The sequence below is a fragment of the Lycorma delicatula genome, chromosome 2, assembly GCF_047948215.1.
Source record: "Lycorma delicatula isolate Av1 chromosome 2, ASM4794821v1, whole genome shotgun sequence".
NCBI lineage: Eukaryota > Metazoa > Arthropoda > Insecta > Hemiptera > Fulgoridae > Lycorma > Lycorma delicatula.
Window position 1 is genome coordinate 11100510 of NC_134456.1, and position 64005 is coordinate 11164514.

Consider the following 64005-nt stretch of genomic DNA (forward strand, 5'->3'; position numbering starts at 1 on the left):
TGAGTTTTCATAAAACAAAAACATTAACTAACTCGAGAGAAAAAAAATTGAAACAGAAATAACAGTTAAATAGCAGAAATATAAACATAAATTTTAATAGAAGAGAATTATAAAAACTATGAAATAAATCAATAAATTTGTTTTAATTGCACCATATTTAAACATAAAAGATAAACAAATAGTTGTTGGTTCAAAAACAAATACCTGGTCCAAAAATAATTTAAACCCCAGTAAAAAAAAATATTTTTAAAATATGTTTTTTGAAAATAAATATTATTCTGTAAAAATAATTACGGAAAACTTTGAATCAATGAAGAAATGTTGTTATCTTTCATTCTGTTGCAAAATGATATTGAATTTTTATTTTTTATGCTGAAATATCTTTCATGTAAAGTACTTATTATTATTTATTTTAAATTACTTTACTATTTTGTTGCGCTGTAAAGACACCCTTAGTCTTTAAGATTATTAGAATTTTAAATGTAATTAAAAATATTAAGAAAATTAAACTTATTAAAAAATATATGCAATATGAAATAAATAATAGTTCTTCAAATTTCAATTTGATAAAGTTTCATCACATTATTTTCATAGAGTTTATAAGCGATGAAAAATTTTGTCTGTAATTCATCTTTTATAAAATTTTTAATTACCAATTTTTTTCAGTGATGCTGCTACAATGTAGATGCAATTTTTGCTTCAAAGAAATTCTCTATAATATTTGTGCTGGCAGTAAACATACGGTTATTGCTATTCTTATTCCAGTGCAGCATATATGTATTTTCAAAAGCATTAGATTTATTCAGTATAATTTTTTTTTAAAAACAAGAAATAACTTTATCAAACTGTGAGTAAGTTTATAGTTGATAAACTATAAAAAGTACCATTGTAAACCATCCAAATTATCTATTTTATTATTATTATTATTATTCTAGATAATAAAACTAATTTTGTATTAGTCAAATGGAATAGGCTGAACAAAAAATGCTATTATTTGTTTTTGTATTTGCACTTATAGCAACTATAAGAAATTAATGAATTAAATTTGCAGACTATTATGTTAAAAAGTACATCTCGCATAAAAGAAATGATCACTTCTCTTGTAGTAAATGACTTCAAAATTTTGGATCTGAACCAAAACAAACAATTTAGTTAAAAAAAAAGCAGTACTCACAATAAGGAAACTCTGAACTCAGTGTTCATAATCAAACACTAATCCAGCATTTGAATCTAATGATAGGAAATTACTCGAAAAGTACCAATTATTAAGTATACGATATAAATTTTAGTAATTCAGTTATTTTAATAAATGCAGGCCTTTAGTATATGAGTTGAAGTTCATGATGACCTGCTATAAAATGGTCACTAAACCTGTTTAATGGTAACATTCTTGTAGTAAGTACAGTGTTTGTTCAAAGAGATTCTAACTGAAATGATGAATTTTTAATCTTGAACTATATTATGAAAGTACAGCTATTTATTTTTATTTCGCTTCTTCTAGGGAGTACAATCTGTTGCCTAATTTTACAACTACTCTCTCCTCTTTTATAATAACAGATAAATTTTTTAGCGTGTGGAAAAATTTCTAGCATGATTATTCAAACCAAAACCTTTGAGATGTGAAAGACTGAGGCAGTATTAGTGTACCACAGAAGCCTATGTCTGATAATTTGGCAAGAATGTTGATGACTGTTTTAAATGTTGAAAGTAATAAATAAAAGAGGTATTGAAAGATATACAGTCTTCTCATGTTATGGAAGTACAAATATCATGTTTTGTAGTTATTTGCAATCTACACTCTTAACAATTTAAAATATCGATTAAAAAAAACTTCCAGTATTTTTATTCATTATTATCTTTAAAAATCTGTATTGAATATCATGTTTACTCATACATGGTCCTGAAACAAAGCGTCAAAGTGAAGAGTGTAACACTTCATCATCTCCTTGACCGAAAAAATGTCGAATGAGCAAATCAAAGATCAAAACCGTGCTGATTTGCTTTTTTGACAGTAGGGGTATCGTGCATAAAGAATTTGTTCCTCCAGGACAAAATGTTAACAAAGTGTTTTACAAAGATCTCCTTGAAAGGCTCAGGAAAAGAGTGATTCTCATGAGACTAGACATTGCAGACAACTGGATGCTTCATCATGATAATGCCCCGTGTCACTCGGCCATTTGCATCACGGAATTTTTGTCCTAAAAACGCATTCCTACAGTTCCTCAACTCCCTTATTCACCTGATTTAAGTCCTTGTGACTTTTTCGTTTTCTCAAAATTGAAACGTGTCTTAAAAGAACGTCATTTTGGAACTATGGAGAACATTCAAAAGAATGTGACCGACCAGTTAAAATCCCTACCAGTTGAAGGCTTCCAGCACTGCTACCAGGAGTGGGAACAACTCCGCCGGTGTGTAGCTGCCCAAGGGAACTACTTTGAAGGGGATAATATTGTTGTTTAAAAATAATAAAAACTTTGGGAAGTAAAAAGTCAGTCTCATTACTTTTCTCACACACCTCGTACATATGTATCTCGCATAACTCAAAAACGATTAGCCGTAGGATGTTGAAGTTTTGGATTTAGGACTGCTGTAACATCTAGTTGTACACATCCCTTTTAGATTGCAATTGACTGTACCAGAAGTGTCCAAAATCCAAATCTTTTGGATTTTGGACTCTTAACTGCAGTAATAAATCCTCATTGAAAACGTTTAAACGATATATCATAACTGGTAGTTATTTTCATTGGTTCCACAGTTATAGCAAAATAAAATTTTAATTAATAATATATTTGGATCTTACAAGGGGAAGGCACAGCGGATCAAATAACTTCATATACATATATTTTTTTAACTTTTTTTGTAATTTAAATATATATTAACATCTGATTGTAGCAAATTTCTTACAGTAAATAATAACAATAAAAAAAGATATGAAAAAATATCTGAAATTATTGGTAAAATAAAATTTTATGTACCTTCCATTTTAATTCAAAACTTTTTACAGAGGTTATTAATTATTAATAAATCAATATATTTAAATGTAAAAAATTTTTTAATTCATATGTATGAAGTTGGATTCGAAGCGATGTGTGCATGGTTATGGATCCGACATGTTATCACTTGCACCACGTAACTACTTGAGCGACGTGAAACAAAATTTATATATAAACTAATATAAAAATGCTGATATGGACACCGCAAAAAAATGTGATGCAATGTGGTGTTCACCACAATGCAATTGTGTAAATGAACAATTTATTAAAGAATTGGTATCTCACTTTCAAATGAAATAAGTTTAAATGAACTGCAGCAAAAAATGTGTATGTAATTTAATATGCATACACGAAACTCATGTGTACACATTAGATTTTTAATCCTTACAAATATGGATTCCATAAATTTTTTTGGTCTTGAATCCTATGAATTTTATCCTATGAATTAAAAGTATTTAAATTATTTTTCTATATAAGGCATAATCAGAAAAAAAATAATTTTTCCCTACATCTGTGACTATGTTACTTGTAGCTGTAAAAGTAATATCATAGTCGAGGTGTTAGTTGCAAGACTTGATTTAAAAGATTCTTTTTTAAACTGCTGGAGCCTAAAGCTGATGACAACTCTAGCTCAAAATCCTAAGCAAATCATAATATTATTTATAAAGAATTTTATAAAATTATCTTGTGTACCTTTAATTTAATTGTAGTACCATATTGTAGAACAAATTTTCCTGTTTAATTAAAAAAAATAACAGTGTTGTTATTTTTCTTATTTAATTTCTTTTCAAATTGAACAAAAAATGAAATTTGCATTTATACACGTAATCTGTAAATATCAACTTAGTTATTACAAACTTACAATTCAATACTTGAAATAATGTTAAGGGACAACAATGCAACAATGCATTCAAATCGTATCGCAAACATTTTACTTCAAATGCTAACAAGATTCATAACCAACATGTCAGCTGTTATTCTAGATTTAACTTTAGACATTGTTTATTCTGTAATTCTAATCATCAATTACAAGCTTGTAAAGAGTCTTTTTAGAACATAATAATTGTTCTCATATGCTTTCATAAAGATCATTATACCAATGAATGTTACTCATGTAACTTATGTAATTTCGGTCATAAAAGACACAATACACTCGTTCATACTTATAAACTTAATGATTCTAAATTAAGCGATGATAAATCTGGAAATAATGATTATTGTTCGCAGTCAAACAAAAATGTAATTCTGTCTACTGTTGTACATGATGTATATGACATTTATATGATATACAACATATCATACTCATTTACATAGAATCTTGTTAGTCTCAGGCAATCAAATTTTTGCACATATAAGTTTGCTAGCAAATTAGGACTTAAACTTACTGAAGAGGATTTGCTTATTTCAGGCACAAATAATGCATTAACTAATTCTGACTATAGTGTAATACTTACATTACATTCATAATACAAAAACTTTTCATTTAAGGTGCACTGTACTGTTTTGTCAGACAAAACTATAACCTTCCATTACATACGTTTGAAATTTCCCATCTTAATTTACCTCAAAATTTATTCTGAGGTAAAAAGAAATCCAAGATATCCTATTATTCAAGCTAGGATGTATTCTTAGCAGTTGTCTTTCAATTAAAGTTAAACATGAGAATAATGTTACATCCCCTTCTTACAGGTGACAATAACACAAATCTTTCAACTATACTTGAAAACTTTTAGAAAATCGATGTAATTGATTCTGATGTTTTAGTTAATGAATCTTCTACATGTGAAATGAAATACTACTAGAAACAATCATGGCAGATTTATTGTATCGCTACCATGTAAATCCGATAAATTGCGGCTGGGTGATTCTTTTATCAATACTAAAAATAGGTTCTTATATCTGGAACAAAGATTGCAACAATTCTAATTTTAAAAGGGAATATTCCACCTTTATGTAAGAATATTTAAATTTAGTCACAGCTCATCAATCAATTCTGATGATTTATTAACTAACAAATCAGGCATTTATTACTTACCTACTACCAAATATTTAAACCCACAAGTCTAAGGATTAAAATGCCAGTCGTCTTCAAATGGTCAGCTATGATTTCTAATGGTTTATCTCTTAATGATACCCTAATATTTACTAGTTGTCCAAAAGGATCTATTCTCAATAATACTTGGATTTAGAATCCATAACTGTGTCATTACTTCAGACATAGCAAAGATGTATCGTCAAGTACTAGTTAAACCTAATGATTAATTTACAATGCATACTGTGGTGTGAATCTCCAGGTCAGGAATCAAAAGGTTTTGCACTAAGAACTGTAACATACGGAACTGCTTGTGTTCCATACTTAACCACTAGATGCCTAGTTCAAATATCAAATCAAAATCAATGGGATTTACCATTGGCATATAATACTATTAGAAATGATTTTTATGTTGATATCATTTCAGGTTCTGATGATCTAGGTGAAGCTGTTCAACCACAACTTTTGTTTTTAATTTATTGCAGCATTATGGTTTTCCATTCCAGCAATGGTTTTCTAATAATAATAACATTTCTACTCCTGAACATATTCCTATTCTTAATCTTATTCTGGGTTCTATTCCTTTAACCCAGGAACATGATTTATGTACCTTAGGCAAATTAATGAAACAACTCTACAGGTACATATCATTCCAGATTACTCAATCTGTTGATACTAAAATTTATACTAAAAGAACTATTCTTTCTATTATTGCAGAAGTATGTAACCCATTAAGTATTATCGGTTCTATTGTTTTCTATTATAAATGGTTTATGATGCAGTCTTTATGGCAACTAGAAATTAGTTGGAATGAAAGATTACCCACAAGTGTTATCGCAACGGTATAAGTTATACAATCAGTCACATTTAATCGAATTAAGATAAAACCAATTAAATTCAACAATGGCGCTAAGGTTAACTAAACCCAAATACACGGAATTTCTGATGCCTCCATAAAGGGTTGCGGCTTTTGTATCTACATTCGAAATCATTTTCTAATCAAACAATTTCATGTAACTTATTTTGTTCCAAATCAAGACTTGCTCCCCTTAAACCATATAAAGCTACCAAGACTTAAATTATCTGGTTGTTTATTACTCACATGGTTATTAGTGAAGTTAATCAATGCTTTGAATATACATACTGATGAAATACATTTGTATACAGATTCGACAATAGCATTGTCCTGGATTCATGGACATCCATCTAATTGGAAGGTATTTATGAGAAATAGATTACTGAAACTCAGAGAGATACCTCAAATGCTAGACAACACTATATTACCTTTGAAAATGCAGCTGACGTATTGTCCAGGGGTTGGAATCCAACTAAATTAATTGATATGTCACTTTGGTGACATGGTCCTCCTTGGCTCTCACAATTTTTATCTCGCTGGTCAAATAATCATATTACGTTTAATAGTCATAGTAAAAATCCGGAATGTATTATAGAAAGATGTGAAAATATATCAAAATTTTTTATACACAGTTTTATTTGATTATACACAACAATTTTCATTTTTACATAAGTTAATTCGTGCATTCAGCTTCTGTTTCCAATTTATTCACAGTCTTAAATTAAATAGAGCTGAATGAACCATTCATCATTTAACAAGGGAATTAAATCCGACCCTACCTTTTTCATGAAAGAATCTCAACACGTACATTTTAGTAATGAAATAAATAATCTTAAAAATAATTAAGCTATTATCTCTAACCAAAGTAAAATCATTTCACTTGACCCACTTCTGGATGACTTAGGACTATTACGAGTAGAAGGTAATTTACAACACTCTTTATTATATATTTATATTTACAAAGGCAAATATAACAAAGCTACATATTACTACTGAGCATTTGCAATTTTTACATTCTGGTATACAATTGACTCATCATTCATTACACCGGAATTACTGGATCACAAATGCTAAAACAAGCATTTCATCAATCATTAATAAATGTTTGACTGGTTTTCATTTTAACGCAAAAACTGAAGTCCAACAACTTGGTCAGTTACCACCCCTTTCAGAGTAGTACCATCTTGTCGATTCTCTGTCTGTGCAATAGACTATGAAGGTTCACTTATGATTAATCATGGCGGACAGCAGTAAAAATCTTAAATAAATCATATATCGCACTTTTTATATGCCTTGGTCCTACAGTGATACTTTTAGAATTAGTATCGGATTTGATTACAGTCATTGATTGCAACACTCAAGAGATTTATTTCATGAAGAGGTAATTTTATCCAAATCTTTTCAGATAATGCTTCTAATTTCCATTCTGCCATGACGTATTTAAATTCTTAAATTCAGAAAATCTAAAATCAAATATTCAAAACTATTCATGCAATTAAAACTTATCATGGTCATTTATTCCACTTTTTCCCCCAATTTTTGTGGCTTATGGAAGAGCACAATTATAAGCATAAAATATTATTTATGTTGTGTTGTAGGACAAACAGCCCTGAACTTTGAGAAACTGTAAATGGTTTTGAAGTCTGTCTTAATTCTCATCCCATTTTCACTGTTTCTACAGATCACAGGAACCCAGAACCCCTATCACTTGGACATTTTCTTGTTGGCTGTCCACTTATGTCTTTACCTGAGCTCAATTACCAAAAGATTGAAATTAACCACCTAGGGCATTGGCATCTATTCCAGAAATTCATCCAATCCAAATGGAAACTATGGTCTAAGTACTATCTTCAACGGAGAAATAAATGGCATTTTCCTTTGCATTATCTGTCTATTGGAAATTTAGTATTAATCTCCAAGGGAAACTCTTCACCAATGCAGTAAAAATTTGAAATTATCATTCAACTTTATCCAGATCTTGATAAATTAGTAAGAATAGTTGTTGATTTGAATACTGCTAATGGTCAACTACGAAGACCTTTACATAAAATATGTTTGCTTCCAGTATCAATTAACTGAATATTATTTATTAAAATTTAAAAAAAAACTTTTATAACATATTACCAAATGATAATAATTTTAAAGTAATAGTTTGATTGATTTGATATTGTAGTTTATTCAATTACTATATTACTGGCATTGTACTTTAATGAAATCCTAATCTATATGATTCTAGGTACACCAGTTTATACAAGAATATCTATATATATATTATTAACATAATTGATAACAAAGTTGATGTGACTGAACTTTATGATTATTATTATACATTATCATTATTAATTTATAATCGTTATTGTATAATTCTCCCTCTATGAATCATGAAACCTTGCCGTTGGTGAGGGGGCTTGAGTGCTCAGTAATACAGAGTAGCTGGACTAAAGGTGCAAACATATCGGAAAGGTATCTGTTGAGAGCCAGAATGATTCCTGAAAGAGGCAGCAGCTCTTTCAGTAGTTGTTAAGGGTGTAAATTAGGTCAGGACAACTTAAACGGCCATATCAACATCACTCAATCAGAGAACTGCGCAGCTGAAAGCAATGGAAAGCTATAGCTGTTTTTTTTTTTCAAGAAAATGTAGCTTCTGCATTTTCATATAACAATGATGGACGCACCTTCCTTGGTAAAATATTCTGAAGGTAAACTAGTCCTCTGTTCAGATCTGTGGGTGCGGACTACTAAGGAAGGGATCACCAGAAAATTACAAAAATAACATTCTATGAGTAGGAGAGTGGAATGTTAGAAGTCTAAAAAATATTGGTAGGTTAGAAAATTTAAAGAGGGAAATTGATAGGATAAATGTAGATGTAGTAGGAATTAGTGAAGTTCAGTGGAAAGAGGAAAATGACTTTTGGTCAGGTGATTTTAGAATAATTAACTCAGCTTCAAATAATGGACAGGCAGGAGTAGGCTTTGTAATGAACAAGAAGACAGGGAAGAGAGTAAAGTATTTCAAATTACATAGTGATAGAATCATTGTAATAAGGATAAAATCGAAACCTAAACCAACAACAATTGTTAATGTCTATATGGGTGCTCATCAGGCATGCATGATGTTGAGGTAGTGTGTATACAAAGAAATTGATAAACCAATTAAACACATAAAAGGAGATGAAAATTTAATAATAACTGGAGACTGGAATGGAAGCATTGGAAAAGGCAGGGAAGGAAATATAGTGGGTGAATACGGGCTGGGCAAAAGCAATGAAAGAGGAAACCGACTTATAGAGTTTTGCACAAAGTATAATTTAGTAATTGCCAACACCCAGTTTAAAAATCATAATAGAAGAATATACACATGGAAAAAGCCAGGTGATACTGCAAGGTATCAGATAGATTATATCATGGTTAAGCAAAGATTTAGAAATCAACTCGTCGACTGCAAAACTTACCCTAGAGCAGACATTGATAGCGATCATAATTTAGTGATATTGAAATGTGATTGTGATTTAAAAACCTGAAGAAAAGGTGTCAGATAAATCGGTGGAATTTCAAAAAGCTTGAGGAAGGGGAGATAAAGAAGATTTTTGAGGAGGACATAGCAAGAGGTCTGAGTAAAAAAGATAAGGTAGAAAATGTAGAAGAAGAATGGGAGAATATTAAAAAGGAAATTCATAAATCAGCAGAATAAAGAGAATTGGTAGAAAACCTTGGATTTCAGATGATATATTGCAGCTAGGGATGAACATAGAAAATGTAAGAATGCTAGTTATGAAGAAAGTAAAAGGAACTATCTACAATTAAGAAATACTATAAACAGGAAGTGAAAACTAGTAAAAACAGTGGATTAAAGAAGTGTTCAGAATTGGAAAGAGAAATGAACATTGGTAAAATAGATGGAGCATACAGGAAAGTTAAGAAAAATTTTGGGGTACATAAATTAAAATCTAGTAATGTGTTAAACAAAGATGGTACACCGATTTATAATACGAAACGCAAAGTCGATAAGTGGGCGGAATATATTGAAGAGTTATACTGAGGAAATGAATTAGAATGTGGTATACAGAGGAAGTCAAAGAGGATGAAAGCGGAGAAACAATACTGAGATCTGAATTTAAGAAAGCATTAAAAGATTTGAATGGCAGAAAGGCTCCTGGAATAGATGGAATATCTGTAGAATTGCTGCGCAGTGCAACAGAGGAAGTGAATGATAGATTATACAACATGGTGTGTAATATTTATAAAAATGGTAAGTTTCGTCAGAATTCAAAAAGAGTGTTATAGTCATGATACCAAAGAAAGCAGAAGCAGATAAATGTGAAGAATACACAACAACTAGCTTAACTAGCCATGCATCAAAAATTTTAACTAGAATTTTGTACACAAGAATTGAGAGGAGAGTGGAAGAAGTGTTAGGAGAAGACCAACTTGGTTTCAGGAAAAGGATATGGACAAGGGAAGCAATTTTAGGGATCATATTAATAGTAGAAGGAAGATTAAAGAAAAACAAACCAACATACTTGGCATTTATAGACCTAGAAAAGGCATTCGATAATGTAGACTGGAATAAAATGTTCAGCATTTTAAAAAAATTAGGGTTCAAATACAGAGATAGAAGAACAATTGCTTTCATTTACAGGAACTAAACAGTAACAGTAATAATGGAAGAACCTAAGAAAGAAGCTGTAATAAGAAAGGGAGTTCGGCAAGGATATTCCCTATCCCTGTTACTTTTTAATCTTTACATAGAACAAGCAGTTAATGATGTTAAAGAACAATTTAGATCCGGGGTAACAGTACAAGGTGAAAAGATAAAGATGCTACAATTTGCTGATGATATAGTAATTCTAGATGAAAGTAAAAAAGATTCAGAAGGAACAATGAGCGGTGTAGATGAAGTCCTATGCAAGAACTTCCACATGAAAATAAACAAGAACAAAATAAAAGTAATGAAATGTGGTAGAAATAACGAAGACAGACCGCTGAATATAAAAACACAAACAATGACTGAACTATATAACAACTTAATACCTGTACTTACTTACTTTATTGCACCAAGGCTGTGATTATGGTACATTACTATAGTCTTAAGAATAAATTATGTTTTCAATTATATGGAACGAAAGGCTGAAAAACTCCTATGTGGGTGAATAAGCGGAATTACGATCAAATATTGCAGATAAACAAAAGCTAATAACTACAAAATGTTGAATTATTTTCTTTAGAAAATTAAATTTTAGTTTTATAACAATATTTTCTAAAATAAGATTCTCAAATGGCATAGAACATCCAAATCTTTAAAAAAGTGAGTTTGACAAGACAGCTATTCTTTCCCTTCTGACAATAATTCTGATTTAAAAAAAAAAAAAACTTGAAATGAAACCTAAAGATAATAGCGCATGACTGGACTGAGAGGAAAAGTGTGATTGACTGGAAAACAAAAATCAGTAAATAATTTAAAAGCATTTAATTTTAAAATCATTTAAAATTTATACGTACGTACAGACTTCACCGCAAAACTAGTCAAAGTTGAAACTAGTCAAAATGGATATTTCTGTTAAAATCCTATTTTCAGTAAGTCTGGGAGTTCCACTAAACGAGCTGGACTGCCTTTTTTTTATTCTGCTCAGAATAACTCAAAAATACGTCATCAACCATAACGAACCCAAACTTCAGTCTCCTCTGAGAATTCCTCAAAAACTCTTCATTTATTATTTAATTCACGAATTTTCCGAGGTTATTACTCATAGGAAAATCAGTTTGAAAGTCTGTAGATGCTTGATGACATACCTACGGGTCATTCCGAGCAAGATCCGTCGAGAACGTCTGGTTGGAATGAAAATAGGTTTTGAGCCGGCTTTTTACCTGTGGTAGGAAAGGAAAGAGAACCACCGGGTTGGTCTAGTGGGAACGCGTCTTCCCAAATCAGCTTATTTTGAAGTCGAAAGTTCCAGCGATCAAGTCCTAGTAAAGTCAGTTATTTTTACATGGATTTTAATACTAGATCGTGGATACTGATATTCCTTGGTGGTTGGGTTTCAATTAACCACACATCTCAGGAATGGCTGAACTGACACTTTCTTTTTTTCTGTTTAGCCTCCGGTAATTACCATTCAGGTAATACTTCAGAGGATAATATGTATGAGTGTAAATGAAGTGTAGTCGTGTACAGTCTTGTTCGACCGTACCTGAGATGTGTGATTAATTGAAACCCAACCACCAAAGAACACCGGTATCCACAATCTAGTATTCAGATCCGTGTAAAAATAACTGACTTTACTAGGACTTGAACGCTGGAACTCTCGACCAAATCAGCTGATTTGGGAAGACGCGTTCACCACTAGAACAAGCCGGTGGGTGGTCGAACTGAGACTGTACAAGACTACACTTCATTTACACTCATTTCCTTTTCTATATTTTTTGTTTTACAACAATTAACCATGTCTACTGTTCTGTGTTAAGAAACTTTAATACTTACCATACACAAATTTTTATATTTCTTGTAATTCTCAGAATCAGTTTAAATCTTTCGCATTATTAGCTTATTAATATTTCAGTTATTTTACTTATAATAAATTGTAAATATAATACATTATTACTTTATTTTCTCTCTACTGTCTGGAGGTCTACTACTCCCAATTATAGCCATCCTTCTCAATATATCTTTCTTTTTTTGATAATAATAAATAGATTTTGTAGCATGTGAAAGAATGCCAAGCCTGATCAGGATTTGACACTAACCTTCTGATGAAAGGTAGAGTTCCATCCATAAAAAATTATTTTTTTATATTAAAGTGAGATTTTTTATTTTTATTAATATCAGTAAAATATGCTGTAATTTGGGAATCAAAATTATATATTAGTAATGAAAATTGATTAATTTTTTTTTTAAATATCCTTGATTAGTACTTAAGTCATTAAGAAATAAAACAAATAAAAAAAGAATATGGTAAACAGTTATTGAGGTAAAATGGAAAACAAGATGACAATTTTGATTACTAAGCTGTCATTCACAGTAGACAGTGAGAAAAATGTATATAATTAAATAAATGAATTAAAAATAAATAATAATAAAAATGAGTGTTATCAGTTGACAAACAAAAGTTAGACTGTATGATAGGTAGATAAAAGTACTGAATAAAAAAAGAACTTATATAAAAATGATCTTTTATAGTTTTTATTATCTGTATTGTTGAACTATATCTAGTACACTTACATATGACCCTGAAAATAATGTAAACACTGATAATAACATAATTAATATATTTTTCCATATTATGTAATCAAATAAATCAATACCCTCTTCAGATATAATTATTACATCTAATAATGCTGGTATCAGAAGTCCTAAAGTTGAGAATCCCACTGCTCCTATGAGTGATATAGCTGGAGCCAATTGTGGTACTGCAATTGCACATAATACTGAAAAAAAAATCAAGTAAAATAAAATTAGTGAGTATTAAACAACTTAATTTGAAATTGATTGAACTTTTCCTATCAAAACCTCAGCAAACTTACTGTAATGCCCATATTAATGAGGTTAGGAAACTGTAAAAATATAACTGAGTAATTTATTCAGTCTACACTGTGATTTTTTTATTTTTATTTTTATGTCAGATTTAATACATTTGTAAATTTTGTATTGCTGAGATCTAGGTTATTTTTAGGTATAGGCACTAAACATCAAATTTTTATGTGGTAATTTCTATTGATTTTATTATTGCGTATTGTGGATCCAATATAATATGTTCTCAAATGAAATATTTAATTAAATGACCTCAATTTAATTTGTTTGTGTCTGGTTTGTTATGTATATATCATTATGTATTTTGTTACTTTTTCTATGACATTATGTATTTTGTTTGTTGTTTTGAAAATAAACACATTAACCTTCAGTATTGAAAATGTTGGCAGTTTTATACAACTAAACTAAATAACTGAATGCAATAAAATATCCGGCACAGGTTATCGGTTATCCAGTTCCATTTATTCACAAAATGCTGTGTAAAATGCAGAACAAAATCAAAAACATACCTAGTAACTAAAAATTCAAAATACAAAAGCACAGTAACTAACTGTCATTCTATTGATTACACTAAAAAAGTGCTCAAAAATATTATGAATTCATCATGCATAATTTGAACTCCCCAATTTTAATTAAATATACATGTTTTTAATATCAGTAAATATATCAAACCACTATTAAGCCTCCATGGTCTTCTACCAGTGTCATCCTAAAATAAAATCTAATATATACTTATCATCTAATATATTATTTCCTTTAACTACTACAAAAAACCATAAACTAACTTCTCATTAGAGTCAATAGCAAACAATAGATTTTAAGTAAACCTTTATTTTCCAGATAATTAGATTCACCCGGGACATTATTAGATTAAGAATTTTTATCTTAGTTATTATTGAAGTTAGATGCTTCACTTCAGACCTAAGTGAAAGAAATTTCAAAACAGAAAGCAAATCTACCACATAATACTTTTTTGTCTTTTTTAAGCAGATAAAGAGCATATTTCTTTTAAATTATTTTTCCTGAAATACTAGCATAAGTTATAAATGGATATTTTTTTAAATAATTTTTCAAGAAGGCTTGCTTAAAGTATAGATTCATTAATAGCTGATATATCACATGGTAAGATACTATGGCAACAGTGAGGCATTAGTATATTTTAACAGTTTGATAACTTTATTTACATTGTTAACCGGCTCAAATAAATACACTATTCCAACCATTTACGCCTCCTATTATTAAAACTTTAATTTTTTTTTACTCAAAGTTTCTCATAATTTCTCAGCTAATTAACAACTGCTTCTACAGGATCACCAAGTTTCACAAAATTGTAAAGATCCATTACCAAAATTGTTTGAAAAAAAAATTACCATAATTTTTACACTACCATTTGGAATTGTGTGTAGCATATGAGTAATGTGTTTTAATTTGATAATTAATTTTATGTTCAACAGTATTCACAAAATTATTAGTTTCCTTATCACGGTTATAATAATTTTACTTTATCATTAATTCATCGCATAAGCATAAACCTTATATCTGCGGAAATATGGAACAGAAATTTTTTAGTGTATAAAAATTCTGTACCTGATTGCATTCAAACTCAGGAGTTTCCAGATGAAAGACTGAGATGCTACCATTTTACCATGGAGAAGGTTATCTACCATAACCCTTATCATTATTATTTGATTTACCATTATCATCATAAACATTACAATTAATACTATATTACAGATTATAAAAAATTTATATAAAAAAAATAAATAGTACAAATTAAAAAATATAACTGATAAATAGTAAAAGCAGATAGCAAAATATTTGCTATTTATTGCTGCAGCAGAAAAAACATTACTTTTTGAATACTTTTCGTCTATTATCCTTAAAATCTCTTTAAACATCATTATTTAAGTTCTGGTTAACTAAAAACTATTTATTTATGCGGCGAATAAAATAGAAAGGAGATTTTATATTTTTGTTTTTATAAGACAAAAATTCAGCTTACTTCACCAAAGCACGTAACTCAAAATTTTCCTTAAACATGTTTTCTATTTCTTCAAATAACCCATGTTTATGTATTAAGCTAAAATTCTTATCTCTCATGATTGGATAATTCTTAAAAAGTTAATAATTTTCTGATTTTAAACTAATAATCAACCTTTCAAGGGCTATAGATTTTACATATTTAATATTAAGCAGCCTGAAAAATATATGGAATGACATCAGAAGCTGCTTTACTATTGTAATTTATTTACGTTATCAATTGCTGGTTAAATAATTCTAAACCTAATTACTGATAACTTCATCATGAGCAGAAATTTATTTACAATATTACAATCAATATGACTAAAAACAACTGCTTTTAGTCATTTAAAAATATTAATTGCAAATTAAACTAACTAAACCAAACAAAATTAAATAAATTGAAAATTAATAATTAAATTATTTTGCTTTATTGTATTTGTCCTAATTAACTTTTTCTAATATAAAAAAAAGCAACAAAGATCAATACTTTAATGTTGTAGAATAATTTTAATTGTTTAATGGGCAAACTGCGGTGCTTATCTTGACAGTGGACAACGGTTATTCTATTACATGTTAGAGAGAAATAATGTTTATAGTGCTAATTAGATTATGACATTTTTCTCCCTTCTCCCCTGGGCCAGATCAACAATTAAGTATAACTCGGCCCAGAAGAGTGTCCTTCAAATTCTGTCAAGCCTTCCATCTACCGGGTGTACGTTCGGTATGACGGGTTGCTCGCCACTTGGATCTTACCTTTCTTACTTTATGTTCACTCTAATGGGGTTCTCTGAACAGGATTCCCAAACCGGTATTGGGTCTTTTTGTTATCCAAGCCTAATATTCCCCAGTTGATTATCGGTATCGACACACCTCGGCATGCTGCCCTCACGACTGGAGCTAACCCACAAGCTAGTACTCCCCAGGAATCCACAGTTGATCCTCATAACCGACACACCTCAGGATGTCGACCGTTGCAACTGGGTCCGTCCATCCCTAGCCTAATAACCCTTCCATCGTCCTTATTTCATAGGATTGCCCTCACCATACAGTCCACAGCCCTCCAAATTGCCGGTGAGGCCAGCATGTGCTTCACGAGGTCTTACGAGCTTAGGTTAACAATTTGCCCCCTTACCAGCAATTCATGCTATTTCACACAACGAAAAATGGTGTGCTCAAAAGAATCATCCTCCTGACAAAACATGCATGTGGGTGAATCTCTCCTGCCAATTCTGCACAAGTACTCCTCAAAATTGCCGTGCCTGGACATGACCTGTGTCAAATAATAGTTGAGCTCGCTATGGTCCCTGCCAAGTCTCCCAAGATCGGAAATTAATCTCCTAGTTCAACTCGCTCTTTGGCTGATCTGCTATCTATCACACCATTGACGAATAACCGCAGCTCTGGCTTCTGACCTACTCGAACCCGCAAACCGGTCAGTCTTTTCCTGAATGAGCAGATCCACCAGTGGAACTCTGGAGAGAGCACACGCCGCCTCGTATGACAGTGCCCTATAAGCTGTCGCCACTCCCAGAATCGCTCTCCGATGTGCTGTCGCAGTCTACTGGGGTTTTGCTTGATGTTAATGGCCGTACCCCATACCGGCTTCGCATATAAAAGCACAGAGAAAGTGTCTGTCATCAGCCGGTGTTTGGCCGGTATCTTCCACGGCCAACTGGGATCATGTCCATCTCATGTCTGATGATAGCCGGTATGGATTCCGGAGTTATCTGGTCACCGTCGTTGCCATCTTTTAAATGATATATCTCTGATCTCCAATGATCTCCAACAGCATTGCCAGGTGGTTACTGGCTGTGTCTCATCTAGCTAATGTGACTTCATCTACGACTACTAGTTGGGAGGAAAATTAAGTGAAGCATTAAGGCAAGTGTGCAAGCAAAGAATTACCTAAAGAAATTATTCTACTTTTTGAGTAAAATTTTGAGATACAAATTTTTAGACTAGTTTATCAGCTTGATGGTGATTGTATCTCCCTATCCTCCCTTGACCAATTTCAAACAAAATTAAATGGCGTCAGTGATCCATATTCTGAGATCATAGTAAAATATTTCATAAAAATATGTTAATCCATTCTGAAGATATCAAGCAAAAAGATAACTGCCGAAAAAATATAAGGCATAAATTCCCCACCCCTTGATGAAATTGCTCAAGTATACAACCAAAGTAACATACTAATGTAATGGAATCGTCTAATTAACACAAGAATGTGAATTTGAGTCCTGAAATGATAAAAAGGGTAAAAGTTTGAGGTACAGGACCAATGAGATTTATACCTCCCTCACAACTGACCAATTGTGACCAAAACTGAATGGCATTATGCTCCATGTTCAGAAATTATTTTGCCAAATTTTATCCACATTGGTCAACCCTGCCTGTAAATACCAAGAAAAACCGGCCAACATTCATACGTTTTGTACATTCTTCTGGTGTTTTTCAGTGTTAAAATTGTGATTTTTGGTTACAGGGGGGGTCACAAAACATCAAGATCTGGAAAAATCCCAACATGTGAAATTTGACCCAATTAGTATATTTTCTCTTGTATGAGTACACTATAAAACTATAAGAAAAAATTATTTTGTTATGTGTTCATAAGAAAATATAATTCTTTTGAATTGTGTACTGACCTGTAGCAACTACAAGAAAGCCCCTCAATATATAATAACATAAATCTTGATTTTTTTTTTTAATTTTGTTTTCTACTGAGCTCCAAGCCACTTCCATAACAGCTGTCATTTGAAGTCCGTATGTAAATAAAATGGCAAGACCAACAAGAATCTTAATCAGTTCTGCAGTTCTGAAAAAAATTCATATATTATTTCAAATTAAATTAATTAACTTATTACAATTACTATAAACATAAAAAATTAGAGGTCCCACTAGTAAAAAAATTATTGTTTGTAATTTATCATATCGTGGACAAAAATATCATTTGTGTCTTTATGGCATCATTATTACAGTTATCTCATGGCATATTTGTTAATGACTTGTATCCGAAATTCATAGCTAACTTTCTTCTCTATTCTATGATCATTAAACCATACGTTTAAGTTAGTTTCTTGTCTCACTATTTTTAATTCAATAAAACTTATTCAATAAATTTTTATTTATAAATAAAATTTAATTTTTAATTCAATAAAACTTAAGGGTTAAAACCCTTAACATTTCCATCTAAAGGTATTTGGCTTTGTGCAAGATTATAGAAGCATTATTTTAAGATTAGATAGATACTTACTATCACAGTGTGTTGAAACAAAAATTATTTTTACTCATTTTTTAAATTTCAAATTTTATAAATTTAAATCTATGTATTAAGTTTCTGGTTCTTTCCCCCAGGAAAAATAAATAGATTTCAAATCTGTATGGAATGAAATAAAATAAATAATTCATTGAAAAGCATGATAAAATATGATAACAGTTTACAGTAGATAAATATTATACAATTCATTTTCTGATTAATGAAGCTTTTTCATCAAATAGCTCCTTCCTTGGTACAACTGCTAAAAGGATTAGAAAATGCTCTTTGTGCATTTTACGTGTGTAATATTTACTAATTTAATAAATATAATTTATTATATTTATATTGTATAATACATTAAATATAAATATATTTATATTTTCAGTAGTTTATGTTTGTAAATTTCATAATGTTCTTAATCTTGGTTTTGCAATCTTAGTTTTTGTGTGACTTATGCAAATATTACATGTTGTGTTTGTGTGTGTGTGTGTGTGTGTGTGCGCACGCACGTGTCTTGTTTCTATTAATCAATTTGCTAAAAGAGACTTTATTGTTGTGTATAGGGCCTATGTATTTTCCTTGCATTTGTGGGTAAATGTGTTTCCAGTAAGTCTGATGTAATAAGTGCAATCACTTCAATTTAGTTTTTTACGCCTTGTTTCCGCAGTCATTAACTAAATTAGTGCCAGATATTTTATTGTACCTTTTTTTTTTTTGTCTTCAGTCATTTGACTGGTTTGATGCAGCTCTCCAAGATTCCCTATCTAGTGCTAGTCGTTTCATTTCAATATACCCTCTACATCCTACATCCCCAACAATTTGTTTTACATATTCCAAACGTGGCCTGCCTACACAATTTTTCCCTTCTACCTGTCCTTCCAATATTAAAGCGACTATTCCAGGCTGCCTTAGTATGTGGCCTATAAGTCTGTCTCTTTTTTTAACTATATTTTTCCAAATGCTTCTTTCTTCATCTATTTGCCGCAATACCTCTTCATTTGTCACTTTATCCACCCGTCTGATTTTTAACATTCTCCTATAGCACCGCATTTCAAAAGCTTCTAATCTTTTCTTCTCAGATACTCCAATTGTCCAACCTTCACTTCCATATAAAGCGACACTCCAAACATAAACTTTCAAAAATTTTTTCCTGACATTTAAATTAATTTTTGATGTAAACAAATTATATTTCTTACTGAAGGCTCGTTTAGCTTGTGCTATTCGGCATTTTATATCGCTCCTGCTTCGTCTATCTTTAGTAATTCTACTTCCCAAATAACAAAATTCTTCTACCTCCATAATCTTTTCTCCTCCTATTTTCACATTCAGTGGTCCATCTTTGTTATTTCTACTACATTTCATTACTTTTGTTTTGTATTTGTTTATTTTCATGCGATAGTTCTTGCGTAGGACTTCATCTATGCCGTTCATTGATTCTTCTAAATCTTTTTTACTCTCGGCTAGAATTACTATATCATCAGCAAATCGTAGCATCTTTATCTTTTCACCTTGTACTGTTACTCCGAATCTAAATTGTTCTTTAACATCATTAACTGCTAGTTCCATGTAAAGATTTAAAAGTAACGGAGACAGGGAACATCCTTGTCGGCCTCCCTTTCTTATTACGGTTCCTTTCTTATGTTCTTCAATTGTTACTGTTGCTGTTTGGTTCCTGTACATGTTAGCAATTGTTCTTCTATCTCTGTATTTGAACCCTAATTTTTTTAAAATGCTGAACATTTTCTTCCAGTCTACGTTATCGAATGCCTTTTCTAGGTATATAAACGCCAAGAATGTTGGTTTGTTTTTCTTTAATCTTCCTTCTACTATTAATCTGAGGCCTAAAATTGCTTTATTGTACTTAATCTTTCAATTTAGTTGTTGGGTATTTAAGATGTACATATATGTTTGTAAATGGAAAAAAAATTTCTTACATTAATTTGAAAGTAAATTCTTTAACATTAAATAATTTTAAATTTATAAATAACAGTAAAAAATTAGATTGTTTTACTTTTTTTAAATGCTATATCACTGAAGTTCTTTCAATAAAAAAAAAGGTTTTCTAACCAGTAGATTCAAGAAATTATCAATAAGATAAACTTTATTTAAGGAAAATATGGGTAGCCTTCTTAATGATACAGAAACATGTCAAAACTAAATATCCATGAGCAGAAAGATAAAAAAATTTTGAATTTTTACAAATCTTCTTAATGGAGCGATATGCAATCATTATGGTTAGTACCAGCCCCAATTAGCTGTTCTGGTAACTGTTCTGTAATGCTGCAGTACCCTAATTCAAATCATATTTAAAATATTTTTACTTTTGATTGAATTAAAATATTTGTTTTTCAGTGTAATTTGTTTATTCTTGTTAATAACACTATTCTTTTTTGTATAGTAATGATAGAATTATAACAGCATTAATATATTTTGAAAACTACATCGCTTGTATATTTTATGGGTGATGTTATTTAATAGATTTGAATAATTTCATAGTTTCTGTTAATTTTCTTTTTTGGACGAGCCCTACAGCTTTGATGAAATTAAATTATAATTGAAAAAAAATGAACAGGCTGAAAGCAGAATCTAGCCTAACCAGTAGTTCAATTCAAATACTAGTTTTACTACTAAGTTTGGGCTAGCGCTAGCTTAGTTTGACCTACCAAGTGAGTTATTATGGGTTTCATATATAAATAAATAATCGATAAAACTTACAAAAATTGAGGTAAATTAAGCGTAATACTTCCGCTTACTGAATCTCCATACTTTAAATATCCAAAAAATCCTACTGACGTAAATAAGGTTACAACAATTACCATTGCTGAATTAAGAACTCCATGACATCCCAGAAAATGATGTGGATTTCTCATTGAATTTTCTATCGGTAATATCTGAAAAGAAAAAGAAAAATTTTTGTTTGAGTGATTATCATTTTCACAAAATTCAGCCTTATATAAATAAATAATATAATAATAATAATAATGTATAATAAATAATTATTTAAATATGTGTTATTACATTTTCTATTGAATCTAACAGCAGTTTATCTGGTAATATAAAGAAGACACACATTGGAATTTCTCCTAATTCTCATATAGTTAGGCCATTCAACTTCTTCTTCCTCTACTCTTCTTCTATTCATTTTGAACTGAAACAAACTAATATGAGCAAGAACAGATATTGAAGCCTATTTGAAATACTGTAACATTACATTGTAATAAAAAAATTAATTCAGTTTTGTAAGCAAACAATTATATGAGTAATGTACTTCTGAAGAAGCTTAGGGTTGTGGGTAAGACTCTAAAATATTGCTATCTCTCCCTATCTGTGGATTATCGTAACTTACTCTTCTCTTCTTTTTCCCTAAACTTTATTCTATCTTTCTTGGATGAGTGCCTTGGGAATTGGATCAGTCACCATCCTAGTTCAATCTGTAATATCATAGTATTTCTTTCTGAAAGACTTTGCTTTCTACCAGAAGTTTCATTAAATCCAAACAAGCAGCTTAGATGCCTAATGGATAAAGCTAGGTTTTGCACTCGTTATAAAAATCTACTCTAAAATATATTTTAACGATGGAAATTATTTTTTGTTTAGTTTCTACTTCAGACTGAAGGTTCAAATTATCAAACAAAAACCATCATTTAATTTTTAAACATGTAAAAGCAATATTTTTAAATATCTAACAAAAAAAAAATTATGTATAATATTTGTAAATATTCTCTTCATCGGTTAATATATTTTCAAGTATGAACTGAGCATAAAATTACTAAACCAACTGAACCACTTTACTAAACTACTTTATCAAAACAGCTGATTTAAGAAGTTAAGAGTTTTAAGGTTCAAATCCTAGTAAAGGCAGTTACTTTTATATTGATTTAAATACTTGTTTGTGGATACTGATGTTCTTTGGTGGTTGGGTTTCAATTAACCACAAACATCAGGAATGGTTGACCTGAGACTGCACAAGGCTACATACACTTCATTTACATTCATAAATATCATCCTCATTCATCTTCTGAAGTAATACCTTCTGGTGGTTCCGGAGATAAACAGAAAAAGAAAAAAGAAAGAAACCATTGGTGCATTTGACATAATTGTTCTGCTGTAAAATAATTTATGAAGAGTTTTTCTACTAACTACCTTTTTACTTCCTTGTTTGAAGTAAAGGAAGTATTGTGATCGTGAAAAATTTTGGTTTTCAGATTTCAACAGAAATATCAATTTTGACTAGTTTCGGTGTGACGTCTGTTCGACATATGTATGTACATATGCACATATGTATGTATGTATCTTGCATAAATTAAAAAACAATTAGGCGTAGGATGTTGAAATTTTGGATTTAAGACTAGTAATATGTAGCTGTGTACCTCTCATTTTGATTGCAATCGACTACCCCAAAAGTGTTCAAAATACAAAAAATTTAGATTTTGGACTTTTTGTTAACTCCAGTAATAAGCCCTCATTGAGTGCTTTTCAATGATGTATCATAAGTGGTACTTATTTTCATTGGTTCCAGATTTGTAACCAAATGAAATTTTAATTAATGAAATATTTGGTATTTCAAGGGGAAGGTACATCGATTCAAATCTGACTTCATCTTCTTTAACCTTTTTTTTTTTTTTTAATTTAAATATATTGATTTATTAATACTAATTATTAACCTCTGTATGTAAAAAAATACAATAAATAATATTTCAGTAACAATAAAAAAAAAATAAAAAAATATCTGAAGTTATTAATGAAATAAAATTTCATGTACTTTTCATTTAAAAACAAATGTGTATGTGAAATTTAATAGGCATACAAGGAACTCATGTGGTGTCCACATCAATTTTTTTTTCTCTTCCAGTGAACATATTCATTTCCTTTACTGAATTTATTTTACATATAACTGTGCTGACTTATTTTTTTTTTTTAAATAAAGACATAATTAATAAAAAGAGTATTCTGCTGTAATTAATTATGTGTACTAATATAATTTCTGTAATCTTTTTGCAGATGCATGCAAACATAAAAGTGTATTTGTGCATGGGATATATGAGACTATTAAGGCATATGAGAGCTTTTGGCTGGGATTATTGTTTAAAATCAGAAGAGAAGATTTTACACAATTAAAAAAGTATTAACAATGCAATTAATTGTTTAGTTACATACAATATTTTAAATATTTTACAGTCAATATTTTAGTTATGTGTCATTTCTGAGGTATAACAAGTTCATGAAAAGGCTTCTTATTAAATTTAAGTTAATTGTGTTGTGCCTGTGTGTGTGTGTGTGTATATATATATATATATATATATGTGTGTGTGTGTGTGTGTGTGTGTGTGTGTGTGTGTGTGTGTGTGAGAGTCCATGCACACACTCACATACACAGAGCTAAGGTAAATTTATGTTAAATTGTTTTTGCATATATCTGCAAACAAAGAAAGTTTGTGTGTGTGTGCCACACACAGGCATATGCAAAAAGAATACATAAAGCATATACATAATTAAATATAGCAGAATACAATTTTTAATAATGCTAACCAATTAAGAGAAAATTATGAAATTTTTATAGGTTTCTGAAAAAAGTTATGTTTTTATTTTGTTTTAAGGAGTACTACTTTTTCTAAAACAGCTTTTGCATCTTTTTAAAGGTGATCTTGAAGAGGTTCATGGCTTTATAGAACATCTTTCGTCAACCGCTGAATATACCTATTAAATCTTTTTACATTTTTTTAAAACTTTATACACTGAATTTTTCAACCTCATCATCATTAATAATATTCACCTAATTCTTTTCTTAGAATTTTTTTTCAAACTTTGCTTTTTTTGTTAATGAAGACATAATTTTAAGTATAGGATTTTTATTAAACTAAATAAAATCGCACTAATTTATCTAATATTGTAAAGCAGCGTTTCTCATACTTTCAGTATTTGCAACCCAATTTTCATCGTACAATACGTACAATTTTTTAACAATGTATACAATAATAATGTATTTTAACACTAGCCAGCACTGCTTTAGGTTCGGGCTTCTTCTCTGCGTTAAACTTATTTCCACCCTTCTTCTGACTGATTGAAGGCTCATTGCTTGGTTGTACAGAACTCTTAAGTTTGAAAATATCTGCTTTCTTCTGTGTGGATTTAAAACTGCTTTCTGTTAACGGTCGACTCTTCAATTTTTCATCGATTATATGTTTGACCATACATGCTAGAGCTGGTGCCAGCTCACTGACCGCATCCTCTGGTTTAAAGGAAGCTGCAGGAGCTGCAGCAACCTGTGCATAAGATGCAGTCTTTGGCATTCCGCTAAATAAGATTTTTCTGGCCTCAAATTAGCTAACTTTCTTTACAGTTTTGAACTCTTGTATCGACTACTTGTAGATATAATAAATAATTCCTAGAACTTGCAGAGTGGTGCCCGTGAAAATTGACTCAGACAAGTGGATCCCTGCACGGATCATCAGGATGTAGTTGCTCACCACAAACACAGGCTTCATTCCTCAAACTTGCCACTGTCAGAGATTCGGACACACAACTGCCACTGTGTGTCTGAATCTCTGACATCCAGTCTGGATAAACAGATGTACAGCCAGTCTGTGAAATCCAGCTTTTATTTTCTCAGGACACTTCGACTTAGTGAAAGTTAACACGTGCGAAGCAGAGGGTAGAATGGCTACCCTCTGTTGGTCGTGTATTTAATCAACGACCCTCAACAACTCCTTGTTCGTGAAGTTCCTCTACGATTTCCTCTTCTGTGCAGTTTAATAAATCTCTACACACGACTACACCCTTCGAGGTATTTAATGTACTATGGAGTGCCTAACGTCCAAGACGGTTTGAGGAGCCGTGACAATTGTAGATGATTGATAGTTTCAACAAACAGCCCACTAGAAGTCTTCTTTGTTTCTTTTACATGTTCTTCAGCAATTTCCATGATGCCTAGAGTATTACCAAAGAAGTGACTTTTGAGAAATTCCCTCGGTTTTTTTTTATTACTAAATATTTTGGAATCATTCCATTACGCTTCAGTTGAAACTTGGTCCTATCCGTCTTCTCTCTCTTTATAACTTCAATACTTTTCGTTCCCCTCGCTTCCAAAGAAAAGGCTTTCCAAGACGAGGATGTTTATGTGTATCCTCTGCCGCGGAAGCTGTGGAAGTTGAAATTCTTTATCCTATGTTTTGCTAGTCAATATGTTACAAGGTGCCGGCAGAGAGATGGTTGAGCGTGCCCCGAATCATTGATCCTGCCTGGGCTCCTCCAGTCAACCGTCTCCCACAAATTTAGCCCAGCCTGGGAGTCAGATACTGCCCCACCCACTATATCGATATCCCAGGACTCGCACTAGCAGTAAGGGCGCTGATACCCTTACTCATTAGTAAATCCTGCCAAGGGTCGAAATGACTGGCTCAACTGAATGGCGCAAGATATCGATAGAGCTAAATTCACATCAGGCCATCCTCAACCTGGCTATACAACCGGGTAAAGAAATGAGCACTTGCTGTCTACACTCCGCTCATCACTGATTAAAACAAGTCACGGTATTACCTCTCGCTCCGCTGCAAACACCGAAATCAAGAACCGCAACCAGATCGGACAGCTCAGGAACGCCAATCCCATACTTCACAGAGGAGTTTCTGAGCAAAACCATTACTCCGTTGGCCGACATAAATGAAAATACTGAAGTACCATGTCGTTGCCCGCTTCGGACGTGTGCGTAGATGTTATTGCACGGACGTGGGGTTGGTTTTTATCCAGGGCGTTATTATTATTATTGTTATTTCTGGGGTGGATAATAGTTGATTATTTTATAGATAAATAAAAAATAACTGCATAGTAAATTGAATAAAATGAGGTTCATCACATCTTCATCAAATTGCTGAATAGTCAAGACTAAAGGGATTTAATATAATAAAAGAAAGAATGAATTAGTACTTACTGTTCCAATTCCTTCCAGTCCAGAGATTACAGTTGAAAAGAATAATGGAAATTTTTTATATGTGACAAAGAGTGGTCTGGAACTAAGTGGAGGAATGTCTTGCAGCACATAATAAAATATCATTACTAAACCAACTAAAAGAAATATATTTGCTAATACTGAAAATGGTACAAGATATTTCATTGAACGAATTATTCCTATTATTAGCAGTGGAAAAATACAAATAATCATAAACCACCTGATGTTCCATTCTATATTAAATTGATTTTTTATTACCTGAAAAAAAAAAAATAATTAGTTTTGTAATTTCATAATCCAAGTACAGGGAGTTCGAAGAAGAATTCCGTGGTTTTGAATTTACTTTATTACATTATTAAAACTAAATTTACTTTATTACATTTAGAGTGACAAATGTGTTTTATTATGTGAAAATACAAGTCTAAATTTTTTTTTACCTCCTTATATAACTCAATGTGGTCACCGTTTACCGTCCTGCAGACGTCAAACCGATAATCTGCCTTATTCCATATCCTGGACACCTTGTTTACAGGACTCGCTTCTACGGCTCCTGTTATTCTTTGGCACAAGTGGTCAAGTGACTGGCTTTTTTCTTGGTTTACAATGTCTTTTATGTAGCTTAAAAGACGAACTCCATTGGCGTCAAATCGGTATTTCGCGATGTCCAAGCTATGGAGTTTATTTGCCTATCCAGCCATCTGGGAACTTGTCGTTGAGCGCAGTCCTACCACAAGACGTGCAGGGATTCCATCCTGTTGGAAAATTAGGCCCTTCATATTTTCAATCTGCGAAAACGCAAAATTCTTTAAAATGTCTGAGTGCATTATGGCCGTAGTAGTCTGATCATGGAAAAAATTGCCCAAAAATTTTATGCGTACACTTTCACATCAGACATTCACTTTAGAATACTCCAACAATTCGTGTGGATTTTCTGAGCCCCGTACCCAAAAAATATGGCGATTTCCGACACTAAAAACATGCAGTTTTGCTTCATCAGAAAATAAAGTGCATTGTATAGTTAGTTTCACCAGCAGAAATGGAATGAAACTTGGCTGTTCGAAATTAAACTCTTTGTGATTTATCATATGTAGTAGCACGAAGTTTCAATCGGTTGTGAACAACATTATGGACAGCGTTCCATATTAGTTATATTTAATGAACAATTAACGACTAACACTATGAACTGAAAATGTTGAACTTCGTTGGAAATACTGTCGAATTCTTTCTGTATTTTCTGCACTTGTTTTAAGCCTACCTGGTGAGTGTCCTTTCAGAACGCTTCCATTTTCCAAAAACTGTTCGCATTAATTAATACTTTTGTTACTCGGACTATTTCGGCGATAGACTCGCGTACAGTTTTTTTCTACGACAGTCACTAATTTTCTTTCTGCAAACCAGTATACGCACCATGTGGTGACACCATGGTATTGAAGCCCGGCCTCATAATAACATGGCTTATACAACAGTCTTAACACAGCTGCTACCTGATGGAGTATGAGTAAACTAAAACTTAATTGTTGTCGCTTCAAGATAACGCATAAAACACTACTGAGTACTGCAGAATAAAAACTTTATTCGTTCTTGAAACCCCGGAATTTTTTTTTTTTTTTTGACACATGATATATCTGTTAGAACTTAAGCTAAACAGTATAAAACATAAAGGCAACATATAATCTTATCTATACTATTATATAAAGAGGAATAAAGTTTGTACGAGATAAACAAAAAACCTACTCGATCAATCGCAACCTAACAGTTACCCATGTTTTTGGCATAACTGAGAACGGTTTTAGATATATTTCATCTAGAAAAATCCCTAGGTATTAGTAAAGATTTGCCGGTTGAAGCACAAAGTTTAATGAATTGATTTCATGAACTGTGAGTCTCTATCGTTGTGTAAAATGGGTTTCAATTGACTGATTCGAATAAATTGAACGAATAATATTACAAAAATAATGGAATTAAATTTACGTTAAATAAAATATAATAATTTTAAACAAATTTTTGTTTTACAATAATGGACTTCCCATGGGGACAGCGTGTGAGGACAGAGTGGTGAGGTATGCGAACACCTCGTGGAAGGCTAGATCAATCATGACAATCAACCGGTAACAAATGCGGTGTCCCTGGGGCGCTGATTCAAGAGGTGCAATGGAGTGCTCTTATAATATTTCTGCAGACAGTCGTCCGATTTTAAAAATTTGAACGGGTTATTTGTTAGTATGTTGAAGGCTAACTTTTGCATGCATCAGGTGCACTCTCAATGTAACAGATCATGTTTATTCGAAAATGTATATAAACGTACAGTGCAGAAATTCCGGGGATGGAGCTTTCTGGGTAGATGAGAATGGCAACTGAAGCAAGCTCTGTAGATGTCCAGGGCGCCGGTTCCCCTGGCAACTTAGGATTGTTCTGACTAGATGGGCTGGATAGTAATAAAATATTTTAATTATTAATATAATATTTCATTATATTTTACACCTTGCAGATAGCGCCTTTTGTACCAAATATTCAAGATTGACTTAATTTAAAATATTAATATATTTGCTAACTTCTTTACAAAAAATAAAACAAGAAAACAGCATTTATTTCGTATATACGAGGGTAAGTCAATTATTATCCGCAATTTAGATATATTTTTGTTTATGTTGGTAGTACTGTCGTGTTGCATAGATGACGCATGCATGGTTTAATTGTTGTTATGTCTGTGCAGGTTTGAAGCCGCTAGGTCAGTTCCATTATCGCTGCCCTGCCGTTAACCGTGGCTGCTCCGCTTTCCGTTTGCACCAAAAAAGAGCACCGTTCAGTGATCCGTTTTTTGTGGTCGGAAAGTGTATCAGGGGCCGAAATTCATCGAAGACATTCGGTACAGTTCGTGAACAGTGTGTTGCCATGGAACGAATGGATTGAAAAATTCAAAAATGGTCGCACAAGTGTTACGCACGACAAACGAGCCGGACGACCGTTTACCGCCACAAATAAGGAAAACATTGAGCGTGCACGTGACATGATTTTCTTAGACAGACGAGTAACTATCGATGAAGTGGCGCGTCGTCTCCAAATTAGTCACGGTTCTGCCTACGAAATCATCCACAACAGACTTGGGTTTCATAAAGTCTGTGCAAGATGGGTCCCAAAACAACTCGCACAGTTGCAAAAACAAACGCCCTTGGACATCTGCCAAAAACAATTGGATCGTTACGGTAACGATCTTCTTAGACAGAATCATCATCAGTGACGAAACATGGAACCATCATTACGAGCCGGAGAGTAAACGGAAGAGTATGGAATGGAAACATCCAAATTCGCCCTGCAAAAAAAAGTTTAAACCCCAACCGTCTGCAGAAAACTGATGTTTACAGTTTTTTGGGGCTGACAAGGCCCAGTACTGGAACATTATGAGGAAAGGGGCACGACAATAAACAGTGCGCGTTACAGTAAGATGCTTACTGCCAAGCTGAAGCCTGCAATTCGAAGCAAACGCCGAGGACTGCTATCAATAGATGTGATGTTGCACGACAATGCCTGTTCACATACTGCTGCCCACACTACTGAAACACTCCAGAAACTCAATTTTGAAGTATTGGCTCATCCTCTGTATAGTACTGCTCTTGCCCCTTCTGACTACTACTTGTTTGGTCCACTCAAAGGGGCATTAAGGGGCCATTGATTTACCTCGGACGAAACAGTGAAGGAAGTGGTGCATTCCTGACTCGCAGCTCAAATGAAAACCTTCTTTTAAGAGGGCATCAGGAAGCTTGTGCAACGATGGACCAAGCGCATTGAAATGCAAGGGGAGTATGTTGAAAAATGATATACATGTAAGTTTCCTATTTGTATTGCAATAAAATTTATAACTACATTGCAGATAATAACTGACTTACCTTCATATATATATATATATATATATAAACCCGCCGGGTTAGTCTAGTGGTTAAACTTGCCATCGTAAAATCAGCTGATTTTCAAAGTTAAGAGTTCTAAGGTTTGAGTCCTTGTAAAGACAGTTCCTTTTATATAGATTTGAATGCTAGAATGTGGATACCAGTGTTCTTTGGTGTTTTGGTTTCGATTAACTGCATGCCTCAGAAGTGGTGGACCTGAGTCTTTTCCAGACTACATGTTACCAGTACATTCACACTTACATTGCACTACATCAGGACTGTCAAGCTACACACACTCAAACACACACACATGTACATATCTACGAAAAAGATGACATAACTAAAAATTTATTGATGACCTGATATGAAATACCAGCCAGTCATCCCCCAAAAACAGCATCACCATTCACAACAAAATCAAACATCCTCGGCCAAGCTTATCAAGGAGAGTGAGGAATGTAGTTTTTTGTTTCCTTCTTCATTGCTGAATACAGTGGTATGTTTCAATTTGGTAAACCCAATAAAATGCAAATGATATTCAGCTCTACAAGTGAATTCTTCCATCTGTTCATTACAGGGACTGGATGTACTCGTATAATGAATATTATTATTCTCAGAGGATGTTTTAAAATACCACTTGATCATGATTAAGGATAAGTAAAGAGAATAACAAGATTAACTTGAATTTAATCCTAAACTCTTATGATTTTGAAGGAAAGGAGTTTTTCACTGATGTATATACACATTTCAGTTAAAAATTCCTTGAGCATTTTTACTAAACTGTTTTTATCATCATAGTACTAATATCATGATAATTTATCCATGAACTTTGGCCCTACATAAAGTAAATTACATTAAAATAGTTGTGTTATATGGGCTTCCACAAACTTACATCATCATTTTTTATGTTATTACATAATAATTTTCTGTGTTAAATAATCTTTCATATGACTATGATGTTTTTGGTATTTATTACATAAATATTCATCTTAAATTTATTATTATATTCTGTATTTGTTTGTTTTATAACATGTAATGTATTTTCATTACTGTTATTTCATATAATTATCATTTTAATATTAATATAATATTTAAATTAAACCCGCTTTTCTTTTATGTCAATTACTTCTTTTCTGATGCTGCTCAGAATAAGGTTTTCACATAGTTCCCGCTGATTTTTCAAGGCAAATACCAGAATAGTTACTTTGTTAACAATAAAGTAGAACGCTTACTCATTTCTGACAAGATCTATTTAATATATAAAACAAATTTTATGTACTGAAATAAGTAAATATGTTATTAATAAAATATAAAACATTTAAATTAAATGTAATGTTTATATTCAGATAACATAACATAAATGTAAATTGTTTAGCTATCAAATTTGCTAGTTAATTAAATTATCTTTCTTTATACAAATATGTAAAATATAATAGCAATTACAGTGCAATCTTAGGTTTGAATAAACTTTTACAAAATTCATGTTCACTTAATCGATCAAATAATGTTAAAAAATGTAATAATTTACTTGGTAGAATAAGTAAGTAAATCACATATACTTCATTAAATATATTAATTTTTTTTAATGTATTGATAAACTTACCTCTTGTAGAGTAGATGCAACTATTACAACATAAACTGCATTCGATCCGAAATAGGTTAAAAAAAGAAATGTGTCAACAACCTTTCTGAAAAAATGAATAATTTATGACAAAAACAATTTTTAAATTATTTATTTGATATATTATGTAAGATTATTAAATATGAAATTTTTAATAATTCATTTAATGAATTAATGAATTTTTAATTCATTTATTAATGAATGGAATTTTCATACCAAATACTTTTTGGTGTTAATTTTTGAACATCTTTTTAATGTTAACTGTTTTGAATAAAACCCATCTTAAAAATATTAAGAAACCCCATAGTTGGAATAATAAATTCAATCTACTCTACACGTGTTTGTTCATTAAATATATTGTTTTTATCAAATTAATTATATTAGTCAGTTTCATAATCAAAAATGCTTTAATATCTTGATTTTTATGCGGTATCCAACTTATTATAGTCCATTCTTGTACGGTGTTTTATTATCAGGTCTGATTAAATTTGGTATAGATCTGGCCAAGAATTGGACTTAATAGGGTATCTCAAATAAAAATTAAATCAAGTTTCTACTTCTCATAGTGTTTTGATTTATAGTAGCATCTTGAATTGTTTGTACTCTCCAAATTATTAGAAAATACTACAAAAAAAAACCAACATATTCCTACAGTTCATTCTGGTTAGATATTTGTATGCTTGTTTTGTTTACTAAACTTTATGATTTATAAAAACATTAATTTTTCAGAAAGCATAACAGTCATAAGAAATTCAAATTGGGTACAAACTAAAGACTTTTATGTAAGACTTTCAAAGCGTTTTACTAACTTCTTCATTCCCTCTTTAAGAAATTCTAGTGTCAGTGACTTAAATCTCTCAGTAACACCACTTTTTAATTCGTCATCGTCAAACCTTTGTGATGCAAGCCTCTGTTTAAGATGAAGAAATAGAAAACAATGCTGGTAGCTAAGTCTGGGATATAGGGTGAATCATTGACAATTTTCCAACCACATTTTTCCAATCGCCTCAGTAATTTGCCGTATCGGCTAGGCATCGTCATGCAAAAACAAAATCCAGCAGTCGTTCATCCTTTACAGTTCTAAGATATTTTTAGTTGTATCGGCGAGTTCACAATGGTTCCATAATCACTAAATGAATACGCTAGACCACCCTTTTTGTCATAAAAACAGTACAACCTTCTTTACTGAACGTTCTTCTTTGGTCTAGGAGATGGTGAATGTTACCGTCGCATCAAATGCTCTTTTTCTGGACATTCGAATAACAAATTTAGCTTTCTTCTCCGGTAACAAAGGGATCAAATAATCCATCACCTTCATTTTTTAATATCACAAAATTCGTGCCCTGTGCTACGATCGTTTTTCCTTGTACGTGTCGATTAACATCTTCGGCACTCATCCGGCACACAATTTTTTCAATCAAAACTTCAAAGATCCAAAAAAAATTCAAGATAAAAAGATCTAAATCAAAAATCTTGAAACATCAAAGACAACTTTGATGGGGGAAAAGCGCCGGTTTTCATGGCGCTTGATTTTCGACAAATTCTTCAATCAAATCATTTGTTATCACCGACAGCTCAGTTCTTCATCATGAACGTTCGTTCATCGTTCTCGAAATGAAGGGAACCACTGTTTTACTTTTCCGTCACTTATAATTACTGGTCCTTAAAGATCACAGATTTGTTTGTAAACTTTTGGCGCAGAATTATCTCTTGCCATTAAGACTCAGGAATCTTAGTGGGTCAGGAATTGTAACACTCATTATACGGAATAATATAAACAACTAACATCAAAATGACTGTCTTTTGCTGCTATCACCTGAAAGTTGATTGAAGTACGCAAGCACCATTTATTTACATCGCCTGTACAGGAGGCAAATTCAAAACAGACCTTACTTTGAAAATACGCCTTATATATATAGCTTTTCATTAAAAGGGATTTGCCGTCAATGGTAAATTTCAATGTGTTATTGAGATCTAGTATACGTTTCTACAGGCGGCTTAAAAAAATTTGATGTTCCCTGTAGAAAGTTAGTGTATCGTTTAAATAACGTTAAGTATTTGGATTTTTCTTTGAAAGATCATTTCACAATAAAAGCTTATATTATCAATAAATTACTAAAATCAATTTTTACTTAAATATTTCCCCTCCAATAATCTGATTGCAGCAATCCTTTGGGGTTTATAATAATAATAAACAATAGTAATATTTTTAGTAATTATATAATAATCGCTTTGAAACAAAGGCTATTGTCATTCTCCTCTTACCAAAGTCCACGTGAGCACATATACCTTTGGTTTAGAAATCTTGATGGATACTGTTGTGGCTATGACAAAGGAGACATTATAAGATAAGAACCCTTATATGGTGCTGAAGCCAAGTTTCTCTAATTTTTTATAGAGGTTTATTTTTTTCTGATTGCTGTTTAAATGTGTAATATAATAATGATCTAATATTCACTTATACCGTGTAAAGAACTCAATGAGCAACTTATTTTTCACCTGCACAAAATTCAATTGTAAATTGAATAAATGTGTCAACCGTACCGTTCATAGAATGTTAGCATCATATCTTAAATTATTGTTCGATTGATCGATTAATGGCATTACATGAAAGATTGAATGCACTAGTCAAGTTTTGTAATCATTAAAATAAAACTAAATAAGCATAGTGCGAAATAAAAAACCTATGTAGAAAAAATAATGTAAATTTTACAACATGACTAATGAAGTTCATTGATTTGATGCACAAAAGGATTGGATGTATATTCCCTAATCCTACTTTAGATGACAAATAAAACCATTCACAATTTTAAGCACGACTGAAAGCTGGAAATGGTAAAGAAACAAAAAAAAAACAGATATATTATCAAATTATTTAATCATTGGTTTTCCTGAGATAAAGAAAAATGAAAGTACCTAGAAGATTCATGAAGAAATGGAAACAAATTCTCTGATAATCAGTTGTTGTAAGATTCTCTCATAAACAGTTGTAATTCACAACTGCTTTACCAGACAGTTTTCACCACAATTTTACAATTTCTAGTTCTCCATACAAAAAAAAAATAACTAAAAATTCAAGTATAAATTAGTTTTTAAAATAACCATACATTTAAAAAAAAATTTTTTTTTGTTAAAAATAATTGAGTTTTGTACTTTTTTTTTCATCTTTTATTTTGTATTTATAACTTTCGTCAATACAGTAAAACTATTAAATGTGTGTGTAAAAATAATGTGTCTTTATGGTTCTACTCTACAAAAAATTCTTTATATTTAATATCAATTAGAAGATATTACTGTCTTATGAGATAGATACTGACATAGTCACAGCAGATTTCTTACTTGCACATATCTTGAATCGTATATAAGCCGATTCCAAAATCACCAATTTGAGATTATTTTAAACCAGATTACAATTTTTGTTTTAATTCCTGTGATTAAATATGAAAATATATTTAATAATAATTAACTCCATATAACTTTTTTTATGTTACTCGATAAGGTGGGTAAGTTTTTACTGATAAGCACTACACCTTCATCAGATCTAATCAGTGGAATAATTTATCATTTAGTATTAATAATTTCTAATAGTTAAACAAACAATTAATTATCGTATTAGAACAACAAAGACAATCATTATAAAAGAAAGAATTACATGATTTATTTGAAAGTATCTTCCTCATTTAACAAATAATAAAATTAGTGAGAGTTATAAATTAATTTTTTCATATTTTAGCGTAATATAATTTTAATAAATGTAGGTTTCAACTCACCTACTTAATGATGCATAAGATTTGACACTTTCATGTGGCGATGACATAAATACTGCTTCAACTGTTTCTGCATATCCTAAAGATTTTTTTTTAAGTGTGTAACACATTTTCTGAGATGCTTTTACCTGAAAGTATAATTTATATGTTCTATTTATCTGGGAAATAAAAAACTGGCAATTTTTTTTTATCTCATATATAAATGTATACTATTGAATCAGTAATCTGAGCAAATTTAAATACAGATAATTTAGTTTTTAGATATTCTAGAATATAGTAAGTAACAAGTTATTAAATTTTATTTTTGGTGACAGTTCTGTTTATTTAGTTCTATCTAACTTTGTTTTTAACAATCATGCATATTTATCAAAGGATTGTTGAATATTCAATAATAATAGTACATACATCTATATTCAAACATGAAACAGTGTTAATGTTCAGAATAAATTAAACAAGCATTAAGATTGCATGTTTACCATTATTATATGGTGTTTTACTGAGTGGCTAGGCTCCTTTTACTATGTTGTTTCTAAATTTTCCTGTCCCATCCTGATTTTTAGTCTTCTTTTACCCTCTATTCTTGATTTTGTCTATCAATTTCAATCACTTTCTCTCTTTCCACTTTTCCCTTTCAATTGATCCCTTAAGAGCTCAGTTTAATCATAATTCTCCTTTCAGACATGACTAATCCAATTTCCTTCCCTCCTTGGAACTGGATGTAAGAGTCCTCTATCATAAACAATTCTGCTAAACATGCCTCTTTTTTCTTAATTGTTTTACTCATTTTATCTTTTATTCTTTCTCCAAACCTGTACTTCAAAAGCTTCAATCTTTTCCTTCTCTCTTTCTAATGTTTCCGTTTCAAATCAATAAAATACTTCACACATAGCATTTAACCAGACTTCTAGACAAATGATACTACAATATAATATTTAACTTAATTATTACCATGATCTGCTTGAACAAACTTTAATTATTAATAGCTCCTCATGTACAAGATTTATTGTTGAAAAAATTGACTTGACAGCTGATTGTATTTATGGTTACCTTTTATTGAGTGATCACAAAATATTCTATAGAACTGACTTAAATTTCTGCATTATTAAAAAAATCATTATAATACTTTTATTAGCATAAATTACAAACCAAATTTTAGAAAAAATATAATTCAATTAAGGCTTACCTTTAAAATTATGAGTGAAGAGACTTCATGTTGTCTTCTTCATTGGTCAAATATGTTGTATCATATCATTCTGCTAAATTTACCAAAATGAAGATGATATTCAGCCCTACAGATAACACTATTGTTCTATCCACCATAGGAATTAACACTGTATATAACATCATTACTCTCAGAAAAAATAACCATAATTGGTCATTCTTGCAACTTATGTTACAAGCATTATAACCATGATAAAGACTGGGTTAGATAGTGTATAACAACAAATTAACACGTCTTTCTGTAGAGAAACAATATGTTATACACATTATCTTAACTCTGTAAGGGATATAATGAATCATATATACAATTAAAATTAAGTAGACTGAATTATTATTCAGGTTTTAGATACTCAAGTATTATTCCTACAATAGTAAATTCAGTTGTGGATCAGTTGTAATAGGTGAAAAATTTAGTAAATATATTTACACAGAACACACATTTTATGATTAGAACTAAATTTTATTTTTAATTATCTAAAAAAATTGTACAATATAAATTAGATTTCAATTAATTATATTAAAAAAAATTACTTAGTAAAAACTCCACTTAAAACAACTTATTAACCTCACATCTAATTATGACTTGTGGCCAGCAAAAAAGAGCAGTCTGCTTGTTTCAACAAATCTCCCAGATCCATAGTAATTTCAAATTACTAGAACATTGAGAATTTTTTTTTTTTTTTTTTTTAAATAAAAAGTTTCATTTTTAACAAATTAAAAGCCTAAGTTTAAATATAAAATTATCATTTAGTCATTGTTAATACTTTTCCAAGTAAGAATCTAGAGAATTGAATTTGTCACTCCCAGTATTATTTCAGAGTGGATATGAAATAATGACTAATATTTTCATCCAATTGACGGCAATCAACCAGCACTTAGAGAAGAAGATTCAGAAATATCATTAGAACTTCCAACACAAACTTAGAAAGAAGGCTACTGAGTTGACATAATCATGGCACCATCAACTCAAGAAACAATAAATCCTTATGAAATTTCTTGAATCCTATCCAAATACAGAATTTTCAAGTTATTAGTTTAAGTATCAGTTACATAACTTTTTTTTTAAAGAAAACATCAATAGACAGTTTGTTTAAAAAAAGTGATTGTTAACAGTGATTATTTGAGATAAAACCAGAAATAGTATGAAGAAATTTTAATTATTTACAAAAGCAAGTATAGTATCAAGTTATTAATTAAATTAATCTGTCTGTGGTTTTTCTGAAGTTTCACTTTTTCTCAAAATAATTAAAACTGATAATTCTGAAGTAGTTAAAAATATTTATTAACATTGTTTATTTTTTTTTACTATTTTCCTATCTTAAGGAAAAACATTATTGAACCTTACTGAGCTAAAATACTTTTTTAATCACAAATACGAGTACGTTAAAAATAAATTCATTATTATAATTATGTAAACACATTTATATTAATGACTGCTAATGTATAACTCTCAGTAATTTAACATCAATGAGTTCTACATTGCCCTACACCAGAGATTGAAATGATTCACTTAATCGAATATTTTTTGTCTCTGTGATGGCTATTCTTCTACGGAGTTTCACTGTGTTAATAATTAATAATCAATCGATATAAGTAATAACTGTGTTCCATATAATAAAAACAGTGGTACCAGGAAGTAATTAATTAAATAATTATTTATTAATTCATTCTCTTTAATAGTTACAGTTGTTACCCAATTACTCATAAATTACTGTCTTTTCTACACAGTTCAATATTTTCCTATATCTAGGAATATAAACTATATATTGTGTATATAACTGTATATTGTATTTGTATATAAACTGTAAATATTCAACATACTGCTGAATTATTTTATGATATTAACCCTTCCACATATTTTGAATGGAAGAGATACTTTTATAGAAAATGAAGGATGAAGTTTAAACCAAGTTTTAATGAATTGGGAACAATAAAATGATAATTTATATTTATACATACCAATAAATGTGTACCATGTGTGCAAAGTAAACCGACAAATATAGTTCCCAAAAACCCTTGCAGAAGGCCAGCATTTTTAAATGCAACCGGCATTGCTAGTACTCCTGAACCAAGGCTTGATTTGACTACATGTAATAAAGCTTCGATATCTCTATAAAAATACAAAAATAACTATTAATTAAATATGAAAGTTAATTAAAGAATTAAGATTGAGATATAACTGCAGTTCATACTTCACAACCTGATGGTTCCAGTGCAAGTGGCATATCTTATAAATTAGCATCTCAGACGTAAAAGGTATTAAGTATGAATAATTTAATAATTAAAACCCAAGTCTGATATTATATTTTTATCGATCACCACAGGTGATCGTAATGATGTTAGCTATTTCTATTTAGTTAGATAACTACATACTATTGAATTCGTGAGTTAATGTAGTAATAGTTCACATCAAAAATTGAGTTATATCAAGTCCATGCAAGAGAACTTTATGGAGGCACTCTTGGACAACTGGATTTTGAAGGTTTAGTTTGCGCTTTACATGATAAATTAATACTGGTCCTAGTGGAGTTGTATCTCTTTATAGAGATACAACAAAATATATGATATATACAACAAAATATGATATAGAGATGGTAAAATTGACAAAAGTAGGGACTTTTGTCAATTTTACCAAATAAAAAGTATTTTTCTTGTCTTTAAATTTCAGATAAAAATTGTTATCACATGGCAAACTGAATTTATTATATTTATATAATTAAATGTCACAGAAATAAAATTAAAAAAAAAAATTAACCAATTGTCCTTGAAATATTGATATATGGATAGATCAATCAGTTTTAATCAATTGATACACAAATCCAGATATTTTACTTTATCATTCTCTCTCTTTCTCTTCCTCTATTAACCATTTATATCTCTTACATTTTTCCTTTGACAGTTATGAATAATATATAATTTACAGTCTAAACACAACTTTCTTTTCAAATACATATCATAATGAAATTAACTGTTTCAGAGAACTAAGGAATTTTGAAAAGTAGTGAAAAATTCATTCCTTTAGCTAATATCAGAAATAAAAGTAGGTTATGTTGCATTGTTTTATTTTATTATTATTTTTTTATGTAATAAAACTTAATGGTTTTATTACACTTAAGATTTTATTTATACTTAAGATTATAAAAATTGAGCAGTTTGAACGATCTTTATTATTATTTTTTTTTTGTTGGAATTATTAAATTATAAATAAAATTTAATAAATTTGTAATATCAGGATAAAATAAATACATTAGAAACCAATGTTAAGGTGATCTGACTTGTTCTACATAAAAGCTCTGATAACCAATTCATTTGATTATCATTCTCTTTAAATTACCTGTAGTTATTCTGCACTTAAAAAAAATAATAATAAATAGAAGAAGAAGAAAAAGAATGCCCTGAGGTAGATCGTCTCCATGTCTGGAATATACCATCCAGGGCAATAACAGTTGTTATAAGTACAAAACATATAGCTGGCTAGTGGGACTCCAAATCTTTTCCTCGAAAATGTTATCATTCTTTTTTAATAATCCTGATCTTACTTTCAACTTCAGGTCAATACACAGATCGGATTTTTTGGCTTACCTGTAGATTATGCATAATGAGAACGATTTTGGAAGTGGGTTTACATCATCTTTTATGCTGATGATATAGTGACCAGGGTTGAAACTGTAGTAGGTGTAACAGAGATCTATCCATTGTTCACTGCTCCCTGCGATGGCAAGCTTGTAATAAGGTGTCCATTTGTCAGTTCACAGGGCTCTCTGCTCTCTGCTTTGACATATGCTGGTTCCACTGGCATACTGGGTTGGACATCCAGGATTGGTAGCCCAAGTATGGGGATGTACCTGGTTACCCTTGTAACCCTTGTTACAGAAGGGATCAATTTTATATGTCTACTTCTTAACAATTAAACATGACAAAGGGTTCATGTAAACACACTCATTTAAAATCATCAGTGATCACCCAAACGGAATCAATCTTCAGTAGCTGTGAAGGATATACTACAAGGAATATCTCTAAAGTAAAGTTCGTTGGGAAATTTAACATTTAAGTACCATAAATGTAAGTTTTAAAGGCTATTTTCTTCAAAAGTATAGAATGACAGTAATTGTATTGCAAATCTAGGTCCACTTGAAACTTGAATTGTTGATATAAAAAATGACTGAAAAATCTGTTATGTGCTTCGTTTGTAGACATTGATAATTATAGTGTAAGTGATTGTTCCAATGAAGATAACAAACTTGCAGAAGAACTGAGTAAAATTTAAGTAAGTTTTTTTGATTATTTGCAATTAAAAACATAATAAAGCTACATTTAATGTAAAAAAATACAGTAAATATAATCAAGTACTTTTTTATTTTATAGTTTTTAAATTTACTGAGTCTGATTAACTAAAATCAATTTTTAAACGTTTTTTTAGTGGGGAAGGTTTTATATAATTATATTTTTGGTATATAGTTATATACATAATTTTATGTAAATAGTTTAGGATATTACTCGGTACCATTGTTATTTTTCTATAAATACCTCAGACTTAATAGTTTTAGATCGTGTAGTAAGGTGCATATATTTCTTTCAGTTACTGTTTCTTATTAACAAATTTCCCATTTATAAAATAATCAAGAAATAAATAATAAATTATGACACCCTAACAAATAACAAATATAGGGGAATAAAAGTACATTTAAATTATATCACATACAGCATATAGAGAAAAAATAGAAAAAATAATAATAATTATGAAATTACTACCTGTAAAATAGAAAGAATGTAAGCAACAGTACAGTATAATCAAAATGAATCGCATCTCAATATTCTTTGTATGGTCTACACATAAGGTCTGTTTAATCAGATGTCTTACAAATACATTAGGGTGAAAATTATTTTTATGCTTGACAATAATTTACCTTCCTATCAAATCAAAAATTCAGTGTTCTTAACTAAAAATTTAATCGGTCGATTTAATTCTGATTACAACAAAAAAACAGACTAAGATTTTAATAACGATAGTCAAAAAAATACTGTGGAAAGTTGAGTGAATGACAATATACTTTTTTCTTTTTTAAACAATATTGACTGCTATGGTCATATGCCACAAATAAATGCTAATAATATCAAGTGAAACTGTACCCAATAATGTTTAACTTCTATAATCTATAATCTATAAAAAAATATTAATCTGTATAAAATCTGTAGTTCAGTTTAATAGGTTCATTGAATACATTCCAGCTGTTGATTTAAATTCTTATTTCATGTTTTTTAATGACTAATACTCCTTTAGGTATTGTAGACAAACACTATCATTTTGCACTATTGTTTTTGTAATGCACAACATATAAAGAAAAAAATATTGTTTAGCCGTTTAATCATTATTACCTTTGTTTATTCACACTCTACATTAAATTTGTCCCAGACAACTGTTTGAGACATTGTTTGAATTTTCAACTAACAATTTATGGAAAACTAAATAATAATTTAAAAAAAATGTATTGGTTACTCCAATAACATATTGATTTACCAAAGAGACTAAATAAAATGTGAAATTTTATTTATATTTTTTTGTTTGAAAAATAGAAAAAAATTATATGACTGGCTCAGGATAGCCTGGATTAATAAAAAAATCTTTTTTTTTTATTGTATCCATATTTACAGGATTGTAGTGTACATTAATTATCAATACATAATTTTTTTAATAAGGATTAATTTTTTGACATCTTTTTTTTTAGGTATGGTAAGTAAAGTATATGATTCATATATATACTGTCTACCAGCATTTATTTAACTAGCAGTTTTTCCATTAATTAAATGTAATGAATGGTACATCCTGTGAGAACACCTTTGCACTGAGGACTAAAGGTTCCTCCTAAAACCAAGAATTAACTGTAAATGTCTTCTTTTTTAAATAAGCTTTTGTGAGATTTGTTTTAACTTACCAATATTGTAAAATTTCTGTTACATTTCCAGCTTATTAGAAAAAAGTAATATTATATAAGTTAAGCTTAACCTATTATATAAGTTTATTAGATGTTTTCCCGTATTACATTATCATTACAAAACAATTTTCTTGTGTGTTAATGATATATAAAACTTTAAATTTTTGTCAGTTATTAATCTACAAAATCGAATATATTAGGAACGTGTTTTCTGTTGTTTTTTTTTTCAGTAATCAATAATCTGAATAATTTATTCTCTTATTTTTTGGTAAGCCCTGCCTTAAACCTATTAATGACTATCTCAAAAGCTAACTTCTCTACTACTTCATACTGTGGGCTCACAATTTCTTAGATTGATTACTACTATATTATTAATTAAAGTTTTATTAAAAATTATTCAAGTGTATAAAAAGTAAATAAACTTTAGTCAACATATAAAAGTATTTGTACTTGAAATTGCTTGTTAAAAATGATTTGCTTTACAGGTAGTACCTTCTGTTTTTGTCTTTTTACATTTCTATAATAAAATAATTGAATTAATGTCTTTTAAAATGAAAAAAGAAGGATTACACAGCCTTAATTTGTGATAGTTAAAAAAAAAAAAACATATTTTAGTACTGTTTCTATTACTCACCTGGTTGCCAATTTTGATGATTCATCATTTTCACCTGCTTCTATATTATTAGTTTTTTCTGATATGTGTAACTGAGTCCTGAAAATTTCTTTTATTTTAGGTCACAACAGCATGATTGAGAAGTTTTAAAAATTTTTCTTAATTTTCTACATTATTATTATAGTTTTATTATAGTGGTAAGCAATAACTGATACAAGATTAATATTTTTAGGTGCTATTCCAAATGAAGTCAGAATTTCCCTGTTGGATTCAAACCTTTGGTAATTGCCCTTTGTATTTTTCAGCAGGTACATGTGCATTAAAAATGCAAGTGCAACATATTATTTGTTTACTTTATTTATTGTAGTAATAAACTATAATTTATTTGAGCTGATAAATAGAGAAAAATAAATATTATTATTATTATCATCATTATTTACACAGTTAAAACAAGTACAAATGATACATTCCTGTCATATTTTTTTCTATATGTAATTATGACACTCATTGTGTCACAGAATGTGTCAAATAAATTACACATTGCACAGCGTATATAAAATTTATTTTGATGACTCAGTACTGGTTGCAATACTATGAACAATAAAATATGTCATGCTGACTAAAATAATATCTCAGCTACATCAGTCAATTGCGACTCTCATGTATATAAAGTGTAGTGGTGCTTTTCTACCTACTTTTCCTACCAAATTGTGATTTTATTTTTCCTTATAAAGTCAGTGTGTATACTACATTAATGTGTTTTTAAGGTGTTTAGTTTTGTAATATGTGTTTGTGAGTGTATTGAAGTTTTTAATAAACATGCCATATAGTTGATCCAACTGCATGGCATGTTTTTAACAATCCAGACAATTTCTGCTACATTTGTGGTGAGGTAAATTAAAGGAGTCTTAGAGGAGAAATATACCTCCACTGATAGAAAACATCATGTAAACTATAATTTGGATATAGAGCAGATGATCAGTATGAGTCCTGTCCTCTTCATATTTGCTGCAATTCATGTGTAATACTGTTGATTGGTCGGTTGAATGGATCTTGACATATGACATTTTCAATTCCAATGGTTTGGAGAGAAGCGAAGGATCATTTAATGGACTGCTATTTTTGTGTAACAAAAATATCAGGACAATCCTGTAAGTACAATGAAAATTCCCTTTAGTATAAGACCACTGCCTCACAGTCCACAGTTTCCAATTTAGTACCACCAAACACATGAGAATTAGATGAGAATGAAGCTTTATGTTGAAATTTATGCAGATTTATTGGATGATGAATAAAGGAGAAATTCAGACTTTTACACATAGAAGATACAAATACTGAACCATACTTAATTAATCAATCAGAATTAAATGATCTTGTTCATTGCAGAAATTCTCACATCACAACTGGAAGGATGGAATCTTTTACAACACAGTATTAAAACAAGAGGTTTTCGTGGCAGGAAGTGTGAATTAAAATTTTTCTTTTTACAGCGCTAGGACTTAGTTTATTTTAATGATGTGGTATTTTTACTAGAAGCTTTGGGTCATATTCACAAACCTTAGGAATGGTGTCTTTTTATAGAAACTTCAAAGTATAGTTTGAAAGCAGTCCTTCTTCAAGTTGGAAATAATATTCCATTAAATCTCTTTAGCTCATATAGCTCACATGAAGGAGTCATATGAAAACATGAAATTGTGTTTGATATTATTCAGTATGAGAAATATTTGTGAAGATCTGAAAGTGATAATACAGTTACTTGAGGTGAACTTGGGTGAACTAAATTTGTTGCTTTTTGTGTGAGTGGAATAGCAGAGATAGGAAGAATCGTTATGTTAAAAAAAAATATGCCAAAAAGAGAAACATTGACTATAAGAGAGAAAGACATTGAAAAGAGTCTGGCACTAGTAAAAACTGAAAAGGTTTACCTTTTGCCTCTACACATTAAGCTAGGTTTAATTAAATTTTTTGTTAAAGCATTGGATCACGATGGAACTGGATTTCACTTTCTAAAAAACAAGTTGCTTATATAAGAAATGCTACGCTAAAGGAAGTTACTAATGGACCGCAAAATAAGAAAAATAATGAATACTATTGAATTTGAAGACAGTTGAATAACTGTAAGGTTGGTGGGTGAAATTTAAAAAAAAATTTTGTAAATAAGTTCCTTGGAAATCAGAAGGCAGATAACTAAAAATCAAACTTATAATTGAGCTTCTTAAAAATTAGAAAGAACTTGGATGTAATATTTCAATAAAGATGTACTTCTTAGATTCTCATGTGGATTTTTTCCATACCAATCTAGGAGTTCTGGTGACAAACATGGAGAATACTTTCACAAGGAAATATCCACCATGGAAACACACTAACAGTAAAAATGAAAGCCAAGAATGCTGGCTGTCTACACTTTGAATCTCAAGACTGATGTATCTACAGCAGATTACACCAGAAAATCCAAAAGAAGCAGATTTTAGACATGTAGAAATTCTATGTATAACATTGTTATACTACCATCAAATGCTTGTTTCTTTTAAGAAAAAAATGATAATTACAGAAAACTATGACTGATAGAAAGAAGCCACTTAGATATTTGAAATCAGCGTCAAAAATAGTATGTTATTATAAAATGTTATTACATACAAATATAGCTAAGATATTTAATGTAGTTTTAATTAAAAGTATTAATGAATCTGCTACAAAATCAATGTAAAAATTTAACCTGTTTTATGACATCTTAATCAGAAATATATGTTTTCATCAAATTAAAAAAAAAATAATTTTTTAATACGATAATTTATAATATTCATAGAGAATGGTCATGATTGTAATAGTAAATAAATGATTGATTAGTTATTTCTGATGGATTAAATTATTAATTTATATAATGTAAATTTGCTAGTTAATGTTGGTTAGTACTTACTCAATTAAGTAAGTAAAATATTTACTTTTGGATTTTACTGAATGCTTTCTATCTTTTGAGATAACCATTAAATCAGTAATCGTTTTACTTAAAATGTGGTAACTATGTTTTTTGGATTTATATGTTTTAAGTTTATTAAAAAAATATATAAATTACAAATTAATGTATAAATATATATTTTATACATAATTATACATTAAAAAAAAAATTTTTATACTTTTTTTTGGCAACATATTTTGTACAGGTTAATGTGTAAATGCACATTCTCATTTAGTGAATGTACTTTTGAATTTAAAATGTATTCTTGTGTATATGAAATTTTAATATGCATTTATTTTCCACATATTACATATTATGATTAATTTAAATACATAATTACGAGGATAAACTGAATAAGTTTATTTGACTTATTTGAAAACAACTAAGTCCACATAAAAAAACTATTGAGGTCCACTTTCATGTATACTAAATACTGGGTTCGAATCTCAGTCACACATGACATTTTTTATGTTACAAAATTCCATTTTCATATCCCATTCACAAGCTTCAAGCTTATATGATGATATCATCATCAAACAAAAAAAAAAAAATACAGGAACTATAAAGAGTAACCTATATGATGGGATGTATATTTAAATATAGTTATAGTTATATTCTATTTAGTTTATACAGTAAATATGTTGTACCTACATAAAATTGGATTGTAGAAAATAAAAATTGTATTAAAAATGGAAAACTTGAATAGTAACTTGGGAGTTTATTTGAATATATGTTTATATGGAAAATGCATATCCAGAAATTGTAAAAACAAATGTTAAGTAGTGTACAAAAAATCTGTCAAATGAAAATGTTACACTTAATGTACATGTATTTAATTTATTTATCTGTCACTCTAAGGGACATATTCAACATTTATATGGTAGTAATCCAAATCGGGTAGAGCTATAGAATTACTTAACCTTTTTCTTCATTTTCTAGTAGTAAATAAAGATATTTAATATTTAAGAGAGTCAAAATAACAAAGTGATATTAAATTATATATCATGAAGTATTACTTTGTCAGTTATATTTAAATAATTAATAATTAAAAAAAACCACTTACCAACAATTCTTTTATCTATACGTTCAAGCATAGTATATAACAGATAACGGTGGAGACATTCATAATGACAGGATGTTAGGTCGACATAATTTTAAACATTTGACAACCTCTATTGTATTATATTACATTACATAAACAAATTTACATGATGAAGAATTTTTAGTTTTATTAAGATTATAACATACATTTTTTAAGTTCCTAATGATGGAATTTTATTCTGAAAGCGCTTGAATGTATATATAAAGGAATTGTTGGTAAGTGGATTTTTTAATTATTAATTATGTAATCATACCAACAAGCCATGTTTGATAAAATTATTGTGTTGCTTTATTATAATTCTAAATTATAACGAACTGAAATTTAAGTAAAAACTGAATATATTAAATGCTGTAACAAAAAAGGTTGAACGCAACTTGGTATGAGATATAAGCCAATCCTGAAATTGCACAAGTATTCTCAATCATATTGAGATAACACTCCTCACTTGAAGAATAAAGTTGCCGTTTTTCAATGTTAATAAAAATATATGTTAATAAATGTTGCCGTTTTCAATGAGCCAAACATATTAATGTGCACTGGTATAGTAAGGCCATTGAAATACAGATGTTCAGCTATTTATAAGAGAGCAAAGGTCACGTGTAGCTTATGTGAATAAAGACTAATTACAGGATCTGTAGTGAACATCATCATAATCAGAGAAAATAACTCAGGAAAGCGCTTCTCATATCTTAAGTGCTTTACATGTGTTTCAGACATAAAAAACATTGAAATAGAAAAAATAAATTTACTTCTTTCATCCAAAAACAGGTAGGAGTAATTACTCCTACCTCTTGTATTCCCTACACAGTAGGAGATATAGTTAGCAGTAAGTGGAATCCAAATGGACTTATCATTTGTACCACAAATGGGTATATGCACTACTTTGAACACATCAATAAAATAACATTTTCACTAAAATAACCTAGTTTCACAATTATTAAATAGTTTATATATTAGACTTGTAGAAATGTTGTCTGTCATTTATATTAATTGATATTGTTAATTACATTTTTTATCAATGAAATAAAACATATCATAAATTATAAACTGTGTTGTAATCATTCCTAAATTTAAATACATTAACTGATCATAAATTTACACATCACACGATGTGTTAATTGATTATTTATTGTTTTTTAATTTTTTTTTAACAAGCTATTTTAAAAATAACTTTTTATATATTGCACTTATATAAATTAAGATTTTAAAATTTCAATGTAATTTTTTCATTTTTCTTTTTTTTTTTACTCCTGAACCCAAAACCTGGATTTACATGTCCTTTTTTATGTCTGTAGATATATTGTTGTATGCATAACTTGAATTAATATATAATTTTTAAAATTAATTGAATACTAAATAGCTTGTTTTCAAAATGTTGAATTTTTTTCTTTCAGATGACTTTTCAGAGCTAGTTGGCAACACTTTCTTCAATGGAGTTACCAATCATTCTGTTTTTAACAGAAAAAATTAAAAAGGTTAGAGACTTATTAAACAGGAAACTGAATGTTAAAAATTTGATGCATTGTGTTTTTTCAGTCTAATATGTTATTATTATTATATTTTTTAATTTATGTGTGTTTAAAAATTGGATTAATAAATAATAAAAGTAAGAAGCCAAGGCTGGATGTTTTTGAGGCATTAATGCTTCAACTACAAACTTAACACTTTGATAAAATTGTAATAAAACATATTAAGCTTATTTGAAAACTTACTAGCCAAATTGAGCTCTGTATCCTAAGGTTTAGAATGAGGAATATTAATTGATGGATAATTAATTTAGAAACTATTATTCACAAAATGCAGTTTCATTTCGCAGTTAAAATATTCATCTATTGCCTATTTCAAAATACTATGGTCTTTTTTTCAAGGCTTAGTTCATTTTATCAACTCTTCAAATAACTTTAAACTCTTTTTTCTGTTGACTTCATAAATTTATAATATATTCAGCTACTTCACATTTTTTTTTTTTTTTTTACCTTTTAACATAATCTATAAAGTGGGAATCTTTGTTAGATTTAGATGTAAAATGAAGAATTCTTTTATTTTTTTCAAAATCCTAATACCTCTGGTTGCCCAGGTCTTATTATTTTTAACATATTTCTTTTTAATATTTTGTGGAACAATATGTTGAATGAAATATATGTACATATAAAAAAAGTTACCTAAAGGTTTATTAAACATCACTTCTACACAGAGCACAAGATTCACTGCTAGATTTTATAAGCAATCTGAAAATTTTCACATTGATCCTTAGTATAAATTTTTTATGAACAAAAGTTTTGGATGCTGCCATATTAGATTTTGGCAGAGTAATAATTAAAAGATTGTGTTCTTATAGTTCTCAATCGATAAGTATAAACTTAATCTGTTAACAAATTTGTCTGGATATTATTTATACATTTCTTGCTACTGATTCCAGTCCAACTAGAGCTTATAAAGTCAATTTCAAAACTATGACGCTAATAAGGACATTTAGGAAATGTAACATTTAAATCCTAATGTGATATCAGAAGCTATGTAAATGAATTTAATAAGGTATTATAACTTTTTTAAGTCCACATAAAGTGGATTGCTTTGAAATAAGAGAATTCTATGCATTTAGTTACATCCTCTTATTTTTTGCATTATATTTTTCAAGTAGAATGTTTCATTTCTTTAATAAAAATGGTCAGTTTGTAAATTTGAGTACTTGGCAGGGTAAACAATAAAATAAACTCTAGAAAAAAACTTCTTGAATCTACTGTAACAAGAATTTTAACTTTTGAAGTTTTAAGAATTTTGCTAAATAAAGATTGACCCCAAAAAATAATCCTCTCCATTGAAAGAAAATATCTGAAACAACCATAGATATCTTGAAATCAACTGTATACATAAGACATATAGTCTGATGAATAAATTTTATCTGATTTCTTCAATTACTGACAGTTTGAATTTCAATATCAAAAATTTATATGTTAAAAGAAAAATGAAGAATCCTCTTCTGACCCAACATTATGTTAAAAATTGATACTTGCCCTTCTTTAAATTTGGTCGGTTTGAATTTGAAGCTAGTTAGTTTTTGAGAAATATTTAAGATGTAGTTCACTATCGCAAACTACTTGGACAGTTACTCAAGGCAGGAGATTGGTTCTTAGTGGTTATCTAAATTTGAAGCCTGCACAACTGCATGCAGTTGTCACTTGTAATGGTAATAATCAACAAAGAATTATACAGAGCATTTGGAAAGTCGCTGTGCAGTATGCTTTAGAATTAAGTGGTGAATTTTGTTCTTTTGGCGTTAGGTTGGTTGCGCCGGTGGTTCGTCCTGGTTTTTTAGTGCTGTCTGGGATTGCAAAATTCTGTGGGGTTTGAGAAATTTTATGACTGGTGAGGATATTTTTTTTAATTTTAGACCTATATGTTTGACAATGTGTTTTTAAACATTCCCTTACAGCTGTGCATCTCTCAGATAACCTTGGAGCAAGCACTGATGTCAGTTTTGACGGAGGAATTGCTACTGGTCTCCCCACAACTTTTTACTTACTCATTTGGCAACACAACAGGGGCAGTGTGTTTATGTTGTTTTCATCTGTGAAATAAGTAACTTGTCTACATGTTTTTGATCATTTTATTTCTATTCGTTTTTTGTCTCATCGTTTAGCAATGGGCTAAAGAAAATGTGTGTTTAATATTAACCTGCAACAGGAATATAAATTTTTGAAATTGTGTAATGACAATCACAATGAACGTCATTTATTGCACACTACGTATTGGAGAATTTTCTGTTGCACATAAAGGAAAGGGTGATATTGAAGACGATGTGAGAACAGCTAAACACAGGAATGTTACTAATGCTATTGCTTCAGCAAACATAAGAGATTTTTAAAGCCAAAGGGTGGAATAACAATAACAGTGATCTGGTATGCTGCTAAAAAACGACTACCTTTCCATATCAAATTGTTAGACACGAACTCAGTTTCAAAACATAAGACTGCACATATAAACTGGTTGAAAAGTTGTATGACCCAAAATTTTCATCTGCTAGAACCAAAACCGAGGCAATTATTGTTAACATTATTTCGCCATTTGTATTTGATAATGTGTTGCGTTCTTTGGAAAACATTAATTATGTAACAGTTACGATGGATAGTTCAAGCAGAAGTGAAGTAAAACTTGTTCCGAATGTTGTAAGATATGTCAGTCCGGAGAAGGGAATTCAAGTTAAACTTTTATATTTCGATGAAGTGTCAGGTGAAATTGCTCAAATTTTGACTCAGCATCTTTTGCAGTGTGTAAAAAAATATAAATTTGAAGAAAAGTTGGTTTGTTATACTGCTGATAATACTAACAGTAATTTTGGTGGTATGAAGGGAAAATGTGTTCATAAAAGTTCAAAGTGATTTGGACAGACCTATTTTAGGAATTGGTTGTTCAGCCCACATCGTACACAATTCAGTTCAAATAGCATGTGATTCTCTACTCCTCAACATAGAAGTTATTGTTTAAAAATTTATAAATATTTTCATATATATACAGTAAGAGTAACAAAACTTAAAAGAGTTCTGTGAATTTATGGAAACAGATTACAAAAAGTATTATCTCATAGCAGCACAAGTTTTCTTAGTTTGTTATCTGCAATAGAAAGAATTCTTTCCATTTTTGATGGCCTAAAATCATACTTCTTATCATGTGACTAATACCAAAATTATTATTTGATTTTTTGAAAATCTAGAAAGTGAACTGTTTCTGAAATTACAGTATTCTACATTATTTAAAAATGTAGTTCTGAAATTGGAAGCTAATTCTATCACAGCAATAGAAGCATTTCAGGTATATTCTGAATTAATTTCTCAACTTCAGGAAAGAAAAACCCACAAATTTATACAATCTTCTGCCAAAGAATTGCTACGCATTCTAAAAGAAAATAATGATGTTCAGGAACAAAAATTCTTCTCAAGTGTAGATAATTTTTATAATTCCAGTATCCAATACTTAAGAGCTGTGGAGAATCAGTTTTGATAAAGTTTGTAAGTTTCTGTGGATAAATTACAAACTGAAATTTCCTGGTCTGATTTAGAAGAGAGTGCACAAGTTGTTAATGAAATTATAAAAGATTCCATAAATATTGATGACCAAAGGGTAGGTTGTGGTTCAAGTCTGAGAAAGTACCAGATACTATTGAAGAGAAGTGGAAAGCAATTCTTAAGGTGTTCAGAAAGACTTATATTTCATGTTGCAATATTTCCAAAATGGTTGAGTTTGTGATGTTTTTGCCTGAGACTACTGCCCCAGTTGAGAGAGTTTTTTTCAATTACAGGGCACATTTGGTCTGCAGAAAGGGGTAGACTTTCAGTATCTACTGTTAAACATCTGCTAAATGTTAAAATTAATTCAGGACTTTCTTGTTGTTAATTTTATGATGTAATTAAAACAAAATAACCATTTCTGAAAAAAGTCATGTCTAGTGAAAAATACAACGGAATAAATAAAGTTTAATGTTTCAGTAAACTGTTAAGACTTTTAAGCAATTTCAGAAATGTATCCTGGTTGGACCCAAAAAAATATGGTAAGCCTAGGAAAGGATACAGGAAAGAACCATTCAGAACCATTGAAAGAACCATTGTATCGAATGGTTCTTTCGATACAGGAACTCATTTTTCTCTCTCTTATTGAAAAATTTCAGGTAACAGGCCCAAAATTTTGGGCCGAAAACGCTGATTGAAATGAAACACCGACTAAACGAACAGAAACTGTTTGATATTTCGGATGCTATGGCCGAAAGTCCATTACAGCCAATGCGTAAATTAGTACACTAGCAAGATATCGGACTTGTTACCACATGTAAAGCTGTAGGAAAAAAATTGAAACTTCTCCTCTACAAAGTATTGTGTGTTCAAGAACATACCAAAAGACAAAAGATTGTCATTGGTTTGAACGTTTTATTGGCCCAAAATTCCATAGGTATCCTCAACATTACGTTTTTTTAGAGATGAAGCGTATATTATTCGTAAAATACACGACTGTGGTCAACTAACACCTATGAATTACACGAACAATCTTTACATGAAGAGAAAATTGGAGTCTTGGTCGGTACGAGTAGAACGCGCGTTGTGGGCCCAATTTTTTTTTTAAATACAGTTAATGTCATTGTTATTGCGCTGTTTTAACAAACTTCATTATTCAATTAACAGAAGTGGAAATCAATCTCCGTTGATTCCAACAAGATGACGTCACAGCGAACACATCTAACAGGTCAATGACTTTTACGAGATGTTTGGGTGAACGATTCATATCGAGGGATTTGTGACATGCACGATCGCCCGATCTGACTCCCCCAGATTACTTTTAGCGGGGGGGCAACGAAACAAGCAGTGTATCTCAACAGACACGCTCGATTGATGAACTAAATCCGCAATAACGGTTTACGTGCGAAACATTCCAGTACATCACCTGGTCAGTGTTTGAAACAACTGACCAGGTGATGTACAACTGAGTTAATTTTCATCACCTTTTATCAACTATTCTAGTTATTTTAACAGCCGTTTCTATAAAATAAAAATACAAAGTAGTAATTAAGAAAGTTTCATCATTACATTAACATATTTCCAGTTCCCAGCAACTTTCCGAACGTCTGTATAATTTAAAAGACATATTAGGAAACAAATCAAGAAAAGAATTAACATTTACTCTCATCTGACACATAAATCTTGGGACTAATTTAAAAAATCAGAACAGTAAATTTCAAATTAAATGTAAAATACAAAAATGAGCTGTTAAATTTTATTTGGTACTTTTAAATATAATTTATGATGAATTATTCTGCATCTCGTTAGGAGGCAAATGTAATGTAATTACATTACGACTTAAATAAAATAGTTATTTATTTATGATCACATTAAAATATATTTTTTTTTAATTATAAAATTTTGTATTAAACTAATTAAAATATTATTTTAAATAATAAAGTTACTCTGTTCATAATACAATAGATTAAAAGTTATTATTATTTAAAATAATATTTTAATTAGTTTAATACAAAATTTACATATATATACACACACAAGTTATAGTATAATACTAAAAAAAAAGAGTACGACTATTCTTACACTGATGACACATTTTCATGAATAGTATCAACTGTCGTTGAAGACTGAGAAGCATCTGGAAAGTTTGCACACTGTGAGTTATCCATTATGATGATTTTAGTCTAACTAAAAATTAAAAAAACTAGATTTCATTGAATGAAGTAAACCTAATTTTATCTTATCTATTCAGTTAATCAGATACTAAAATAATTAATTACTACAAAACCCAAATTCAAATTTTTATATCAAACCTTATATAAACATACAACTAAAACTGTTGTATTTTTTGTTTAAATTGAGTAGGCAAATACTATCACCATTACTAGATATTTTATTAGTCATTGTATAATTATATTAGTATAGAAACTCAGTAACACATTTATTACTGCTAACTGTTAAACTCATTAAACCAACCTTCTCATTTCTTATCTTAATGTTCTATTTGTGCAAAATATAAATGGCAAATTATAATAATCTGTGTTGTCTAATATGATTTTATGTTTTTACTGTAAATTTATGTGTTCACCCCCCCCCCCTCCCACTCTCTCATCTTCAATTGATAAATGTGATTATAACTTAAAAATCTCAATGGAATTATAAAAATAACTTATATCATTTTCTTTCTTCTCTCACTCTCTCTTTCCTACTTTTTAACACTGCGTGTTTCATATTAATAGGGTGTCCCATATAAAACGCAACCCAACCTTATATCGGTAGGTATTGAAATAATAAAAAGGCATGCGTAAATGTAAATGTATTTTTTATTATTATCATCCATTACCTTACATTTAGAGTAAATGTTGGAAGTGGCCGCCATCTTCTTGAATATAAGCTTCAATTCTTTTTACAGCGTTTTTTCTTGTAACTTTTTTCAAAGTATGTGGCCGGATATTTAATACAGCTTGTTCAGTATTGACTTCCAATCGTTCAAGTGTTCGTGGTTTGTTGCTGTAGGCTTATTCTTTGAGGTAACCCCGTAGAAAAAAATCCGCCGCAGTCAAATCTGGAGATCTTGGTGGCCACAAGCCTCGACCGATAACACGATTACCGAAGAATTCCTCGACGAAATCAGAAGTTGAACCTGCGTAGTGCGATGTCGCACCGTCGTGTTGTAGCCGGCAGTGTCTGTCTTCCTCTTCCAAGAGTGCGATGAACCGAAATAAAATATCCTGATATCGTTCTGCATTAATGGTGTACACGAAAAAAATAGGACCGATTATTTTCTTCCGCGATATCGCGTACCACACGCCCGACTTCTGCGGGTGTAATTGTTTTTCGCGATAAACATGGGGATTTTCAGCGCTCCAAATTCTACTGTTTTGGTTGTTTACGTAGCTTTCCAAATGAAACCGTGCTTCATCTGTGAAAAATAACGAATCCATAACATTAATTCCCTCACGCAGAAATCGACGGAACCGTTGACAACATTGTAGCCGTTTATCTTTGTCGGGCTCAAGAAGTCGATGAACCGTTTGAATGCGATAAGGTCGTAATTGTAATCGTTTGGTCGCCCGATGAACAGTCGATTTAGACAAATTAATTTCAGCAGACAAACGTCTGATCGATTGCAGGGACGTCTGATCGATTTATTTGGCGAGGCGAGTAATCGGTCTTTGATTTCAGTAACTATCTGTATTCAACACTGACGCAGATCTTTTGTGTTCCTTGTTATTAACAGAACCGGTCTCTCTAAATTTTGCGACTAACCTTAATACTGATGTTTTTTTAGGAGCCGGTTTATCCGGGTAATGGCGAAACAAATTGCTTGCACTGCAACCACCGATTTCGTACTGAAGTACGACTCAACAATGAAAACACGTTCATCTAGCGAAAACACCATCTTGTCTCTAGCAATACACTGAACGTTATGATTGCAATGTTGTTCCTATCGGTAGTGTTCTACTGCGTCGCCGCGATGTTCGGATGTTGGACGTGTTCATTTCAGTAACGAGTAAGGGAGTAAGCTTGACTTTTGAAATTTCATGGATGAGTGATTGATGGGTTGCATTTTATATGGGACACCCTGTAGATTCTGAACATAAGATTTATTTTAATAAATATTCAATGAAAGAAAATAAGAGAAAAAAGTGATAGGAACTAATACTCGATAATTTCCCTGCAAAGTCACTCTTTTGGATTGCTGTAGCTAAATTGTTTTATTTTTTTTATAAGCGATTCACAGCAAATCCAGAAAAAAATGGTAGTTATAGTGAAGACTTATTACTTACATTAAAACCTGTCTTTGTAATTTTTTTAATGATTTTTTTTTAATAATAGTAAATTTCCTCTACTTTTGTCCAGGTTCTATGTAAAAAAAAAGAATGAAATAAATGATAAGTAATTATTAAATAAATAAAAATAAAATTATGCCCACCTACTCTATTTTAAGCAAGTAAGTTCAGATAAATAATTTTTCACTTTCATTTAATAAAAGTAATCCCTACAACTTTATGAAAATTGTTTCTTATAGAGAAGCAGTTTAATATAATTATTATATATACATTTATAATAAAATGATAATGTTAAAATTAGTTTATTAGAAATGTTAACCTTTATAATAACAACAGTAATGATACGAATAATAGTTATGAAGATAATAATAGTGTTAATTTAAATTTGAATAATACTCGTAAAAGTGAAAATAAAATATTTTTTTAGATATTTTTTTAACATCTACTGAAGTTAACTTTTACACTTTCTGCATACCTTTATAAAATACTCTGTCCCTGTTTCTTGCTGTTATTTTCATGTAAAATTGGTGGCACAAAAAGTTAGTATTGTAGGCTATGATCTCATCATCTGACGAGCACCCCGCTTCTCAATCGGTCTACTTTGCTCAATATATGTTTTTTTATTTTTAGTTCAGCAGCTTGTAGAAAATTATTCATTGTAATTTGCTGTCGCTTTCCCTATTCTCCTATTTTTGCTGCTGACCTTTATTGCCTTTTGTATTATCTCGTGTCTAGTAGTGTACTAAGGCATCAGGCATCAATTTTGTTTGTTAGTAGACATAGTAAAGTTATTTGGAGAGAGAGAGCATGTTTGGCCATTTACTGTATTGATTTTATAATAGTTCTTTAGCATTTTCTTTGTACTTTTCTTCTCACACAGCTTGCAATTTTAATTCAGCACAGTTAACTTTATTTTTATTTTAGCTTATTCAAGTTTTCTTCAAAATTTTGTACTTTCAGAAGATTTTCTTTTCATTGTCTTATGGCTTTCAAAAGTTTCTCCAGTTTAGTTTTTAACCATTTTCTCCTTGACTGTAATGCTATGATACTTGTTAATTATTCTATATGTTTGTGATGGAACATATCTTCCTTTGTTTTTCAGGAATAACATTTGTTTGATAGAATGCCACTAGAAGAAAATTGTGTTTACTAGAATAACTTATTATTGCTCTAATCAGCTGCGCTTTTATTTTTTCTACTAGTTCTTTTTTCTTGAATTTTTTCATTCATAACTTCCTTCTGGATTATTTTTTCTTTTAACCTTCAATTTATGATAATGTTTTTTGTTGACCACCCTCCTTTTGTATGCTATTTCATTTATTACCATTTATATACAGTTCATCTATCGGCAAGATCACTATTTCTATATTTATGATTATTGCTGCATAAGCACTATGATTGAATCGCTAAATAATTTAACAATTTACCATAAAAAACGTAACATAATCCCGAAAAGCATAACCTCAGTAATTATTGTCTTGTTTTTTTTTTACTTGCCCAAGTTCTCTCATTCAGTGAGGTAAATTTTAATTGTTCCTTTATGTAGAAATCTTTTTTCATGCTATGTCGAACACTTGAGCCTTCGGTCATATAATTAAATTCACGTGATAACTGAGCCTAATCCGTAAGTAATAAAACTAGGAAATAAATAGTAAACCCAGTGGCTACCAAAAATATATTTTAAAAATAATATTAAATTATATTTTTGATAATCTTTCCGGTGGAAAACAAAAATACTTTCCTCATAAATAAAACAAGCTTTTGTTAATAATGAAAACAATCCAGTTAACTGCAAAATACAAAATTCATATAAACTGTATTATAAAAATGGCACTTATTAGCAGTGTGTCAATGAATAAGACACTTGGCTGAATGCCAGATGTTAATTTCTTCTACAAAATAATGAAAAATTATAATAGACATAGAATTACGTAAATGAAAAAAATATAGCAAGATCATTTTTTAATTTTATGGCACTGTTTACGTTTATAGTGTGTATGAAAATAGTTTATGATTAATTTTCTGAGTCACTGATTATATATAATTGAGTTTACATTTAATTTTATGTCAGAAATCATAGTATTACATTTCCCATACTCTAATAACAAAAAACTAACCGTTTATAATGCAAAACATCTGATATAAAGAATCAGTTCAAACTAGTACATGCTTTGTTCTCTTTTAATTTGGGTAATAACTTAAATTTTTGGTTATATGCATTACTTTAATTTATTACTTATGCAGTTATAAATAGAATATAATTTTAACCTCTAACAGAGAAAAAAATTAAGATAAAGTTTAATTATCATTTACTTAAATTTGTAATCAGATTTTTTAATCTCTTTAAATAGTTATTTATTTATACTTTAATTACTCGATTACAATTAATTTGAAGATTCAAGAAGATTTTAGATAAACACGGTTTACATAAAAATGTTGCATGCCTAATTTATCAAATTTATATTATATATTTTTTTAAGTAATTTTCATTAACTCATACTGATCCCTTAATAATATTTTTCTGTTTCGCGATTAGTATTTCTATTTTAAATACTTTTAAGTAATCGTGTGCAATTCTGATAGGACTCCTTTTTATAGAAGCTGTAACATTAAATTAAGTAATTAACTAGCTTTAATATATTATCTGAATTGTTTCAATAAATTATGGTAAAAAGTAGTAGCCATTGTATGTTTTAAGCTAAATTTACATAACAAGAAATATATACGAACCTTTTACTACATTCCATTTTTTTTTTAATTAAGTAGGAAATCCAGGTAAACACATTTTTAAAAACTTATAGTACTAGTATTATAGTGTACTTTAAGGGATGTACATACTAACTTATAAGTTATACCCGTGTACTGTTAATAAAAAGTGTAAAAAATTCTATTAATATAAGGCATTTCTGACATAGCAAAAAGAGAAAAGTAATTATTAAAAATATAAAAAAATTACAGTATTTTTTAAATAGGGTAAAAAAAGTAATGACTTATTAATTTTTATGTTATGACATGTATGTGTAATATAACTATAACAGTATAATTCAGCCAAGTTAACTTCCAGCTGCACTTGAATAAATTGTAATATTTAAAGGCAAATATAGATATTAAACCAGAAATTATGGTTCTACCTGAAAGTATAATTACAAACATAATAATAAATAATAATACTGATAAGAGTTTCTAATTACAAAAAATTTACCCGTTAGTGTAATCTTATTAGTCAGTTTTCATTCATACTTGCACCTTAAAGTTATTTTAAAACCATATGGGATATCCTTGTATAGATACCATGAAATTTAGATAACTACTCTACATGTTAAAAACTGTAGAAACTGTGTATACAAGGTAATTTTGATCAACGAGGCAGATTCCATGAAAAATAATAAGTAAATTAAAGGTAGTTTTATATATATAGAGCTTTCTTTTTTTGTCTGTTGTGGAGGTAAGAAAATTACAGCAAACATTCATAAATTAAGAAATTATGTTAAAACTTACAAAAAATGGTTATTCTTAACCGTATCTTTCTTATATTATATATGAATGTAGGACATTACATAAAACATGGATTTTTAACAAAAACTGATAAGTATTTAACGTATCGGTTCTGAGATGAACTAAGACACAGCTTTGTAAAAATAATGTAAAAAAATTTCCTTACTTCACACTTGACAGATTTCTATTTCAAATAAGCACCACGATTTTAAAACATTTTTTATTATTACCTAAAGTTATATTATTAATCAAAAATGGAAAACAATTTTAGAAAATAATTTATTTTTCTAGGTGACAGACAACATCAAACGCAGCAGTGTTTACATCTTGTAATTTCTGTTTCGACCTTGACTTCAAAATATATGAAAAAATAAAGTATTGATATCCCTTCAAAAACAAAATGAAGTTGAATCGAGAAGACTAATAAAGTGTAAACATCCCACTCTTTATCCGATAAAGTCACTTCTCTTTAATCCACTCTTCTTTCGCTAGTTTGCACTTCCTGTTTATAGTATTTCTTAATTGTCGATATTTCCTTTTCCTTATCATCATGTATTTTATTTAAATATTATTTCAAGTTTTTTTACATTTAATAATTAATATAAACTTTAGTCAAATCTTTTTTTGACTTTCTAACTATTTATTTTGCGATGCTGCTCTGAACAAGGTTTTACCTGGATCCAACCAGAGGAATGCTGTAAGAGTTCCTTTTTCACCTGTGAAGTAGCATATCTATCCATTCCTTACACGATCTACTTACTGCATTGTTATTGGGTCTTTAAGCATAATTATGTTAGCCTCTTTGAACAAGAGAATTGTTGTATTATTATTATCAGTTTATTTATAAGTTTATTATAGATTATTCCAATAATTCTGTTGACAATTCATGGAAATCTACAGCACCCCTGTTCTCTGGTTGTGTGAAACTGACACACAATAAAGAAGCGCAAAGTTCACAGAAAGGAATACGAGTAAAAGCAAGTTAAGGTTGGAAAGAAGGAACAAATGAGTAATATAATTCAGAATACTTTTCCCATTATCTATCAGCTTATCTAACTTATTTCATTTATGGGTTTTTTCTTAACAATGAGAGAATTATTTAAAGACTTGTATTTTTACAACTTTTTAAATTTTTCACATAACGAAATTGTAGTTTTTACAATAAACCAGATTATCTTTTTCAATATTAATTACAGCAAACCTCAAAATGGAAGGAAAACATTCACCTGTCATTCAGGTGGCCAATAAGCGGCAATACCTTGCAAAATTTTAATGTATATGTCATACTGCCGCCATGTGATTCACACTCCTGTACATTTCGATCAATTGGCTGTAGATGTGAACTGCAACCATATTCTTCTCCAACAAATATCTTCATGCACATTGAAATGTTTGGGTGTGTGACCACGTTTGAGGATCAACAAAATTCTTTGAGCGATTCACAATTAGATGAACGTAGTTTTCCAGGAGGTTACGAATCCCGGCGAATTTAAGAAGACAACGTAGCAACAGGCGATACGAAAAATTCTGCTGCGACAATGTAACCAGAAACATCCGAGATAAAGTAAACAATCACATACAACGTTAAAATTATAAGTAAAATATAAAATTAAGAAATTTCAGCTATTAACATTTCGTGACAGATAACTTGTCCTTTCACTCACCGACGAAAAACTAAAAATAGGATTTTTTATCCCTTTATAAACGTTTGAATAATACCAGAAAAATATAGTAGCTATCAGGGAGGCGTTAATTAAAATAAAAACATTCTCCTATTGGCACAGAGTGGGCCACGTGATTCGCATCAATTACTCTCTCCTGGTAAATAAAGAATCCTTTTTTTTACTGCTAAATATTATCTTATAATTCTTTCTTTGTTTCATAAAATTAAATTATTAATTTTTATTCTCTTATTGATAAAATTAATAAATAATAATAAGTAAATAAAAATAATCTGTAAATTAATTGACAAAGGACTGCGTCTAGGAGGAGAGAGTTGCCCGGCGGCACACAATCATTGATTTGCTCTACACCAGTAGCAGCTAAAATAAAAATGTGAGCATATACAGCAAACAAACAAACCCATGCACCATACTCTTTTATAGAGAGCAAATAGTCTGACCTTTCACTCCCTCTCTTTTTCTGACTGGTACTTTCAGTACTACCCTGTCCAATTACCATTCCTAAACATTAATTTTCAAGTATTAATATATGATCTAAACCAGTATTAGCTGTAACTAGGAAAAAGGTAGGCCTACCTCTCCCGCCACAAAATTATTACACGGTTTATGTTACTTTACAAATGATTTTGCCAACTGTAACTTTTACAACGAAATGCTTCAAAATCCTGAACATTTTTGGCTGTTTCTTGAGTTGTGATTTTTTAACACAGCACTATCTCCAATTTTTTCCATTTTTATCACCAAAACATAATTTATGTAAATCGTTCGTGTAAGGAAGAATAAACGTTCGAACGAATGAATCGTTCGTGCACTACGCGCAGCTGTCCGGTGCACATGTTTCCGCTCTGCACCAGTAGATACTAAAATAAAAATGTAGACATACAACAAACAAACCCACACACCGTCCTTTTTTATGGGAAATATATCCATTTCCTCAATTTTTGTTGTAGAATGTATCACACATATTTATTGTTTAGAAGTTGTGATCAAAATGAAATAACTGGGTTGTTAAAAAATTTATTTTCTACCGATTCAAGTATTAATCTTGTGTATTTATTTTAAAGCATAATACATACGGCATGCTTCTGGTGGTGTAAACATCATTCACATGCACTATTTTGATTTTTGAAACATTTTTGTTTTAATTAAAATATCTTACAAAATGCAGATATTATTTTCATTTGACTTTAGTTAAAAATTAATTTATTATCCGCAATAAATTTTTTTAAATATTAATCAATAAAACACATTAGGGCCAGTAAAGGTTGAATTAAAGGAATAATATATGAACCTGGTTATATTGTTAATCAATAACAATTGATAAATGATTAGAAAACTGGTAATTATTAGTATCATTTTTAGTAAATGCTATTTTAAGTAATATCCCTGTATGAATCATGAAACCTAGCCGATTGTGAGGGGGCTTGAGTGGTCAGTGATACTGAGTAGCTGGACCGAAGGTGCAGCTACTCTGCACCTAATAAAAGGCAGCATTAGTTGTTATGGGTGTAGGTCAGGAGGACTTAAACAGCCATATCATCATCACTCAATATTCTGAGTACTGCGCAGCTAAAAGGAATGGAAAACTACAGCTGCTTATTTCTAAGAAAATGTAACTCTGCATTTCCACGACAAACATGGAGGTGCCTTTCTTGGTAAAATATTCCAGAGGTCAACTAGTTACCCATTTGGATCTTCAAATGGAGACTACTAAGGAAGAGGTCACCAGAAAATTAAAAAATAACATTCTACAAGTCGGAGCGTGGAATGTTAGAAATCTAAAAAAGGTTGATAAGTTACAAAAATTTAA

At 30.1% G+C, this 64005-nt stretch overlaps 1 protein-coding gene across 3 annotated transcripts; it reads right to left on the reverse strand.

The window, feature by feature from the left end:
* Positions 1 to 13061: 13061 nt before the first annotated feature.
* LOC142320117 (proton-coupled amino acid transporter-like protein pathetic) lies at positions 13062 to 56380 on the reverse strand. Of its 3 annotated transcripts, none has more exons than XM_075357798.1 (9): positions 55574 to 56380; positions 43687 to 43764; positions 39079 to 39229; positions 35902 to 36026; positions 32114 to 32198; positions 26609 to 26884; positions 21397 to 21572; positions 18071 to 18240; positions 13062 to 13303 (listed from the first exon to the last, which is right to left on the reverse strand). In XM_075357798.1, coding segments are annotated over exons 1-9 (1305 nt in total). In that variant the 5' UTR covers positions 55576 to 56380. The 3 variants fall into 3 exon arrangements, with proteins under 3 accessions (XP_075213913.1, XP_075213914.1, XP_075213912.1); XM_075357799.1 differs by having other exon boundaries at positions 55569 to 56380; XM_075357797.1 differs by lacking the exon at positions 55574 to 56380 and adding an exon at positions 54809 to 54898.
* Between the last annotated feature and the right edge of the window lie 7625 nt (positions 56381 to 64005).

What these genes read in the sequence shown, in the direction of transcription:
- LOC142320117 (XM_075357797.1), bottom strand. Translation starts at nt 54,894, where the DNA reads ATGGATAACTCACAGTGTGCAAACTTTCCAGATGCTTCTCAGTCTTCA. An exon ending in TCATCAAAATTGGCAACCAG is followed by an intron (nt 39,230 to 43,686) that starts GTGAGTAATAGA and finishes GTATTTTTATAG; the next exon opens with AGATATCGAAGCTTTATTAC. An exon ending in CACATGGTACACATTTATTG is followed by an intron (nt 36,027 to 39,078) that starts GTATGTATAAAT and finishes TTATACTTTCAG; the next exon opens with GTAAAAGCATCTCAGAAAAT.